Raw genomic sequence first — 51,882 nt, 5'->3', positions numbered from 1 at the left:
GGGCCTGAACGCGTTCTGCTTAACATATCAAGTAGCATGTCGTATTCTACCAGATATTCATCACATTCTGTTCATTTGCTGCGTGTTTTTACCTAATTTGTTCTCCAAAAGTACATCAATTCTCTTTCCATTATGGAAATCACGAGTCCATGGAAAGAAGCTGTCACTAGCTAGCTGCCAACGAAATATTGAATGAGCTTATATCATTAAGATTGTGATTACTATTCTAGTTCTTTGTTTTCTTCACACACACACATAATATAATATATATATATATAATTTCAAAATTTTAACATGGGAAAAATATAATTTTTGAAAATTTTTATATAGGCTAAAAAAGATTTTCACATGTAATTTTCTTTATTTATTTTGAGGGGGGAGCAAAGCGTCGGGCCCCTGGATCTATACGTAATTGGTAAATAATAGACTACTTTGGGTAAGGAATAAAGACCAAATCTTTTAATTAATTTGTATTAAAAAGCATTTTAAATAAAATATGAACACCCTCATGTGTTTATATAAACACTAAATATAAACCATGTTTTAGTTCAAGTTATTTTTGGAAAAAAAATAGATCTTTTCTGTTGTCAAAATGTTGATATTATAAGAGTCATTCATTTTTTGAAGGTTAAAAGAACATTATTGAAGTAAAAAATGATTAACTTAATACATGTTTCTCACTAAATCGCTCTTACGATAATATCTATAAGGTTAGATTGTAGAAAAACCACTTTAATTTTGATGAGTTAGTTATTATTTCTTACCCAAGTGATATGGGCTTTACCAATTTGTCTATATATATGTAAAACTTGTGAAATCACGAATGTCCTCTTAAAAGTTAGAACAATCCAATAGTTCTTGTGAATGCTTGTAAGGTAGAGTCTAGAGCATGAGGCTGAGAGTTCCCATACCTCAGTGCTTTTTTTTTTTTTTGCTTAAATTGGTAGTTTCTTCCTAAATACATCTTGGTAAATAAAATTTTCTGTGAATTATAATATATAAATTTTTAACCTAAAATCAGGGTGTATATATAGTTTGCCGATATCTCCTATTCAGACTTTAGTTTAATGTTCTTTTAGTTTTTTAAATCCGGACGTATGGATATAGAATGCCAAAGATCGACAAATTTTTCAATAAAATCATGAAACATTCATGTAGAAATTGAATTTCATGATTTTTTTAAGATTACAATTCTCGATTTTATATTTGGAATATTTGATCAACACATTGATTGTCAATATTTCTTCCTTATTAAAATGGAGGGCCAACAAATTTGATGGATTGGACTATGCGATCTGACTGTAGCAATAAGCACCAAATCTGGGATACAAATGCACCATGATGCATGAAAATTTTTGTGCACAATGAATCCAACTATACCACATAGTTCACCGTGGATCTGATGCTGCCACGCGCTATCGAGTCGCCCCACGGCCAAGTCGGTGTCGAGGGATGCCGATTCGGTCTTTCAACTTGAAAGAAGTAACGGTCTCTTTACCAAGAGACACCAAGAAAATATTGAAATCTTGACCACGTCACAACTATTACAATTCCAAAACATGAATTCTACTTACGACTTTCAAACAGCAAACCATTATCTCGAGGGGTGATAGCGTATTGGGTGACAAAGTGGTTCGACTCTTCTAGTGCGCTCTACCTTTAAATTGTAAAAGGTCCCAAAACATGTTCTGTGAATTCAAGGGGATATGCAGAAGGAAAGAGACCAGTGGCCTCTTTTAAGGCGATGGAATGAACCACCCACCTTTTAAAAAACCCACCCTTTAAAAAAAAAAGTGCAAATGATTTATCGTTTCTTAAAATAAAATAAAGTAATAAGCATTTATGTTTTTTTTGTACAATATCAAGATAAAGCATTAGTAACAATTTTTAACAAGACTAGCATGCAATAATGATACAAAGGATAAAAACTAATTTCAAGCTACGTAGAGGGACTACCATAAAAAACGAAGGGATAAAACGATCTTTCAAAACATGTAAAAAAATGTTTTTTTTTTTCACTTAATGGATTTCTTTGAACCTGGATGAATTTTTTATTAGAAACTCCTCTTCGAAATGATTATTAAACTTTTCTAAGAAGGAGTATGACTTAAGTGCGGGCTTTAGCCTTTTCAACTAAGAAGTACAAGCCTCATTACTTTATAGGTTTATTCTTTCAGGCAAATACCAAACAAGCCCTAAAAGACAAAAAGAAACCCTTAAACACTAGCTATATCTCTCAACCATAGGTGATTCATGTTGTAAACTCAGTTTTATTAAGTCCAACCCAAATATATGATGCTTGTTTTAATGATTCTGATGATGAAGTCATGCTCATGTTCGCACTTTGTAATAAGTTATGAAGATTGGAATAGGTCAATGGCGTAGCGACAGTTGTTCATACCAGTCTCTTAAAATTTATTTATTTTAAAATGAGCATCCTTAAACATTTATCTTATAATATATACAAGTGTCTCACCAAATATAAGTATTTTTAAACGAGTGCCCTTCCAACCAATTTTTTTTTTGCTCTGCCACTGGAATGGCCGGCCATGCATGAATGCCATCTTGAATATTGGCCCAACAAAATCCAATCATATGCAAGTCATCTAGTTTCTGTCAACCCATTTACAATAAGTTTGGTGTCATTGAGTTGAATTCTTGTTACGAGGATGTATCGTAGTTGGTCAGATTGGTAGACTGATGAAAGTCCAGTGGTTAGTTTGATTCCCATGAGTACTATTCATTTGAACTTTAAAATAGTGGATGTATCACACTTTCGTTGAACAATGTATTGCTCTCACCTAGGTCTCAAAGGAGCCATGAACCATAAAATAGGAGAAGAAAAGAAAGAGTGGCTTCATTCTCTTGAGATACTTGAATTCTTGTTGGAATTTTGGATCAAGTTTGTTTAATCCATTACACAAACCTTGGCATATTCCAAATCAAGTTTAGACTTAGCTAAGTACATATTAGTACTACGACATCTAGTCTGAAACCCCAACAGAGATTGAACCCTTTGGATCTCCAGCTTCGAGGAGTAGAGCATGTTACAATTACGTATGTGTTTCCATAGTTGAATGTTTTATGTAAACTATATACAGAATTTGATTTACCCATATTTACATGATTAGATCCCATACTTGTTAAAGTTGGCCATTTATTAGTAATATCTAGGTGTGGAATTGCATGAGCGAAGAAATGGCTTGGCACCATCATATGCTCAAATGGAAAAAATGCAGGCAAACTTAATAAAGAAGATCGGACCTAGCTGGTCAAGTATCTTCGAACTCTTCACGGTTGAACTGGTTATTCTGTGACTGCCGAATGCATGGCTCTTTTATGTTGATCAAATGCGAAGTTTTTATACAATAAATAAACACAATCATCTAATAAGAATTCTGTATGTTGGAGCAGCTAGCAAGGCACGTTCGCTGAAATAACAATTCATGCGATTAAATCTTGGCAATTATTTACTTTTACTGCGGATAGACGCTACGTGTCGAAGTCAGGGGAGGAGAGAGAGGGGGAGGGAGAGAGGTGCCCGTCACATGCCGGACGGCGAGCATCGATTCCTCAACTTCCGCTGTCTCGCGTGCTGGAAGTACGTGTTCTGGAGGAGGGAAAGTAAGTGGAGAGAAGGAGAGAGATGGCGGTGCTCTCTCCAAAGGTAAAGCGTGCTCGGATATGGGGAGGTGCACTCTTGTTTTGGCTTTGCCTCATGGTGGCCACTCCAAAGATACCCCAGTCCCCTAAATACCATGTCTTTGCAGACATGCGAAATTTCTTCGGTACCCGTCGATGATTTTGCCTTCATTTCTCCGATTGCGATCGCAGTTTATCTGCATTCTTGAGTTTTACAATTGACATTTTTGATCGATGGCAGGCGTCCCTAATACGTTGAATGTGGTGACCAGCTTCCCGTTTCTTGTTGTTGGTGTATTTGGCCTTGTACTGTGTTTTCATGGGAACTACTTTGGTATAAAGTAATGGTTTCAACTCCCCTTCCATTTTTCGTGTGTGCAGTTCAGCAGGGTTCATTCTTCTTCCTCTTATCCTTCTTGTTTTAAGTTGGTCGATTTGATTTCTATGTTGTAGCTTGAGAGGGGAGATTTGGGGTTGGTTTTTCTTCTATGCTGGAATTGCAGGAGCTGCATTTGGTTCGGCGTATTATCATCTAAAGCCCGACGATGCTAGAGTTCTCTGGGATCGGTTGCCGGTATAAAGCAGAAAATCCTTTTGATTTTTCACACTTCTTTTGTTGCCTGATTCGATGATCAAATTTGTTCATTCTAAGTTCTTGGTGATTATATTGTTCCTAACTTATCGTAATCAGGCATGCTTATTGAAGAGAATTTGGATTCTGGGTGCTGTTCTGTTTGATTGCAATTTGATTGAACCATAGTTTGTTATTCATGCTTGAACAACCATTCCGCTCTTATTACTTTTGGCATCATGGAACATGGCAACTGGATTTTTCTTTAAAATGTTTCCAATTCTTTTATAAGATGGACCAGGATGAAACCAAATGTGACTGATAATGGAATATATTGCCTGCCTAACAGATTGAATATGAGGTTTATCAATGTATATATATATTATGTTCCTCATAGCTCAGTTGAAGAATGACCCTGTTAGGCTTTCAAAACTAAGGGCTTCTCAACTTGAATGATAAGACTTTGGCTGGTAATCAGTTCTTATGCAATCATATTTCTGTTTTGTATGTTGACACTTAAGTTTAATACTCTGTGCAGATGATGATTGCATTTACCTCGCTGTTTACTAGCTTTGTTATTGAGAGAGTGGATGAGCAGATTGGAATTAATTCTTTTATACCTCTCCTAATGATAGTGTTCATGAGTGCTGCCTACGAGAGGTGATCTTTTCATTGTCAATTTTATAGTTGAGCAAGTAGATGATGATCAACTTCCTGCTTAATCAACAAAGTTTTTGAAACATAAGTAATCAATGCCTTGTTTACATATGCTATGCTAGCTGATTGCAGGATTTTCAATGATCTCCGGTTATGCATGCTGTTCCACTTGGTCCCGTGCCTAGCAATTCCTGTCATGACATTTATTTTCCCACCCAGATACACTCATTCGCGATACTGGCTTTATGCTGCAGGTTGGAATACTGCCATTTTCTCAAATTTATTCTCAAACTAATTCAATTGTTATATAAGATTGATATAAATACATGATGGACTAAGAAAGGACAAATATAAGTGGTGCTGTCCTGAATGTAATAAAACAGAAATGATGCTTTAGTACCATGAACCTATCTTTGTCTCTTCTGGTACAAGTGCCAGGCCTTTTGCACAAGCCTGCTATCCATCGCTGTGCATGTGTTAGTGACATATAATGGAATTTATACATATACATGTATAAACTACGAATTTATTGATGTTCTGGAAATCTAGATTTCATGTGTCGTCTACCCTTATTCATCTACCCTCATTCTTTTGTTGAACATGAACGTGGAACAACCAATGTAAGAAAATACAAATAGGAAATCGAATTTGTTAGAAATTACCAATCCAATCTCCAGTTGCCTTTTATATCATTGGTCAATATATATGTGCAATCTGGGATTAGTAGAACATTGGTAGTGGACCACTGAAAGTAGTATGTGATGATAGCTATTAGAACTAGAAGACCATTAGAGTTGCTAGCTTCTATACTTATAAAGACCCCCACAGGAAAAAGTGTGATCTGCAAGTCATGCCCTTATAAATAATTTTTTGTTTTGTCTCTGCATGCATCAAGTTTGATGGAATTTTGCTGGCTTATTCTCTCTAATCCTATCTTATTGGTTTGCTTGGTCGACGCAGAAAATTTTTTACATACATGTGGAATTTCAGATGCATGTTGGCAACCCTATCTTGATGTGTGCATGTTCACTTAGTGTTCAGTGCCGTTTTAGCGATGTTATATGAACTAATTGGGAGAAATTGAGTATTGAAAATTCTTTTGTAAATTACAAGAGTTCCTCATCTCGATTTTCAAAAGGAGATCTGATATCTGATATATTTCTCCTGTGAAAATGCGTGGTTTGCTAAAGCAGCAAGCTTCTAACTTTGCAGGGTTCTACATTCTAGCCAAATTTGAATCTGCTGCAGACAGAAGAATTTATAATGCCAACCATTATGTTATCAGTGGTCACTCGCTAGAGCATTTGTGTATGGTGATGGTTCCTGTGCTGCTTACTGTGATGCTCTTGTCTAGAAATATCAGAATGGAAAGGTTTGGAGCATTGATATAATTCTTCATTGCCTATTAGTTTCAACTTTCAAGTTTGATTCATGTACGAAACACCATATGTTTTAGTTATGTCACATGCTAGCTGCCTAAGCCTTGTATGGCCAAAGCTCTTGCAACATCTGATGATTCTGTTGGAAACTTATTTTGCATCTGCAGGCGCCATATTGAAGAACATAAAATTCTACGCTTGTAGAGCAAGGGAATGTTGGAATTAGTAGACACCATTTTCCTGGAAAAACATTGAAGGTATATGTTTTTGAATTCATATGTGCTTTGCTTTCAGTCATTTTCTTCTTATCATGGATCAAGGCATAACTTTTCATTATCAATATTTTTCATGATAGATTGTGTTTTATGTGATTCATGGTGCTTCCATGTCTCCCAATGGAACACAGAGTAAAAGTGAGAACGTTGGCATATGTTCTCATATTACAGGTGAATATGAAAATATGCACTTTCTAAGATTTAATGTTATAGTGATATTTTTCTTTTCATCAAGAGATACTCCACCATATCCATGTTCATTACCTTTTCTTCTTCTTCTTCTTCTCTCTCTCTCTTTCTTGTGCGCAGACAAGACACATATCCTTTTCTCCCTCCTCTTCACTTTCCTTCTAAAACTGTTTCCCACTCCATAGTTTTGACACAGTTATTTTGGAAAGCTGGAGGACTAATTTTTTTTGTTCAAAAGAAGCCAAGAGTTCCATGCATCTAAAATGACAAGTTAATGGCTGTACAACAGTTTACCTATGCTACAGAGCAGCCTTGTTAACAAAGTATTACTAGGAATGGGGGGATTGAGGTGGTGTTGAATTTGTCCCAGCATATTTTGCATGAAACACATGCAACTAGCAACTACTGGTGTGCACTTTATCCTAGTATGTCCTCCTACAGGGCCCTTTAGATTGGTTGCTTGAGCTATGAGGCCATCCTTTTTGTAGGATGTACCCTCAGGCTTCTAACTGTTTGATGACTCTGAGATCATCATTTTCTATAACTGAGAAAGATGATGCAAACTATTCAATATTTTGTTACAAACTCTTTTTAACTTCAAGTTGTTGAGATCAATTACACAATCCTCAAGAAAGTATCTTTATATAGCCTTTCTGATGTCTTAAGATCGGCCAGCCACCTTCAATCAGTTGATCCTAGTGCTTCTATAGTATAAACTGATGTCGTTCATCCATTCGAAGAAGTGTAGTGAAAGATTCATATGTATGAAATGCTTAACACTTATTCTGGATGGATAAGTGTGAAACAAGATCCCATTATTTGAGTGTAAAAGCTGAAATTAGTATTACTATTGATTGAGAGATTGAAGTTCTGATATGGCAAAACCAGTCACACTGGGGTGTTCAAGGTACTACATGAAATAGTCGCCAATCATGTCTCCGCCAATGCTGGTAAAGTTTTCTGTGTTGGTTTCTTATTCTGGAAAAACATGGTTATCTATCATGGTGGTAACATATATCCCAGTTATTTCATAATTTGCGTCTCAGTTTGTTGATTCCTTACTTTCATAGTCTCTCTCTTGTTCGTTTTCAATATATAGTCGTTCTATTTTCTTGGATTTCTTCTGTAAATGTGAAGATCATTGATCTATTTGCATGCTTGCTAAATGCAAAGCATAGTCCATATCCAAATCCAAGCGGACTTTTAATGGCTTTATAGTCCAAATTGAAGTTTCCAGTTTAAGATGCTAGCTTTATAATGGGTCAATGAAGTTTTGGCACATAATGCTTGGTTACTTCCATAATGCCTCACAGTTTTGGCCCTGATGTCTCTGATCTTTATCCACAATTCCGATGATTTTGTACCTTTTAGAACAAATCAGAGCTTCTTTCTCTTCCTTACCATTCATTCTGACGACTCTATGCCCTCATTTTTCTCACAAGGATTCAAAATATTGTGAGTTGGATAGATTATCGGTCATTCTCATGTATTCGAATTTTCTTCTGGAAACACAAAAAAAAAAAAAGATTGTTCTTCCTGAATGCTGTTTCAAATCTTAAGACCTGCACGAGAAAGTTCATATAAAGAGATCATGCAGATGTGCCATGACTTGCAGTTGCTAACAGAGTTTTCCTTGTTTACTCTGTTGCAGGGGCTAACCATTGTCCGAAGCATGCCAACAGTATATCTTTCCGGCGTTTTGAGCAGAACAGGAGACGCTTCGGCATTTGGGGCGAACAATCCATACTTTGGTGTTTATAGGGTCTAACCATTTTGGCGGATAACGCGTGTACAATGCTACTTCCTGATCTCTAATATGAAAGCAACTTAACTCTCTCTAACTAGAGTTCTTCTCCTGACGATTTGCTGCATTATATTGCTTTGGTCAGGATTTGGCGAACACCGGAATTTTGAGTCTTTGATGGCTTGTCTTGTTAAATGTTTGCTCATTCATTAGAGGTATGATATGCTCCTCCTGATAAGGTAGCAAACTTCGAAGGAGTCGCAAGGCTATACGATGAGGTTGCCGTTGCCTTAGGCATAAAAAATGACTACTCATGGCCATGCTTTACAGCCTCGTATGAAATGAATATTAGCTGCTATATTCCAAAACACCATTGGTTGAATGATTTGTAAAATGTCTGAAAAGAAACTACAATAATAATGTTGATGATGAAGACTTTGTCGTTAACTGTTGGGCATATGCACTTCTTTTGTCAAAGTGAGCAAATTAGCAGTGGTTTCGAGTCTTGTGGTTCATGAAGCATGAATCAGATTCGTTGCCCACTGCCACAGAATATTTTTTGCGCCCACCTTATTCTTTTCCCTCGGAATAACCAGTACCAAATCCTCACCTTGGGCATTCTGTCTACCTAGTCTGCTACCCACATGAAGGTCCAAATCGAGCTTTTATTTGCCGTGAGCGCTCGCTCAACCCGATCCATATCCAAACCCATATGCCGATAGTGGCGGGGCTAAGAAAAAAATTTTAACAAATTTTTATAACAAATATTTGACATAAAAATAAAAAAAGCACCAGTCCATATGTAGCTTTGCCTCTGAAACTTCATGTCAAGAGCGGAGACAGGTGTGGGTACTTAATCAATATTTCAGAGAAATTTTCTTTATTTTCATATTCAAACTTTTAAAAATTTGACCATTTTCGAGCTCCACCCATGGCGCCCCCAGACCCACCTGGGTTGCATTCAAGTTTCATTTTCTGTTCTCTAGGAGACCATGGATGTCCAAGAACAGGATCAACCAACTAGAATGCACTGCCAAAACATTCATACAGAAAAGAAGGCTGTTCTGGGTTACCTTCATTGATCTAATATACATCGTCTGGAGAAGGAGAGCTAAGAGAGAAAGCTCACGGGCTCAAAGTAACAGACCGGTGGAGAATCAAGTTCAGACGTATCCCTGTTTGTACCGACGAAAGAGCGCCTCCGTCTGGGCATTCCGGAAGGCGCTGCAGGCGATCATGTACACCCATATGAGCACCACCAGAGTCACAATCAGCACTACATTGGCCTTCCTCCACTCCTTCCTCATGTTTCCCAGCAGCCCAGCCTTGCAGGAATTGCAGTTATAACATAACTGGCTCTGATCGTTGCTCCACAGATAGCAGTCTGTGTCCGCGGCCGGATTGATCGGGTTCACCCAGAGCGTTGGATTCACATAGTTGTAGCCGCACATCGTCGGAGGCTTACAACATCCAGACTACAAAGACAGATGCAGTAATTAATTTGTTGCCATCATCCCCAAGAAATTCAAGATGCCAAGAGACGCAACTTCAGTATTGATTTCTTTTTTCATCGCCTTCACTTGGAAAAATTTCAAATCTGAATTCCGCAATCAGGTGAATAAATGACAGCTAAAGGTGCGGGGTTCGAATCCAATCTATTCCTATAAAAATTTGACAAGTTTTCCAACTCTAAGTACTGGCTTCATCCCAACATTATAGAGAGAGAACTACCACCTTGGCTTATGTTACTCAACTGGTTACAAAGCTGCCATATGTCCATGGGGGTGGGTTTGATCCAAACAGCCATGGATCCTTCCTTGGTTGGGAAGGAAAAGAAGGACAAAGTCTGACTGCATCACCCTGGACAAAAGGTGAAAGAAAAAGTAGAAAGAAACACGAACTTTATCGCCCCCATCCATCCACCCGCCCACCCCACATAACTAAAAAAAAAAAAAAACTCTGTTGCCCGTACTTCAATGAAAAAAGAGACCCAATAATTCAATTCTTTTTTCTCCTTGGAGTAAGAAGAATAAATACCAGGAGACCAGATCTTAAATTTTCAGCCTCTTCATATATTACACAAGATTGTTCCTTATTTCTTATTTACAGTATGTACAGTATCTGTATCAACGAAATCAAAAGAAGAAGCCTTCGAGAGTTTTGTTCTTTGTATTGCATAAAAATTTATTTTCATAACTTTAAAAAAAAATGTCTACTAAACAGGTGAAATTCACTCATTCATTTCGAATAAAACTCTTTATATTATAAGTCGGAAAAAAAAAATCACGGTTGCCATCCAATTTTTCGCCGGATTATTTCGGCATAATTTATAGAGCAACGAAAACCGTCTGCGGCCGACCCCACTGCGAGAAAGAATTTTTCCCTCAGGGCGGTGGCCTGGCCGGTGCGTGGAAAAAAGAGTACTCAGCAATTTTTTATTCCAAAAGTAGCCTTCAGGAACGGCCGAAAGGACAAACCTGTCCTGCCCCTGTTGCTGGCTTGCTGGTGCGGGAGCAGGCAGAGAGAGAGAGAGAGAAAGAGAGAGGGAGAGGCGCTCACTTGGAGGGGAGAGATGTCGGAGGAGGCGAAGAATTGGTCGGGAGAGGAGTACTCCCGGGCGAGGGAGGGGCAGACGTCGGAGGAGGAGAGGCAGGTGCGGATCTGGGCCCAATTGCCGGAGTTGGTGACGTAGTTGCGGAGCCAGCCGGAGAACCCGGAGAGGCGGAACTCTTGGTACTGGCGGCCGGGGACGGAGACGGCGCCGTTGGGGGAGGTGACGACGAAGGCGAAGATGGTGAAGAAGAGGAGGAGGAGGATAAGGATGAGCATGCAGAGTAGGTGGAGGGCGAGGAGGCACTGCAGGCGCCAGAAGGCACCCACGAAGCCGGCGAGGGAGACGAGGAGGATGAGGACGCCCAGGATGATGAGGGGCCACCGGATGAGGCGCACGCACTCGTTGTCCGGCTTCGACGCCAGCCAGATGCCCGCGCCGATGATCGGCACCGAGCACAGCAGCGCCACGAAATTCAGCGCCGCCGTTATGTTGTTGCTCACCGCCATCCTCTCCTCTCTCTTGCTCTGCTAACTTTACTGGCGAACTCCAGAAAGACACTCCGGGAAGATGCTTCTTTCTAAACTGCGATTTCTCCACTAAAAACCAAAGAAGGGTAAGTGTGAATATGGTGGAGAGAGACAATCGCCTTTCCCCAGACCTTGAAACAGTAAAATGCGTGTGAAGACTTAAAGATAGAATATTCTTAATCCTACAAGTTGGTAGATTACATTTTTTAAGGGCCGAAGCCGAACTAATGAGAGTGGTATGAAGCAACATGCTTTTATATATATATATATATATATATATATATATATATAGAGAGAGAGAGAGAGAGAGAGAGACCCATTTTCTTATGTGGGGATATTGATCCTGTTCGGTTGGTACCCTGTCAAAAAAACTTCACTTCACTTCACTTTTGAAATTGAGAGAGCACCAAATGCTAAGAAAGCGTTTCGATCTACCTCAGTTTTCCTTGGTTTTGTGAAAGTTGAGTTTTTTTAATGAGCTTTATAAACTAAGTTTATTTGTTTAGATGTCACATCCAAAACATGGTTTTGAATAATTTGAGGAGGCCAAGTTTTTCACTCTACTTTACAAATCAAGGTTTGACAATTGTGTTTTTTTTTTCATATCTAGTTTTGATGACACCCAAACACACTAAAAACCAAGAAACCTGTTTTTGAAATGTCATCAAAACACCTCTTTAAGTTTACTTTGAAAGTATATAACCAAGTTAGCTGGTATGCATGATATAGATTCTTAAAAGAAAAAATGAATTACTTCAGTAAACCACTTCAAGTTGAGAGACCTTGTGGAGCTTATAATGTAACGCCTTATAAGTTTAGTCTCGTATTGAAAATTATGAGGGATTTTCAAGGATTTATAAAGGAATGTCATTAATAAGATGATTGTTCTGGTTCTTAGCCTTTTTGAAGTTGAAACCAAAACTGTTAAGAGTGAGTTGAGATCCATCAAATCAGCAACTTGTCAAACAAACACTATGAGTCTAAAAGTAGGTCAGATTGATAGGTATGCACCTTTTTATTATTTTCTCTTTTTTGTTAATTTATTATAATTTATTTTTGAAAGTGTTAATTTGGCCAAATTGATGAGATAGGTTTAGCTTCAGGTTGCACAAGATATGGAGGCTCATAGATTTTGCTTTCTTTGTCTTTCAGCAAAAAAAAAGTTGCAGATTTCCTTGGTGTGAATTCCTAACATTAACCATTGGTATGGAGAAAGAAAAAAGATAAAAAAAGAAGGGAATTTAATGTGCCCCCACTCCTTTCACTGCCAATCCAACACTTACAAAACACAAAAGGGACAAATATGACAACCTATATCTACCTTTTCCATTGCTGGGGTGCAGTGGCCTATTTAAACTTTTTGAAGAAATTGTCAAAACTAATAAATGGGCACCTAATTTTCAATAAAATCTACATAATGACAAACCACATTTTTAATATAAAATCGAAAAGTATGTCCTCCTAGAGAGTATTTTTAACATTTTATATGAAACTTTAATGTTTCTTTGTTATTGAGCGGCTCTTTGCTCAAAAGGTGATCACTTGTTTATTAATTTTTTAAAAATTTAAACAGTAATGTATTATTTACCCAAATGGTAAGTGTACTTTTATGGGGTTTTCTTTTGAACTTTTTTTAAGTTTTTCTCTTCGTGCACGTCCAAGCATTCATGCGTAAAATGAGGTAAAAGAAGAGCAGATATATACTTTTTATAAAGGGAGCATCATTGTCATTTACTTTATTTTAACTGGGGTCAAAGGATAATGGTAATGGTAATCCTTTATCAAAGCTATTAATGAAAGTAGAGTTAAAAAGCAAACTAATTGTGCTCGCCAACAATAAGATAGAGAGAAAGGGAAAGAGAGGAGAAACCCAACTCCTCAATGCAATGTTGTAAGTCGTATGTATTATATGTATGGTTGTGTTTACAAAAAGTGATACGATATACCACCTGTATCGTAAATAGTTGGTGTATCGTGTCAGTATATCATGCGATACAGGCACCGGATCGTATGGTACGGTGCAACCTTAGCTTCAACACTCTATTTAAACATGTTGAAACGTGTCGCTCACACGTTCGCATGCCTTAAGCCCAACCAGTTACGCTACATACCATTTGTATATAAAAGAAAAAAAGAGCTGAGAGTTGGCGCAGCGGGTACCCAGTTTCATTGTCAAATCTGAATTTCAGACTGATATCTATGTAAGATCCAAGGAAGATTGGCCACAGCTAGTCCGAATCTGAGACTGAATCCAAAATCCCATCATATACAGTAACTTAGCTAAGTAAGTTGAATTGGGTAAAAACTATATCAACTAATCTGAACCTGAGAGTGACATCTAGCTAACATCCAATGAAGATTAGACGCAGCTAGTCCGAATCTAAGACTGAATCCAAAATCCGATCATACAGAGTAACTTAGCTAAGTAAATTGAACTGGGTAAAAATTAAATCTAACTGGAATTCAAACAGTTTGCATTTCTACTATGAGTCTCAAACCAATCTTCCATCTAAAGATCTGAGTTCAGATAATTTATCTGAATTAGCACTTGGATCCAGTTTTAGGACTTCATAAATCGAGCCTGGGTTTTTGGTCATCACGGCTGTCTCCTGCAACACTGAACCGTTTACTGGATTTAGTATTACCGACACCGTTGCCGAATCCGACCCGTTCATTTCGTACCAAAAGCTTTGTAAAGAGGAAGGACCGCTTCAAGCTTCGCTTCAACCTATCCATCGGTGGAGAGACCGTGCCTGCAGAGATGCAAACTTGTTATCCATCTGGCTTCCTCCTCCCCACCACCACCACCTCCTCCTCTCTCTACCCCCACCTGCACTACGTCATCAGTACCGGAGCTCACGTACTCCTCCGGCGTGCTCCGCAATTCCTTCCCCTGTGTCGGGCGAAGTAGTACCACAGATTCTGAACAACCATTCTTCTTCTCCTGCCGCCGCCGCCGCCGCCCCTGCTGCTGCTGTTGTCAAGAAGCCTTACCAACAAAGAAATGGCGTGCGGTGGTCCCAAAGGAGGGCTGCCATCGTCCAAATCCAAGAGGCCGATGATCTGCGCTCTGCTCTGTCCAGGTTTGCTTCCTCAGATTGCTGCATTCATTCGTCTATTGGTCTTCCTCTTCTTCTTTTGTCACGCGTTTGTGAATTCTGGATTTGGTTTTGAGTGACCATTGTGCTTCTTCTGCAGTTTACTTTGGGGTGTTCAGAATTCTTGGGTTTCTAGCCATTGCTTGATATACTCTCTTTGGTCTGTCTTTTCCTGTTTTATGATCATAAAGGCTCATATCAATGTTTCGTTTGCAAAACTAAAAATTTATAGGCCTTGTCTCATAGAGAACTAATATGTTTTTTGATTTGTTGTTTCTTTTTTTTCATGATTGTGTAGCGCACGAATATTATATTCATGAATCTTGAATTTCTAACCTTTGCCTCCAGAAGAATTAATGTGTTCTTCTGTGTTTTTCTGTCGAATTATGTGATTATACAGCCTCATTGATATGGAAAGTGCGGAAATGAACTTTATGCAGAACGGTTGCTATACATGTCCCCAAAGTACATGAATGAACTTCAACAACTGCAGAACAGTTGTTATACATGTCTCTTTTGTTAAATTCCTTTTCTCTATTGAAGGGCTACAATTGGGTGTTCGTGGGTCTCTTCTGCTCTACCTGTATCAGGCAAATTTGAATCAGTTACTTAAAAATGATAAAAACATCTGAAACTGAATTTGATAACTTGGAGTTAGCCTCTCAGATGAATATTCAAATTTTTAGCATGATTCAAAGTAAACCCTCTCAACAACTGGTGCTTTTATTATCAGGATCTTTATTTAGGTGCGATTGTCAAGATGAGCATTGCTCATAACGGCTACAACTTCTGTTGGTAGTTGTAGTTTCACCCTTCCTTTCCTTCTTCCTTTTTCCTTTTGTGTTTTATACTTTTTCTGGAAAAACAGATCCCAAGGATAAGAAAAGATTTTAAGAAATTGGTCGCTTTTAATGCAGTGATGAACAAATACTTGGTTCCAAGGGGAACTGCACATCTTTTGTAGTATAGTTGTGTAAATAGCGTAAATTTGGTTACCTTACAGTTATTTCTTTCTTTTTCACTTTTTCTATTCCATATTTGAGGGAATTTTGACAGTTTCTATGTCTTGTTGTCTATTTGATTGTTGTATTTTGCTCAGTTTGATATTATTTTTGAGCTATGGCATGAAGTATACAAATTTGGTTAGCATTGTGATGAAACATTCTGGGTTCCATGCAATCACACGATGTGATGTTTAGATTTGGGAATAGTCTGTATGCCTAATGTATAAGGATGTTTATTTTTCAGCTTCCAAGGACAATTGCAAGTTCAAGACCTTAATACCATCCTTCGCTATTTCGGGGAGTCAAAAAGATGGAATGATGTGATGCAGGTTCCTTGTTTGCAAGAGCCTCTTTAGTTAATTTTTTGTCACCATTTTTCTATAAATAACATTTCCATCTTATTGTTAAACTTCTTGTTGAATGCTGTTGGTTCCAAGATGAAGCCCCTTTTGGAAAGGCCTATGTAATTTAGATGAAAGACTTCTTGCAACAGTACATTGTTTCTTATTGAGGCTCAGTGCTAAACATCTTCACGTCAGGTGATGAGACACCTATAAGATTTTGCTCTTTGCAATATTGCCCTTCTTTTTTGGTGCTCCCTGAAGGTCTACTAAGTCCTTTGAGGATGGGGGAAAAATTTATATAATTAATTTATTTTTGAGTGAACATGAGTTTATGATCTATTGTTTTTGTTGGATCCTCATGTGCATATTTCCTGAATCCAACATTTTTGCTGTTTTTGTTGGCATTAGGTTCTGGTTATGCTTTGCATGAATGGATGTCTTCTCACTCAGTTCTTTCATGTGTTGCAACAGCTTTTTGATTGGATGCAGAAGTGTGACAATGTGAATGTTGCATCCTACAGTACATTTTTCAAGTTCATGGGGAAAAACCATAACCTTGTGAAAGCCTTGCAAGTATACAATGACATTGGAGATGAATGCACAAGATACAATGCATCAGTTTGCAATGCCCTTCTTGGTTGTTTTGTTAGGCATGGCAAGTTTGAGACCAGTATAAACTTGTTTGAGCAGATGAAGAAAGGTGGTCTTACTCCAGATATCGTGACATATAGTACTGTATGTCTGGTGTCCTCTTCCCATTTTGTAGATAATTGGCTGATGGCTGATTGTTTGTTCAATATTAGCGTTTGAACAATGTCCCTGGAATAATGTATTTGCTAACGGAAGCTTATTTCCAACTAGAAAATATTCTTATCTCCTTGTATTAGTATGCTCTGTTTACGTAATTATAGCTGGTCTGAGTTGCTTCTTTCCTTCAATGTCAGCTACTTTCCGGCTGCACTAAAATTAAGGATGGCTACTCAAAGTCTTTAAAGCTAATGGAGGAACTTAAGTCTAATGGTCTTCACATGGACAGTGTCATATATGGGACTGTTTTAGCAGTCTGTGCATCAAACAATCTCAGCAAAGAAGCTGAAAGCTTTTTCCAGCAAATGGTGGTTGAAGGTTGTGAGCCAAATTTATTCCACTACAGCTCATTGCTTAATGCCTACTCAGTGGATGGGGACTATGCTAAAGCGGAAAAGCTTGTCAAAGATATGAAATCTTCTGGAATAGAACCAAATAAGGTTATTGTCATTGTTACGCCTTCTGTGGATGCATTATTTGGTCATCTTCACTGCAAATGATAGAATAGCCGGTTGGCTGTTAGGCAATATATTTATGCACTTGTTCCTTCTCTAATGTAGCCTTTGCCAAGTAATGTGGTTGTACTGTTTTCAGAAGTAATTTATACTTGATTCTGCAGGTGATTTTGACAACTCTACTAAAAGTTTATGTTAGAGGTGGTTTATTTGAGAAATCAAGAGAACTTTTGGTGCAATTGGGAACCTTGGGTCATGCAGAGGAAGAGGTAGCGGCTTACTTCTAAATTCTATGGGTCATAATTGCTTGACGAGATACTAGAACACTTCTGACCGTGCTGTTTTTAACTTTTTTCTTTTTCTTTGTTTTCATAAAAGAGTACATTTTTCTTATATGAACCTATGCTTATCCAATTGATGTACTGTTTAAGTTTCATGAACAGGTCTTACTGCCTAATCTGTGTAAACAAATTAAATTTTCTCAAAATTGACTAATGACCCTCACCCTTGAATGCTTCTTTTTCATTTGCTCTTGTTTGATAGCAAATATAGAATTTTTTGTCTAATGCTTTCGTCATGATTCTATACTTCCAGCTAGCTGCTTGAAATGGTAGATCATATTTAGCTACGAACCACCTGCCTTACTGTTTAATTGTCTAAGCATCTAAGCACTGTGTTCTTTGGTTAATGCAAATGCAATGCAGATGCCATTTTGCATTTTGATGGATGGACTCGCAAAGGCGGGGCAGATAGATGAAGCCAAGGTTATTTTTCAAGACATGAAAATGAAGGGTGTGAAATCTGGTAATGTTCTTGTGGTTGCATTTTGAAATTCACTCAGATTCTTAGTCTCTCCTCAAGCTGGTTCAAATGTTTAAAGGTGCCAAATTGGTTGGTGTCAATAATAAAAACATGTTTTTGTCTTTCTGAAACCATGTCCTTTTACCACTAAATAAATAATCAAATGGCAAACATTATGCTCAAGAAATGAGCACATCTTGTCCAAGTAACTGAGCATGTTTAAACAGTCTTTTTTCTGGATCGAGCTATGGGTTAGCCATTTTCAGGACCTGTTATTTGGATACATATCATGACTGTGAACATAAATAATAGCTTAGTATGTTGATGCTCTAACTTTTTACATTTTAATTTAAAATTACTTTCGTCATTAGTATCTTGTATTAAATCAAGTCATGATATGCATAATTAGTTTACATAGTTTCCCAACATTTATCAGTCTTCATATTGGAAAACGGCAGAAGTCAAATAAAATTATCTTAGTGGAGACAGTTTTAGCTGTAACTGTGGAATATGTCAATGCATTAACTTCTCTACTTGTTTTTCACTACAGATGGTTACTCTCACAGTATTATGATCTCAGCATGTTGTCGACATGGGCTTATTGAAGATGCCAAGCAGCTAGCAGAGGAATTTGAGGGCAATAATTACAAGTATGACTTGGTAATGATGAATACATTACTTAGAACTTATTGCCAAGCTCGAGAAATGGAACACGTAATGAAAGTTCTCAGGAAAATGGATGAGTTGGCAATTTCTCCTGACTGGAACACATTCCAAATTCTGATTAAATATTTTTGCAAGCAAAAGATGTACAGCCTTGCATTCCGAACGGTTGAGGATATGCATAAAAAAGGCCATCAACTTGATGAGGTACTGATTTCTTCCAATTGCTGGCAAGAAATGCTTCTTGCATGTTGAGTTTTGGACAAAGTTTTGCTTTCGTTATGATGTTTATCATCTGACAAATCTGTATGGACATGTATCCAGGAAAACAAGTAACAAACAAAATTTGTTCCTGAGTTGAAGTGCTGTGTACTTTCTATGTTGTTAATCCACTGCAAAGTTTTGTATGTCCTTCCATTAGAAAATAATCAGGTGTCATTATAATAATCAGTGAAATAATGCGTAATCAATATTATTTGTGTGTAGCCTACGAGTTCTGTTTATACTTATATAATTTAATTCTAAAGTTCAGCTATGTGCAACAGGAGCTATGTTCTTCTCTTATGATACGTCTGGGACAAAATGGTGCCGCATCAGAAGCATTTTCTGTTTATAACATGTTGAGATATAGTAAGCGTACTATTAGCAAAGCTCTTCATGAAAAGATGCTAAATATTTTAGTTTCAGGGGGGCTTCTAAAAGACGCATATGTAACAATGAAGGTATGTCTTTCCTGGTCTCTAAGGTCTTCATTCTGATATTATATTCTTATTCTGTGATTACTGGAATGTATTTTCTCAGGATAATATTGAATACATATCTAGCCCATCATTGGAGAGATTTCTAAATTCATTTATGAGATCTGGAAACATAAACCTGATAAACGATGTTCTCAAAGCATGCAACAAGTCATCATATAGGATTAATCAGGTAAGTAGCTGATACTTTTTTCCTGCACTTCCCGGGGTTCATTCTGTAGCCTAGGATACCTGTATCATGCTCAAATTTTTCCTTAGACAGAAATTGTGATGTATTATGGAACTTTCTGCTATGAAATTTGCAGAACGTGTTCTCTTTGGCTGTATCGAGATATGTTGCAGAACCTGAAAAGAAAGAGTTGCTTTTACACTTGTTACAATGGATGACTGGACAAGGCTATTGCGTTGACTCATCTACAAGGAACCATATTCTAAAGAACTCACACTTATTTGGTCGGCATCTCATTGCTGATATTTTATCCAAACAGTTTGCCATGTCAAGGAAGTTACAAACACAGAAAATGCCAGGAAGCTAGATATAGACTTCCCACATGCAAGGACCAAATAGATAATGTTAATGTAAGTTGAGCACTGTTTGTTGCTAGCCTTTTACTGAAATATCTGATTTGATTTCACATTCTCAAATTTTACAGGATGGTAAGAAAGTGCTTTGGATCTGAAGTCTTGTTGAAGTTTTTAACACAGACACGTGGGATACCAATACATACCATCAAATGTATTCCTAAAGGTCCGTTTCTATTAGCTCTCCTTTTACTCTTTTAGTCCTCTCCAAATGAAATGCACAATTGCAGGTGATTTTTTTTATCTAAATCATTATATGTGTAAGTTTCAGTGCAGGTAATGTTAGGTAATTATCAGAAGCATAGGATACATTTTTCAGGTAGCTATATGTCATTGTGTTTGATGAATCTATATAAAAAATGAACTCCCTAACATCTTCTGCTATAGGAAAGCTTTCTCTAATGTTCTTTCGTGTGATAAATCTTGCATGGTTTCATGTTAATTGTTTCTGATACTATTTGGAAGTTTATGACAACTACAGATACATTTGTAAGATAATTGTTGGAAACCCTTTCAAGAATTCAGACTTTGTTTCATAAGTTACATAAATAACCTGTATTTATCACTATAATAATATTATACCACTGGTGTTGTTTAGTTGTTAGGGCAGTTTTGTGTTATAAAGTTGCTAGGACTTCCTTGTGTTAATAACAAATGAAAGCTGATTCGGTTAGTATCCAATTTTAACTGAACATGGCATTTGTTCATGTCCATTCATGCAGGAAAGTCTATTGTATTCTGTCTGCCGTTTCTCTTAATACTTGTTAGTAGCAATTTAAATGGATCCTGTGCACAGGTATTAGTGTTTTTGCCTATCATATGCTATGTTTGATGGTATACTTTTGTTGTTTCAGATGTTCAAATGTAGTTGCTGCATTTCTTAAGCCTACGTATTTGGACAACGATGGTTATAAATGTTGATGGCTTTCCAAATTGATGATTGCTAGGGGCTTTCAGGACAATGTGAGAATGTAGTGACCAACTAGCAGGTGCGCTTGGTGAAGTTACCTCCACTGGCAGATTGGTCAGTCTTTTGTTATTTGCTAAGAAATGTTATGACCTACCTTTTCTTCTTTACGTCATAGAATATCTGCAAAAAATTCTGAGCTGTGGCTTCAATTTCTTGGCCTCTCCATCAACCAGCGGGCCAGCAAGAGTCGGAAGATCTGGTAAAAAGAAGCTAACAAGGTTTACGTGATATGTAGTAGAGATGCCGAGAAAGAAATATTAGCAAAATCTATGTTGTAAATATATTTGGAAAGATTACTTCTGTGTGTTTCACCTCTGTATAATATCCATCTCTTGTATAATTTAGATTCTTATGCTAGTTGTCAATTCCATGTCTGGTACCTGTTCGCATGCTTTATTTTCGTGAAAAATTATTTGGTTGTCTTGAATGTTTGATGCACTTGATTTTTTTCTCTTTTTCTAGATATGTTCTGGTTTAGGTGGAATTAGGATTATCAGTGGGATAGGCATGTGACATGTCCCATATACCTGTCCATCCAAGCCAGAGTTCATCTGTGCGATGAAAATTCTGATCTGAATGTTATTTGGATTGATCCAATCGCAAGTGAGATCTATGTTTGGGACATAATTTTGTCTCTGATTTTCTGGACCTGATCTGGTTGTCCCTGAATTTCATATCTATTCTCTCAAGGCATGTGTTTTAAGTGCAGTGTGGGATTTGATTCATGGAACGGAGTAATTCAGGACAGAAACCTAATCGTTTTCTGGGCAGGTAAAAATAAGGTCTCAATTGGTGAAATACATGGACTTTGGACAACCTTAGTTGGAACGCATTTGAACTTATCAAAATATATATTAATAAATGGTAGTAATTGACAAGTGTGCTATATATGACATGGAAAAATATGTAGTTGGTCTATTCCCTTGCACACGCGAATCTGAGTACCAAATGTAGGATTTACCCAATGCAAGTCTTTGGAGTAATATATTTATTTCACTGTGCTTGCATGTCTAATCACACTCGGAAAGAGCATATGATTCAGTACTTGGCATACCTAAAAATCAACTTGTCGTCGTCCATCAAGATGAGGTTGGTTAAAGAATAGCATAAAATACCTCTCAACTTGGCATGAAAATATCGATTCATATCAAATATGATATTGACATGACCTAATAAAGCAAGCGATGTACTACCTGACTTATTCTTTTATTAAAAGTTAAATTTGATGCGCCAAAAAAGGTTGTAGTGATTAGTGATTAAAAATCTAGAAGAAGCGCAATCTTGTGGGCCATTTTTTCTCTTTAAATTAATAATCACAAGCCCTTGCGTCTACGCAATCGCACACGGTTCTTCCGTTGAGCATCTCCGTCCGGGACAAGTACCAACCTGCGATCAACTGGGTGACTGCCAATTGGGGATGTGAAAGGATAAGCTTTCGTTTCCTGATTTTAGTTTTCGGACCTGCTCTCTCTCTCTCTCTCTCTCTCTCTCTATATATATATATATATATATATATATATATATATATATATATATATATATATATATATATCCAAACTGTTTGCAGTCCTAGCTACAGCCGTCAATGGCTGCACGATTTGCCGTCTTCAGAGTTTTGTTCGGAATCAATGTTCTAAGAGTGGGAAGATGAAATGAATTCGGTAAGGATTGGCCAATTCAGCGGAATCACTTATGAATTGACAAAAATTCTAAAAAGTTAATAATGTATGTAATTATTAAAATAAGGATTTTTTTCATATATATATAAAAAAGCAAATGGTTTATGGCAAGTGACACCTCTCCATTGGCAGATTGAATCAATTTGCCACTGATTCAATTTGAATCGATGGGCTTAAAACTGATTTGACAACCTTGTTCAATTGGTTGTCAAAGATCAGATTGGTGCATGAAATAAAACAAAATTCTCAAATCCAGGAACGGAGCATCTGCCGCCACTTTATATTATATAGTTAGCCTTTTGGGTTTCCAAAAGTTTAAAAGGCGTTAATTCTTAGGTGAGACGGATGTCCGGACAGAGCTTGTAGTGGTGCCAATAAAATTGGCTGATGGTGGAATGATCGAACATAGTTTTGTCACCATTATAAATGAAATAATCAGGTTGATGGTGGAAGGAAAGTGGCACCCAACCTCTTCGATGGGAGGCATGCAGCCCGTGGAAGCCGGTGGGCCACAACAGCATAAACTGACAGAAATAAAACACATGTATGATCGATTGCGCAACAATCCTAATCATGGACGCCGCTTACTATTTTTCTCATGACAAAATTGGGACAGAAACAACCAAAGTCTGCACGTCTCTCTCTCTCTCATATTTCTCACCATCTTGATGACCATCTTTTAGCTTAGATGAATGAAATTCAAGATGCCCAAGTATGAATCCTCTGCCTCTGTGATCGTTGCCACCATTTTGAAGGCTATCTAGTCTTGTGCTGATTCTCCAGATGCACGATCCCATCTTCTTTCAGACTGTTTACATGCATGTCTTCATGAAATTCTCTTTGATAACTATTCAGGCTTTAGATTGCAGGGTCGTTTCTGATCTTTCTCTGACTTATAATGGTCCCTTCTACATGCCCAATTCGATTCTTCCTCGTATAATCAGCCCCTGATGCCACAACGCTTGTTCTTTCCTTTTTGGTTTATCGGTTTCACTTGAACGTTGGCGATCCTTCTTCTTTCGTGAAGATAAAGATGATGGGTGTTGGGGGCTGAGAAAGCTTGAATAAGAGCTCGATGGGAACTCCGAAGGAACGACGTGAGGAGAATACCTTTCTCCTCAAGTTAGGCATTGCCTTCGCTTTATCCTTTGCGGGTTATTTGTTTAGCCATTTCAGAGTCCGGATTCATCTCAAGCCTGCAGGTTTGTTTTTCATCTCTTTATGTGCTTTGGTTATGTAACATTTTCTGTCTTGTTAATTTTTTGGCTCCGTTGGTTCCTGCCGCTGATTTAGGTAAATCCCATATTAAGGGATCTAGTGGAGGACTTAAAGATGAACTTCAAGCTCTGGATTCGTCGGCAACCGCAATCAGAGAAGAAGTATGCTCTTTCAATCATATTGCTTGATTCCTTGTTAAAGTAAAGTATGCGCAGGAGTTGTCTATGTTTGTTCCCTCATAAGAAATCAGTTTCCTGGTCTTATTATTAAATTGGTAAATGGATACTGTTCTTCCAAATTTGATCTTGAATTGTTCATCCACGTGAATTCTGATATTCAGATGTTTCTCTTTAGGCCGAGTCTATAGAGCGGGTTGATCCGATAACTGAACCTTCTCCAAAGAGCTTGGCTAATGAAGACGGATTCCTGTTGCCAGAATTTAATGAACTAGTGTCTCAAGAATTTAGTAGTTCAGCAATTTCCCTGCCCAAATCTAGGAACTATAAAGTGGTTTTTCCTGTAAAGAGAACAGAGAAGAATGACATAGATGTGGAGATGGAGATAAAGGGACTGAGGAATCAGGTCTATGTTCTGCAGGAGAGGGAAAGGAATCTGGAAATGCAACTGCTGGAGTATTATGAATTGAAAGAGCAGGAAAGTGTTGTCAGGGAACTTGAGAACCGCCTGAAAATTAGTTCAATGGAGTCGCAGCTTTTTGAGCTGAAGATCCAATCTCTTCAAGCCGATAATCATAGACTTCAAGAACAGGTTGCCAACTACTCGAGAACAACAGCAGAGCTGGAATCTGCTAGGACAAAAATCAAGTTGCTCAAGAAACGGATGAAGACCGAAAGTGAAGTGGCAAAGATGCAGCTTTCTCAGCTGCAGGGACGTCTTTCAGCACTACTAGTGATGGAAAGTGAAGCTTGCAAAGAAAACGAAGAAATTCAGGAGAAATTACAGAGGTTGCGGGACTTAGAGAATGAAGCTTCTGAACTAAGAACGTCAAATGAGAGGCTGCAAAGAGAAAACTCAGAACTTGCAATAAAGCTGGACTTCGCAGAAACTGTTGCTTCTACTTCAAACTCAGTTCATGAGGTTCTCAACATTCCTACCAGTTTTATATATTCTGACATTTGTACTTGGAGAATTTCTTGCTAAGATAATTTAAATTTCTATGTCAGGCTGAGGATGTGGAGAAAGCTTTGGAAGAAGTTGGCACATTGAGAGAGACAAACAAGAAATTAATGGAGGAGCTGGAAAGGGTTCAGATGGACAGATGTGCTGATGTTGAGGAATTGGTCTATCTTAGGTGGATAAATGCCTGTCTGCGGTATGAGCTGAGAAATTTCCAGGCACCGCCAGGCAAAAGCATAGCTCGGGACCTCAACAAGAGTTTGAGTCCCAAATCAGAGGAAAAAGCGAAGCAGCTTGTGCTTGAATATGCAGCTTCCAGTAGGGACGACAAGGGTCTTCCTGACTATGATTATGAGTATTGTTCACAATCTCAAGCATCGCTGCTCACAGATGCTGGGGAATTTGATGGTCCAGAAATAGAGATTCAGTCTTCTAGGCGTAGTAGTTCAAGCAAGAGGAAGTTCTTCCGTAAGCTAAAGAGCTTTGTAATGGGAAAAGAATCTCCTGAAAGGACAACCTCAATGGACAGGAGCTCTGGTACTTGCAGTAATTGGGGGAGAAGGAGATCAGTTTCAAAGAGTTCAGTTGATGATCTTAGGGCTTCATGCTCGAGCTTCTCATCATCAATTACCGTTGAGCACTACTCCCCCGCCTGTTCATCAGATGTTGGTTCAAAGTCCTTAAATGCTGACAGCTTAATGATGGAAAGAATCACGAACGGCAGAGCGCCTACCAGAATAGTTAGCTCTGCGAGCATCTCAAGTTCTTCCCCGGATATTCGAGGAAGACGGTTAAGTTCGGGTGACATCAAAGAATACAGAGTTCCCAAGCAGAAGGATTTTGCTAATTCAGGTCCTGCAGGAGGAATACTAGATGCTTGCCATATTAAAGAGTTCAGCGTAGAAGGTGATACAGGTGTCCTAAGCTTTCTAGAAGAAGCTGATCAGCTCTGTGAAAGCCAAGGAACCCCAGAAAAGTTAGAGTTACTGAGGTTTGCAGAGGTTCTGAAAAGGTCACAGAATATTCAACTGGATCAACAGGGGCCTGCTTTTAGTTCTCTCTAGTATGTACCGGAGATGTCCAGACTGATGTTTCATATCGATCTGGTTGTATTTTTCTGATAGCATAGGCTACGCTTTAGCCTGAATCTACCATTGTGGAGGACACTGTATCTAAGGTGCATAGAAGAGGCAAACCCTCCCCCCACAATCAGATGCATATCCAAACTGTTAAGTGAGGGTTTTGGAGCTGTTGGGTAGCCGATCCTGCCTCCTTCCATTGGCATCTTGGAAGCTTTCCCGTTTTAATGATGCTTGCACAGAACCTGGATCCTTCACCAATGTCATGTTTGAGCACCACCATAACCTTTCACAGGAGGAACATGGTCATGCTACTCTTGTTACAAACAGGAAATACAGTGTTCCTGATGATCTTATGGTGATGGTCATCGCACTGGAACATTTGGAATCACTGCGCCATCAAATTTTGTAGATTTTTTTTTGGTATGGCTGAGGGTGGATAGTTTTAGAGACCCTGCAGGGGCCATCTTCTAGTCTAGTTCTTCAGAGTTACTGCTTGCAGTAAGGAGAGGAGCCTTCTCTAGTCTCTCTCGTACCGTGGTGAATTCTCACTACCCAACAAACTTTCTAGTTGATTCTTTTAGATGTTGAGGCTAATGCCTGCAAGCATCAATGTCAAAAGGAGAATGAAATATGTCCAAATAATCACATCAAGCATATTAGTCCGTTTCAATATCTTAATTGTCGGCCTTTAAAGGCTATACTCTGGCTTACCCAGTGTTTTCCTTTCAGGAGAAGGCTGGTTAAGTTTCGTGGACCTTGAAAGGTTCCTAGTCTTCTAGAGAAAAGATGGAGCAATTCCTAGGGTGGAATATCCCGTGCTTGTGCTGCAAGAAAGTAGAAAGTATATTCTTGTAAATTTATATATACCGTCCTTTTTTTTTGAGCAATGAAATTCAAGAAGCTTCCACAATGATAGGACTTATCCTTGATTATCCGGGAATTTTCATTGAAGTCTAATACTCGCCAGTTCCTTTTGCTTTGTCATGTTAAACTCGCATTCTCCCTTCCAAACTCAAACAGCCTGTGGTCTTGCATAAAAAATGCTCCACCAGTTCATCTTAAACAGATTCTCTCTCTCTTTCTCTCTCTCTGAGTTTAAACAGATTTACGTATAAAGTACAGCTTTCAAGGCCACAAAGACCGGCCATGAGAACTTGCTTTTCTTCAAAGTTGTCATTTATTATTCTCCAGCATAGTGGACTATGATAGTTAATAAGTGCAAATGGGTAGTGGCCATGAAGTAGATCGAGAGAGATGGAGGTGTCTTCCGAACAGAGGCCGGATTAGGAGCATCAGCAAGGGGCAAGGGAGAGGCACAGCAAGGCCGAGAGGGAAAGAGAGACTGAAGCGACCCTGCTCTTTGCATCAGCAGCCATCATCTCCCATACAAATATGTGCAAATATGCCTTCTAATTTGTCTATGATACAGAAATAGTAATTAATAATAGTTTGAACGGCAGCCTTATTTGAACTTGGGACGGCCAACATCAGATGGTTGGTGTTGACTGCCAGTCATCCCTCAGAGCCACAAAATCAAGATCTCCACAACTTTTGGATTTCCAACTTCTTAATGCTTCTGCATGTCTCTTGATGCATTCATTTTCAGAAAGATCGCAGAATAACGTTTCAAACCTGGCGACTCGAGACTAGCTATTGTTTAGTTTCAAGAATGGCTACTCTTGATCTTTGGCCTTTCGGCAGACCTGAAAATCCGATCATCTTCTGACGGCACGGTTTCAGACCTTAATTGTTGATCATAATATCCAAATTTATGGTTGATTATTACATCGAAAACACAAAGCCAAGAATTCGAGATTGTGATCTTAGTAAATAGATAAGTCGTCCAACGGAATTGGAAATCTAGTAGTTTTTGGGATTTTAATTTTAAAATTATATTAAAACTCAGCCGTTGGAATTTACGAGAGTAATTTTTCGCGTGCTCTATAACATGGGAAAACATTGGTATTTGATCGGAATTTTTCTTTTCGTACATATATAACTTGTAAACTTTATAAGCTGTTCAATTTCATTAAATCTAATCTTTCGAGCTTTTGACTGTATTTGCTATTATGTCATAAAATGTTCAATGTGTTTGTGTTGTCGTGCATCATTATTATTTTGTTATATAATTAAGCTGATAATTATAGGTCTTTTTAATTTGATTTTAACATTTTCATTTTGTTTTGGTTAATAAAAGCCGATAAATACATGTCTCGAACAGATATACCGATACTAACTATATTTGCTTCTACCCTCGTGCAAAAATAAAATACGTTATGCATGGCCTCGTTTTTTTTTTGTTTTTCAAGTGGTGCTCCTCACCTAATTATTAAAGGCCAACAAGTGTTGCTTTGATAAACCAAATTGTATGAATAAATATAAATATCCATTTTCGCGAGAGAGAAAAAAGTTACGAGAATTTGACTTTATTCTGAAAAATTATAGAGTCAATTTTCTTTTATTCATAAAATTCAATTTAGACATCATTTTTTTTTATTTTGCTCCTTTTCATTTTTGTTCATTATGTCTCACATTCGTCCATAACATTATATTTATAAAACCTAAAACCTCAAAAACTACAAATATGATGCATTTTTCGAGGTATCTTAAATATAAATATAAATAAATAAATATATAAATATATATATATATATATATATATTAAAGATTTACCTTTTTGTTATACACTTGCCCTCAGGCCCATTTGATGGGCTGAAAATGTGGAATTGAAAATATATTTCTGAAAATATATTTTTGAAAATATATTTCTTAAAAAAATAAAATGAAAAAAACCTGACTTTTCTTTTTCACGTATCCGTTGACTTTATTCATCCTAAAGGATTTCGCTGCAATGCAAATGTATATAGATTAACTGCATCCAGTAAGTTTGCAGCCCTGGTTCTATTGCCTTTGCTTGCCATTTGAAAGAAGTGGGGGAACCACATGTGGGCTAGTTGCCCACACTAGCCCATCCATATTTCTTTAATTTTACATTACTTCAAAAATTTACCTTTTATTATCTCGCATGATATAGATACTTTTGAAAGAGTCCAGCAAATTTTTCTCATTCCACCTCTGTTTGAAAGTAAGCCTGAAAGCTTTGCTTAAGAAAAGAAACAAACAAAAGAGAGGCAGAGAAGAGAGGGTCATCAATGCAAAGATTGTTGGCATAAGCATGAGTTTTATCATTGAATACGAGTGTTTGTAAGACCTTTGTATGCTAAACTCGTAAGAAACTATCTCAACCATTGTTTTTTATTGCCTAATATGATGTATAATTTCTCATCTTTCTTTTTCTCTCAACTATGGATCTAAAAAAAAATGGATTTTCATGAGCCTAACACGTCGTGTGTATTGTGTCTCTCCAAGCTTGCAAATTTCTTGTACCCAGAAATTTGTTTGAGAAAAACTCATGTTTGTCTTTTTAATTTCCGAATCATTAGGAATATGAAGCTAAGGAACTCAACTGATTTATTCTAAGTTCAGTTGGTATACAAGGCTGGTCGAAAATGAAAATTATGGAAGCCAAGTAACTAATAGCCTGCGTTTTCCGACCAAATTCTTGAACTTATTATGCACTTGAGATGGAAACACTAAACAGAAAGACAGCGCCAGTAAACTTGGTCTGATTCATGGAAACATTAACATCCTTCTGTTTAATTTTTCACAATTGGAAGGTTGGTTGCCAATTAGATATCGCAGTCATTCAGGTTTGTTACTATTACAGAAAAAAAAATATATTTGATTTCGTGTTATTTCTTCTCATTTCGTCTTTATTCAGATATTTCTAGTCTGCATAATCCGTACTTCGTAGCAGTTGTGGTTTATTAGTTGTTGGTGGCATATCTAGATAGAGTTGTTCAGAAATACAAGAGTTGTTCAGAAATACAACTGCATCAATGCTGATATGCATCTGAGGCTCTGCATTGGCCAGCATTTCTGCTCGGCCACATGCTCTCTATATTTGTCTTTCTTCTTTTCTTTTATTTTTTCCCGTTCAATGGTTTTTTTTTATATATATTTTGTTTTCTTGTATTTTTGCTGATTTTTTGTGTTTTTTTAGTGGTTACTCATCACTCAATTTTTTTAATGAATTCCCATTTTGTAAACTCTTCCTCTCTCTCTCTCTCTTAGTAGTTTAAACAGATAGATATACGTATAAAGAACAGCTTTCAAAGCAAAGGACCAGCCATGAGAACTCGCTTTTCTTCAAAGTTATTTACTATTGTCCAGCATACTGGACTGTAGTACACCACTTATAAACAGCGAACGACGGAAAACTTGCGGACATGGAAGTATTATTATTCTTATGAGCATGGACTATTCTTCATTTCAAGCATAAAAGAGGACGCAAATGCTTCCTTCTTCTCAAAGCATTGCTCATCGTCTCACGGGTTGAAGGCAGGAGGTTGGCGAGGAAAGGCGCAGCATGATTCGCAGCATTGACCTGGAGGACGAGGGGAGCAGCAGACGCAGGCTGGGCAGATGGGACCCTGGTCGCTCACCGCTGCCATCAAAATGTTTCAGTCAAAATCGATAAAAGAAACGACTCGTTAAAGGTGGAGCTGCTTCCAGGAGTAAAACACTCCTCAACTATGCATCACGTATTTGCCATTCTCAATTTAAAAGAGTCACCCTCACAAGAATCGAACTGCTGACCTTTCACCACTTCTACCAACTACACTATTCCCTCCATGCACACAAAAAATGCTCCAGATGTTCTTTTCTTTTAGAAAAAACACGATCTTTACATGTTCTTTTATATTTTGTCTTTCTAGTTCTCAAATTTGGTTGTGAAAAACAAACTTTTCAGTTAATACTTGATACAAAATACTGCTCAATAGCGACTAAGTGCAAATGGGTAGTGGCCACCGAGTAGAGGAAGATGGAGGTGTGTCTTACCAACAGAGACCGGACGAGCAGCATCAGCAAGAGGCAAGGGAGTGGCGAAGAGGGAGAGGAGCAGCAAGGCCGAGAGGAAAAGAGAGACTGAAGCGACCCTGCTCTTTGCAACAGCAGCCATCTCCTACACAAATAATATGCCTTCTAATTTGTCTTTTTAGTTCTCAACTCTTGATCTTCTGCGAGGAGCAATGGAGGTGAAAGCTTCTGTATAAATAGAGAAACGATGATAGAGAAATAATAATTAATAGTAGCTTCAACGGCAGCCTTATTTGAACTTATTTGAACTTGCGACGGCCAACAACAGATGGTTGGTGTTTAAATTCGCCAAGATAAGTTGATTTTTGAGGACCAAATTAATTGCAGATCATATTTTTGATGCGTAGGATGTGGGATTGGCATTTAATATTGGATGTATTTGAAAATTTGCCTGCCTGATGCGAGTTATATTTTGCGGAAAGAAAACCAAAACGATATTCTCGATCGATCCACCCAGCCGTCAAGCCGTCATACCGGCGCAAGCCTCAAAGATTTTCATCGATTTTGCGTATGATCATCAAAGGCCACCTAGATAGCTACAACCATAATTGCATGGGTAGAAATTTCTTTATGAGGAGATGAATTAAAGTTTTTAAATTTCATTAAGACCGCAATATTATTTTTTAAAAACTTTATAAAAAACAGGTCAATTTTTTTTTAAAAAAATTACATGTAATTCTTTTTTCTTTTTCTTTTTCTTTTTTTAAGGTGGGGAAAAGGCCCAAACAGACCTTACCTTGGCTCCATCCTTCTTAATTGGGTAGTTGGTTACCGCTTTGTCTTTCTTTCTTGTTATAAGTGAAGCATAATTTGTAAGTCACATTTTGAAAATTTTAATCATGTATCTAAAATTGTGAGGAATATTAGAGAACGTATAAAAGAGTTGTGAGGAAGGTTTGTGGATTTCTAAAAGGGTTGTTAAGTTATTAATTGTTTTGGTTTATTGAAGAGGGTGAACTGTAGTTTTAAAATTTTAGCAGGGTTAAAATAAATTTTTTACATAAGCTAAAATTAAAATTTTGTAAATTTGCGTGTACTTTTTTTTTCCCAAAATACAATTTTCTAAATGCCTTAACATTAGATAAAAGATATCCAACCAGATATTACTTAAAATCTGAATTTGAACCTGAATCATCTTGAATTTCATTCATAAACCCGAACCTTAATCCAATTCGATTTTTTAATCCGATCTTAAATTCTTGTTCTATACCCATTTTTTTGAAGCGGCTCCATTGGATATCATAGATTTGCTGACATCCTTGTCAAGTAGAAGTTGCTGCGAGATCTTTGTAGACACACTGAAATGCATTTTCCTTTCCTTGGTTAATGGATTCCTCGGTTTATTTTTACCTCAAATGAAGGCTTTCAAAATTAAGAAAAAAAAATGTGATATTTCATTTGCGACTTATAAGAGGTACACTGCATATATCAAAATTTAAAAAATAACTGTTTTTTTTTTAATTATCCTAGTAAAATTAAGAAACTTCAAACTTTATTCTTCCAAGTAGGGGACGGAGTTAATAGAAGACCATAAGGTCTTTTCTTAATTTTTGGCATCCATAGATTCCATACCACTTTTCATCTCAACTTTGCGCGGTTTCCTATTTTGGACGGACGGTTGTGTTCTAACTTCTATCCATTCTCGGTTTTGAATGTTTCGCGGGTAAAAGCAAGAATTGTGTTTCGCTCTCCGCACTTCTTCACTGGTGCGCGCTCTCTCTCTTGCTCTCTCTGTCTATCTTTTGCGTTGCAAGACTGGCTTCCAAAGGGATCGCTCTCATGCATGGTACCCTACGTTTCTGCCATCCTTGCTTTAATGGAGATCGTATGAAAGAAGCGGAACAAAGGAAGAGGATGCAGGGTACCCTACGTTTCAAGCAGAGGCAGAGCCGGTGGAGTGCAACGACCCTTTCCGGCTCCAGAGATCCTTTGGCGGGTTCCCTGCGTTTGCGAATCCTAGGAACCTAATGTTCAATCTGTCGCAGAAGACGAAGGCCTTCCAAGATCGTCCGATCGGCAGCCTTGGACCTTTTCTCGCATCAGACGAACCCCTTCGCATCCTTCTCGCCTTCTTGGGAGCCATCGGGAGTCTGATTTTCAGGTATTGTTCGTTTCTTGGTTCTTTCCTTCATACCCAAACCACTGCCTGTTAATAAGCTCCTCACGTTTCTATCTCATTCATGTTGGTTAGCATTTATTTTTCCTTGTTCCTTCAGTGCTAGCTTTCGATGTTGAACCTTTTTATTTCGTCTATTCAGAATAAGCATTTTCTTGCGGACGCATCATCTTGCTCGATTTTCTATGGTTGCAATAGAGCTTTTGATGTTCTGTTAAGTTGCTTCTGCGAACCCATGAATCGATGCTTCGCTTGGCTGATTTGTGTTCAATTCCTTTTGTTTGTCGTGTATTTCTCCTCTATTCTATAACTTTCATCTGTATTATTTTCATAATCTTCCATTATTATGTTATCATGATGGGGATGAACGAAAATGTTAGTTGACTGTCTCTGAAAACCACGCTCTCGTAAGGCTTTCTTCTACCATTTTTTTGTGTGTATATGCCTTGTTTCGTGGAATTCGAGTTTGGGTTTAGTATCGACAATGGCGTTGATTGTTATAAGATGTGGTGGTTGGATGATCAGCTTTGTTTGCAATCGAATGTTTAGAAGTTGAATTTCTTTATATCTAGATTATATTGTTTTTCATCCATTTTTATTCTCTTCATCCAAAAATTATATTTCACAAGGACTGTCTTTGAAGCTTTAAACTTTCAATTTGATTGTCATGAGGCACATGGTTAATGCATGGATGAGGTGTATGCTACTTCTCGATGTGGGCTAGATTAGCATGAACTAAGTGTTTACTGCATCAATTAAAATAAATTACACAACAAGAAAAGGTGGTTATTGCAGCGCATTAGAAAGTTGCATAGTGCATACAGTTGAAGACACGGCCCCATGCTTTTGTGACACATGTTGGATTAGTTCAAAGTTCAAACCAACCATTCATAGTGTAGTGTGATGGTTTTATGGTATGGTAGCCCCTAACTACCAAAAAGGCCACACGACAAAAATAAAATAAGAAAAACAGACTCGTGCTTATGCACCCTTAACTAGGGCAACCAACCCCAATTTCCTTTTCATTAACCGGGATATGCCATTGACCATTCACAAGCTGCCTTATATAGTGTAGCAAAACAAATGGGTCTGCCCATCTATAGACCCAACCCATTAAATGCAAAATTTGAGTGTTGTAGGGTCTGTATGACAACCCAAATGTGTAAAGCAATCGACCTATACCTCAATCCAGCATTGTATGGTGAAGAGTCATCCCATTCATTTAGCTTAAATATCCACCCTTATGAGGCCCATTTATCAGTAGGGAAACCACCCATCATAATCTGAATTCTGGTTCCCTTATCCAAACAAAATGTCAAGTGAACAATATCACTTAGTCTGTCCCAAACTCCCAGAGCCTCACTCCTAACAGAGCAAAAATTAGTAAGTGAATCCATTTTTTGTTCACTAGCCCAAGGATCTGTCAGTTCAACAATGCTCACGACACTTTCATCAGCAATTCTAGAAAGAGCAAACTAACCAAATCAACGACATCAATTAGGAATTCTGAAGCATCCCAAAATGTACGTTGAATAGAAGAAGCAGCATCAGTCACCCTTTCAAATTGTTTAATGACATCTTCCTTAGCATACTCGACGTAATCACTCCCATCATAACCGTGACCTTTTCTTGCAGCTTGTAAGTCTTGCACTTCATTGTCAAGTTCACCTAGCATACCTTAAGAAGCTTTTGCCTGTCTTCATGAAATTGGTCTTGTTTTCTTGTATCCTCAAGATCTTGTCTTAATTCTTCATCATTTTAATGCAAAGGAAGCAGGTTTATTTTTTTAGAATCTTGGAAGGGTACAATATTGCAGTCACACTGACATTGGTGACCCAGATTGGAACAGAGCCAATTGTGGTCTTTCAATGCCTGAGCACATCTTTTGATAATAGATGAATTTAATACATGTACTCCAGCAGTATATGGAAATTGCACATTTTGGAAAGAGTATGACTTGGTGGTTTAAGAGTGCTCAAAGGTCAAGGCCTGGCTGGGACACTTTTGAAGGAGATTACTAAACTACAACATCTTGGCCAGCTCCAAATTAATCTGAGCCACTACTTCTGAAGTGCTATGACCGTATACTACTCATGTATGGTGTTAATCATGCTTTGAGGTCTTTTGCACCCTTCCCCAGTACGTTAGTAGTCTGCAAGTGTAATTAAAGATTCAAAGTCATGTTCTGCTGTTACTTGGATCTCTTTTCTGCCATGACTGGCTTTAGTGTGGAGTTTATCAAATGACGTAGTTTTTGCTGTCCAAGCAAGCAAGTCCTTAATTTGCTTTCCTACAAGTACATACACGGTGTCTGTCCTAATTTATTAGCATGACTAGGGGGATGGATAATGTTCGGCTCGAATATCATTATGGTTGCTTGCAAATTTGAATTTGTCGTGGTTGCATGATGAAGGTTCTTAGGATTGAAGTGGCTTTTGTCATGATCCCACTCTAAGAGTCATTTGTTGGATGACAATGTGGACTTTCATTCATTCTTATATAATAATACAAAATTTATCATGCTTACCCCATTAATCCTGGGTTTTGGAATATCACTACTTTGGATTTTCTTTAACCTTTCCAGAGCTCTCATGGGCAACCATTATCTGGTCCCATTCCAAAGGAACTTGGGGCACCATCACCCTCAAAAATATGTAAATTAAAAGTTATTCCAAGAGTGTGAAAATATTGGTTCATAATTTGCTTCGGCCATGTTGATTTGGCATCCTTTGAAAATTGAAACTCCAGATGACCTGGTTAGCTGTAAAGTTCCCCAAAAAAATTGGAAATTTAATCAATTTGGAGAGTATGTAAGATTTGACATATCTCATTTGGTAACTTTGGTTCTTCTCTTCCTGATCTAAATTGTTTGTTAAATTTGAATTGTGAGTCCTTTGTTCAAATACTTTTATTGGAGAGTTGCGACAAATCTTGGAAAGGTTGACAAAACATGACTGATTTGTAAGACAATTTCCCTTCTATCATCAATTAAGAGGATGTTTTGGTCCCATTCTGCTTCATTATATATTCTTGTGAGTGAACTGAAATAACATAGCACACACTTCCTGGATTATCATCTACATTGCCTGAAAAGCAACAAGTAATTGGAAGTTGCAATGGTTTCTTAAATGTGATTATGAGTTCACTCATGAGGCCTTTTGTTTGCTTCTCTAGGTGAACTAAGGACAAGAAATTTGATTGGAAAGAGACATGCAGTTCTATGAGAATTAATGGTAGAAATAGGCATTCTTATTGAGCACTTAAAAATTTTGAAGGGCAGTGATAGTTTTCATTTGCAAGAGAACTAAGAAGCACATCCATGTTGAATTTCCAAGAGAACCTGATGTGAAAATTGTAGAACAGAGAAATAGCTAAAGTTGTTACAAGTTATGCTTACTGTAAATGTCATGGATGCATAGGATCTACTGATTTTATATCACAATAAGTCCATAAAGCAAATTTGACAGGCAAATGCCTCCAATGGATTCAGGACCTATTGTTTTAAAAGAAAAAAAATTCGACAAAGCAAATGATTTCAATGAATGCGAGAATTGTTGTTTTAAAACAAAAAGTTGTTAGTATCATTATAAATCTAGCTGCTGTATTCAATTAAGTCCTCACATGAAAATTTCAATAAGCGCTTGTATGTTGGTGGCTTTTATGTACTTATCTAGAGTATTAGTTCTGGTTCTCAGCAATGATAAATCATTGTAACTTAGATTTATACGTCTTTATTCACCCCCTCTATTCTTGGTGACTTCAGCTTATGCAAGAAAGAGTTGACAAGGAATACCTTGATACCCATCTTACTATGACACTAAAAGGCTTAGATAAGGCACCATTTGGTGGCATACAATCTGATGCTTTGACTGAGTTGATTGATCCTGCATGAAGTGGTAAAGGACTGGTGGTGCGATATTTATAGTTTTTCCGATGAAATATACAACAGCTTTCCATTTGCTTAAGTGCTGAATTTTGAATCTTGTCCTTCATCGTGGTTGAATAATCAAATGTAAAATCAAAAGTGTTTTTGTTAATGCTAGTATATTCAATCATGTAAAGTTGTAAACTAAGTAGGCCATATCTATAGGATGTTTTGTGGTTTTTTGGTGCAATGTTTCAAGATACTGGATTATTAAGGATTACATGCATTAATAAACGTTAGGGTAGATTAGATGGAAGTTTAACATGTATAGTAATTTTTATGAAATGCACAAAATATTTGAAAATGAATAAGGCTGAGTTTGTTGTTCAAATGTGATACAGGTTTTACCTGCAGTGAACTGTTGGCTGTTGCTGCTCCCATACAATCAGATTGATCATCCTGAATGCAAATCTCACTCCGCCAATGGCCTTCTACAATCACTAAACTAGACCTAATGTATCACAGGTAACTCTATGCATCAGAAAAAGTGTCACAAGCAAAAACTTTTGAAGGAAGAAAAGATGTGACATAGATGTAGAAATTGTTTAGTTTATTATAGACATATGTCAGAGCATATGTTGAGGATCATGTTGCTTCTATCTTGGCAGCACTTTATTATTTTGATTACATCTAATTTCTGCATGTTCCTGAGAAGTTCAAAACACTAAGCCTATATGCCTTCCAGACCACTAGATTGCTTTTGTGCTGATGCTTATTGAATGAGTATGTTCTATGTGATCAAGATGGGTGTACTGGTTTGGTCATTTTCAGATGTTATGGTGTAATCAAGTGGAAAGTTTTTCTTATTTAATAAGAAAGGAGTTCCACAGAGATAGCTGCTCTGCCTGCAAATTATCATTTCTTTCATCTCAATTTTTACTTCATCTTTGTTAGGAATCCAAATATAGACATGACTTTGTAATTTGCAAACCGTTAGGAGAGGACTATTGTTGTTCATCAGAGCAAAAAACAAGGATTGAAATCTCAGTCTTGCAGTCCCAATACCACAGTCAAAACTATCACAGGGAATAAAAACGTGAATATATTTCTGAATGAATGACCATACAAACAGCGTGCCATAAGTTACACAAGAAGACCAGTCCCTTATTTGTAAACTGAAAAAAAAGATTGAAGAAGAAGACTAGCTGTTGGGCTATTCCAACAGTTACAGAACTAGATGTTGGAGCTAGTCAAATTCTGGCAGTGCTAAGAAAATAAAAAACGAAAAATACGAAGCAAGAAAAGATTAAAAGAAAAGAGAGAGAGAAAATATTTATAAGCTTAGATTCGTAAGTTGAAATTTTTATTAATTGTTGCAATCTTTATGCACTTGAAATAAATGGCTGACTGAAGACATAGCCGATGCACAACCAACTAGATTCATCGATATAATGGTAAGTTATAGGAGGTTATGTGTGAGACAAAAGTATTGACTATGAAAAAACTATGCAATGAAAGATAAGAGGAGAAGCAGTCCCGTGAGACATGCGAACTGCATATGGATGTTGATGAGGCAACGTCCCTTCCATCAAGTCAAAAATGTCAATCACATGCACTTGAAATAAATGGCGGACTTAAGACATAGCTGATGCATGGCCAACTAGATGGATCAGCATAATGCTCAGTTTTAGGAGGTTATGTTTGAGACAAAAGTATTGACTATGAAAAAACTAGGGTAGGAGAGAAACGATGAACCCCGTACAACAAAAGGGAAGCAGTCCCGTGACACATGGGAAATACATATGGATCTGGATGCGGTAACATCCCTACCATCAAGTTCAAATTGTCAATTATGTGCAATAGAAATAAATGGCTGTTTGGTTCTCGTGGTGAAGTAGCGGATGTTGCATCTGCGAGCACATTTTTTATGAATAGACATGAACGAACATAGATTTTGTTTGGGATTATTATTGGCAATCTTGTGCATCTCGCCTCATCGTTTTGGCGAGAGAGAGCGATACTTATAGCTTAAGGAGCACTCAAGAGATGAGTTGTTAATGATGTGTGATCGTCCTATTATGGGCGCAAATGATACGATGAAACCCGTACAACCAGAGGAGAAGCAATCCCGTGAGACCTGGGAACTGCATATGGATCTTGATGAGGCAATGCCCTTACCAACAAGTTCAAAAAGTCAATCAAATGCACCTGAAATAAATGGCTGACTAAAGACATAACCGACGCATGTCCAACTAAATGCATCTGCATAATGGTCAGTTTTAAGAGGTTATGTGTGAGACAAAAGTATTGACTATGAAAAAACTAGGGTAGCAAAGATGCGATGAACAACGTACAACAAAAAAGTAAGCAATCCCGTGGGACATGAGAAATGCATATGGATTTGAATGAGGGAACATCATTACCATCATGTTCAAAATGTCAGTTATGTGAAATTGAAATAAATGGCTGTTTAGTTCTTGTGGAGAAGTAGCGAATGTTATATCTACGAGCACATTTTTGACGAATAGACATGAACGAAGATAGACTTTGTTTGAGATTATTGTTGACATTCTTGTGCATCTCGCCTCATCGTCTTGACAAGCGAGAGCGATACTTATAACTTAAGGAGCACTCAAGAGATGAGTTGTTAATGTCTTAATGATGTGTGATTGTCTCATTATGGGTGCAAGTGATACGATGAAACCCGTACAACCAGAGGAAAAGCAGTCCCGTGAGACCTGGGAAGTGCATATGGATCTTGATGACGCAATGCCTCTACCATCAAGTTCAAAAAGTCAATCAAATGCAGTTGAAATAAATGGTTGACTAAAGACATAGCCGATGCATGACCAACTAGATGCATCAGCATAATGGTCAGTTTTAGTAGGTTATGTGTGAGACAAAAGTATTGACTATGAAAAAACTAGGTAGGAAAGATACGATGAACTCCGTACAACAAGGGGGTAAGCAGTCTCGTGAGACATGAGAACTGCAAATGGATTTTGATGATGCAACGCACCTACCATCAAGTTCAAAAAGTCAATCAAATGCACTAGAAATAAATGATTAATTGAAGACATAGCCGATGCATGGTCAACTAGATGCATCGGCATAATAGTCAGTTTTAGGAGGTTATGTGTGAGACAAAAGTATTCACTATGAAAAAACTAAGGTAGGAAAGATACCCTATACAACAAGCGGGGAAGCACTCCCGTGAGACATGGGAACTGCATATGGATATTGATGAGGCAACGTCCCTGCCATCAAGTTACAAATGTCAATCACATGCATTTGAAATAAATGGCGAACTGCAGACGTAGCCAATGCATGACCAACTAGATGCGTCGGCATAATGGTCAGTTTTAGGATGTTATGTGTGAGACGAAAGTATTGACTATGAAAAAACTAAGGTAGGAAAGATACCCTATACAACAAGCGGGGAAGCAGTCCTGTGAGACTTGGGAACTGCATATGGATATTGATGAGGCAACGTCCCTGCCATCAAGTTAATTTTGTCAATCACATGCACTTAAAATAATTGGCGGACTGAAGACATAGCCGATGCATGGCCAACTAGATGCATCGGCATAATGGTCAGTTTTAGGAGGTTATGTGTGTGACAAAAGTATTGACCATGAAAAAACTAGGTAGAAAAGATGCGATGAACCCCGTACAACAAGAGGGGAAGCAGTCTCGTGAGACATGGGAATCGCAAATGGTTCTTGATGATGCAACGCTCCTACCATCAAGTTCAAAAAGTGAATCAAATGCACTAGAAATAAATGATTAATTGAAGACATAGCCGATGCATGGTCATCTAGATGCATCGTCATTATGGTCAGTTTTAGGAGGTTATGTGTGAGACAAAAGTATTCACTATGAAAAAACTAAGGTAGGAGAGACGCGAGGAACCCCGTACTACAAAAGGGGAATCTGTTCCGCGAGACATCGGAACTGCATTTGGATCTTGATGAGGCAACATCCCTACCATCAAGTTTAAAATGTCAATAAAATGCACATGAAATAAATGGCTGACTGAGGACATAGCCGATGCATGGCCAACTCGATGCATCGGCATAATGGTCAGTTTTAGGAGGTTATGTGTGAGACAAAAGTATTTACTATGAAAAAAGTATGGTAGGAACGATACGATGAACCTCGTGCACCAAGAGGGGAAGCAATCCCGTGAGACATGGGAACTGCATATGGATATTGACGAGGCAACGTCCCTGTCATCAAGTTAATGATGTCAATCACATGCACTTAAAATAATTGGCGGACTGAAGACATAGCCGATGCATGACCAAGTAGATGCATCGGCATAATGGTCAATTTTAGGAGGTTATGTGTGTGACAAAAGTATTGACTATGAAAAAAACTAGGTATTAAAGATACAATGAATCCCGTACAACAAGAGGGGAAGCAGTCTCGTGAGACATGGGAACTGCAAATGGATTTTGATGATGCAACGCCTCTACCATCAAGTTCAAAAAGTCAATCAAATGCACTAGAAATAAATGTTTAATTGAAGACATAGCCGATGCATGGCCAACTAGATGCATCGGCATAATGGTCAGTTTTAGGAGGTTATGTGTCAGACAAAAGTATTTACTATGAAAAAAATAAAGTAGGAAAGACGCAAGGAACCCCGTACTACAAAAGGGGAATCTGTTCCGTGAGACATGGGAACTGCATTTGGATCTTGTTGAGGCAACATCCCTACCATCAAGTTTAAAAGGTCAATAAAATGCACATGAAATAAATGGTTGACTAAGGACGTAGCCGATGCATGGCCAACTCGATGCATTGGCGTAATGGTCAGTTTTAGGAGGTGTGAGACAAAAGTATTTACTATGAAAAAACTATGGTGGGAAAGATACGATGAACCTCGTGCAACAAGAGGGGAAGCAGTCCCGTGAGACATGGGAACAACATATGGATATTGACGAGGGAACGTCCCTGCCATCAAGTTAATGATGTCAATCACATGCACTTAAAATAATTGGCGGACTGAAGACATAGCCGATGCATGACCAACTAGATGCATCGGCATAATGGTCAATTTTAGGAGGTTATGTGTGTGACAAAAGTATTGACAATGAAAAAAACTAGGTAGGAAAGATACAATGAACCCCGTACAACAAAAGGGGAAGCAGTCTCGTGAGACATGGGAACTGCAAATCGATTTTGATGATGCAACGCCCCTACCATCAAGTTCAAAAAGTCAATCAAATGCACTAGAAATAAATGATAAATTAAAGACATAGCCGATGCATGGCCAACTAGATGCATCGGCATAATGGTCAGTTTTAGGAGGTTATGTGTGAGACAAAAATATTCACTATGAAAAAACTAAGGTAGGAAAGATGTCCTATACAACAAGCGGGGAAGCAGTCCCATGAGACATGGGAACTGTATATGGATATTGGCGAGGCAACGTCCTTGCCATCAAGTTAATGATGTCAATCACATGCACTTAAAATAATTGGCGGACTGAAGACATAGCCGATGCATGGCCAACTAGATGCATCGGCATAATGGTCAGTTTTAGGAGATTATGTGTGTGACAAAAGTATCGACTATGAAAAAACTAGGTAGAAAAGATGCGATGAACCCCGTACAACAAGAGGGGAAGCATTCTCGTGAGACATGGGAATTGCAAATGGATCTTGATGATGCAACGCTCCTACCATCAAGTTCAAAAAGTGAATCAAATGCACTAGAAATAAATGATTAATTGAAGGCATATCCGATGCATGGTCATGTAGATGCATCGGCATTATGGTCAGTTTTAGGAGGTTATGTGTGAGACAAAAGTATTCATTATGAAAAAACTAAGGTAGGAAACACGCGAGGAACCCCGTACTATAGAAGGGGAATCTGTTCCGCGAGTCATGGGAACTGCATATGGATCTTGATGAGGCAACATCCCTTCCATCAAGTTTAAAAGGTCAATAAAATGAACATGAAATAAATGGCTGACTCAGGACATAGCCGATGCATAGCCAACTCGATGCATCGTCATTATGGTAAGTTTTAGGAGGTTATGTGTGAGATAAAAGTATTCACCATGAAAAAACTAAGGTAGGAAAGACGCGAGGAACCCCGTACTACAAAAGGGGAATCTGTTCCGCGAGACATGGGAACTGCATATGGATCTTGATGAGGCAACATCCCTACCATCAAGTTTAAAATGTCAATAAAATGCACATGAAATAAATGGCTGACTGAGGACATAGCCGATGCATGGCCAACTCGATGCATCGGCATAATGGTCAGTTTTAGCAGGTTATGTGTGAGACAAAAGTATTTACTATGAAAAAACTATAATAGGAAAGATACGATGAACCTCGTGCAACAAGAGGGGAAGAAGTCCCGTGAGACATGAGAACTGCATATGGATATTGACGAGGCAACGTCCCTGCCATAGTGTTAATGATGTCAATCACATGCACTTAAAATAATTGGCGGACTTAAGACATAGCCGTTGTATTGCCAACTAGATGCATCGGCGTAATGGTCAGTTTTAGGAGGTTATGTGTGAGACAAAAGTATTGACTATGAAAAAACTAGGTAGAAAAGATGCGATGAACCCCTTACAACAAGAGGGGAAGCAGTCTCCTGAGACATGGGAATTGCAAATGGATCTTGATGATGCAACGCTCCTACCATCAAGTTCAAAAAGTGAATCAAATGCACTAGAAATAAATGATTAGTTGAAGACATATCCGATGCATGGTCATCTAGATGCATCAGCATTATGGTCAGTTTTAGGAGGTTATGTGTGAGACAAAAGTATTCATTATGAAAAAACTAAGGTAGGAAACACGCGAGGAACCCCGTACTACAGAAGGGGAATCTGTTCCGCGAGACATGGGAACTGCATATGGATCTTGATGAGGCAACATCCCTACCATCAAGTTTAAAAGGTCAATAAAATGAACATGAAATAAATGGCTGACTGAGGACATAGCCGATGCATGGCCAACTCGATGCATCAGCATAATGGTCAGTTTTAGGAGGTTATGTGTGAGACAAAAGTATTTACTATGAAAAACTATGGTAGGAAAGATACGATGAACCTCGTGCAACAAGTGGGGAAGCAGTCCCGTGAGACATGGGAACTGCATGTGGATATTGGCGAGGCAACGTCCCTGCCATCAAGTTAATGATGTCAATCACATGCACTTAAAATAATTGGCGGACTGAAGACATAGCCGATGCATGGCCAACTAGATGCATCGGCATAATGGTCAATTTTAGGAGGTTATGTGTCAGACAAAAGTATTGACTATGAAAAAAACTAGGTAGGAAAGATACAATGAACCCCGTACAACAAGAGGGGAAGCAGTTTCGTGAGACATGGGAACTGCAAATGGATTTTGATGATGCAACGCCCCTACCATCAAGTTCGAACAATCAATCAAATGCACTAGAAATAAATGATCAATTGAAGACATAGCCGATGCATGGCCAACTAGATGCACCGGCATAATGATCAGTTTTAGGAGGTTATGTGTGAGACAAAAGTATTCACTATGAAAAAACTAAGGTAGCAAAGACGCGAGGAACCCCGTACTACAAAAGGGGAATCTGTTCCGTGAGACATGGGAACTGCATATGGATCTTGATGAGGCAACATCCCTACCATCAAGTTTAAAATGTCAATAAAATGCACATGAAAAAAATTGCTGACTGAGGACATAGCCGATGCATGGCCAACTCGATGCATCGGCATAATGGTCAGTTTTAGGAGGTTATGTGTGAGACAAAAGTATTTACTATGAAAAAACTATGGTGGGAAAGATACGATGAACCTCGTGCAACAAGAGGGGAAGCTGTCCCGTGAGACATGGGAACTGCATATGGATATTGGCGAGGCAACGTCCCTGCCATCAAGTTAATGATGTCAATCTCATGCACTTAAAATAATTGGCGGACTGAAGACATAGCCGATGCATGGCCAACTAGATGCATCGGCATAATGGTCAATTTTAGGAGGTTATGTGTGTGACAAAAGTATTGACTATGAAAAAAACTAGGTAGGAAAGATACAATGAACCCCATACAACAAGAGGGGAAGCAGTCTCGTGAGACATGGGAACTGGAAATGGATTTTGATGATGCAACACCCCTACCATCAAGTTCGAAAAGTCAATCTAATGCACTAGAAATAAATAATTAATTGAAGACATAGCCGATGCATGGCCAACTAGATGCATCGGTATAATGGTCAGTTTTAGGAGGTTATGTGTGAGACAAAAGTATTTACTATGAAAAAAGTATGGTAGGAAAGATACGATGAACCTCGTGCAACAAGAGGGGAAGCAGTCCCGTGAGACATGGGAACTGCATGTGGATATTGGCGAGGCAACGTCCCTGCCATCAAGTTAATGTTGTCAGTCACATGCACTTAAAATAATTGGCGGACTGAAGACATAGCCGATGCATGGCCAACTAGATGCATCGGCATAATGGTCAGTTTTAGGAGGTTATGTGTGTGACAAAAGTATTGACTATGAAAAAACTAGGTAGAAAAGATGCGATGAACCCCGTACAACAAGAGGGGAAGCAGTCTCGTGAGACATGGGAATCGCAAATGGTTCTTGATGATGCAACGCTCCTACCATCAGGTTCAAAAAGTGAATCAAATGCGCTAGAAATAAATGATTAATTGAAGACATATCCGATGCATGGTCATCTAGATGCATCGTCATTATGGTAAGTTTTAGGAGGTTATGTGTGAGATAAAAGTATTCACTATGAAAAAACTAAGGTAGGAAAGACGCGAGGAACCCCGTACTACAAAAGGGGAATCTGTTCCGCGAGACATCGGAACTGCATTTGGATCCTGATGAGGCAACATCCCTACCATCAAGTTTAAAATGTCAATAAAATGCACATGAAATAAATGGCTGACTGAGGACATAGCCGATGCATGGCCAACTCGATGCATCAGCATAATGGTCAGTTTTAGGAGGTTATGTGTGAGACAAAAGTATTTACTATGAAAAAAGTATGGTAGGAACGATACGATGAACCTCGTGCACCAAGAGGGGAAGCAATCCCTTGAGACATGGGAACTGCATATGGATATTGACGAGGCAACGTCCCTGTCATCAAGTTAATGATGTCAATCACATGCACTTAAAATAATTGGCGTACTGAAGACATAGCTGATGCATGACCAACTAGATGCATCGGCATAATGGTCAATTTTAGGAGGTTATGTGTGTGACAAAAGTATTGACTATGAAAAAAACGAGGTATTAAAGATACAATGAACCCCGTACAACAAGAGGGGAAGCAGTCTCGTGAGACATGGGAACTGCAAATGGATTTTGATGATGCAACGCCTCTACCATCAAGTTCAAAAAGTCAATCAAATGCACTAGAAATAAATGATTAATTGAAGACATAGCCGATGCATGGCCAACTAGATGCATCGGCAGAATGGTCATTTTTAGGAGGTTATGCGTGAGACAAAAGTATTTACTATGAAAAAACAAAAGTATTGACAAAAGATGCGAGGAACCCCGTTGTACAAAAGGGGAATGTGTTCCGCGAGACATGGGAACTCCATAGGGATCTTGATGAGGCAACATCCCTACCATCAAGTTTAAAAGGTCAATAAAATGAACATGAAATAAATGGCTGACTGAGGACATAGCCGATGCATGACCAACTAGATGCATCGGCATAATGGTCAGTTTTAGGAGGTTATGTGTGATGCAAAAGTATTTACTATGAAAAAAACTAGGTATTAAAGATACAATGAACCCCGTACAACAAGAGGGGAAGCAGTCTCGTGAGACATGGGAACTGCAAATGGATTTTGATGATGCAACGCCTCTACCATCAAGTTCAAAAAGTCAATCAAATGCACTAGAAATAAATGATCAATTGAAGACATAGCCGATGCATGGCTAACTAGATGCATCGGCATAATGGTCAGTTTTAGGAGGTTATGTCTGAGACAAAAGTATTTACTATGAAAAAACTAAAGTAGGAAAGACGCAAGGAACCCCGTACTACAAAAGGGGAATCTGTTCCGTGAGACATGGGAACTGCATTTGGATCTTGTTGAGGCAACATCCCGACCATCAAGTTTAAAAGGTCAATAAAATGCACATGAAATAAATGGTTGACTGAGGACGTAGCCGATGCATGGCCAACTCGATGCATTGGCATAATGGTCAATTTTAGGAGGTGTAAGACAAAAGTATTTACTATGAAAAAACTATGGTGGGAAAGATACGATGAACCTCATGCAACAAGAGGGGAAGCAGTCCCGTGAGACATGGGAACAAGATATTGACGAGGCAACGTCCCTGCCATCAAGTTAATGATGTCAATCACATGCACTTAAAATAATTGGCGGACTGAAGACATAGCCGATGCATGACCAACTAGATGCATCGTCATAATGGTCAATTTTAGGAGGTTATGTGTGTGACAAAAGTATTGACTATGAAAAAAACTAGGTAGGAAAGATACAATGAACCCCGTACAAGAAAAGGGGAAGCAGTCTCGTGAGACATGGGAACTGCAAATCGATTTTGATGATGCAACGCCCCTACCATCAAGTTGGAAAATTCAATCAAATGCACTAGAAATAAATGATTAATTGAAGACGTAGCCGATGCATGGCCAACTAGATGCATCGGCATAATGATAAGTTTTAGGAGGTTATGTGTGAGACAAAAGTATTCACTATGAAAAAACTAAGGTAGCAAAGACGCGAGGAACCCTGTACTACAAAAGGGGAATCTGTTCCGCGAGACATGGGAACTCCATATGGATCTTGATGAGGCAACATCCCTACCATCAAGTTTGAAAGGTCAATAAAATGAACATTGTTAGAATATGTTGCTGTGGGAACCAGATCCATTCCTGGACCCGGTTCTATGGGGCGCGGGTACCGAGGCGGGCTCAGTACCCTAGGCGGCTTCTCCTCTCTCCCTCTTTATATTGTCACTTGTGTTTAGTGTTGAATTAAGTGAAATATAATTTTCTCTCTCCTAGGGTTGCGGTGTATGGTAGGAACGATACGATGAACCTCGTGCACCAAGAGGGGAAGCAATCCCTTGAGACATGGGAACTGCATATGGATATTGACGAGGCAACGTCCCTGCCATCAAGTTAATGATGTCAATCACATGCACTTAAAATAATTGGCGTACTGAAGACATAGCCGATGCATGGCCAACTAGATGCATCGGCATAATGGTCAATTTTAGGAGGTTATGTGTGTGACAAAAGTATTGACTATGAAAAAAACGAGGTATTAAAGATACAATGAACCCCGTACAACAAGAGGGGAAGCAGTCTCGTGAGACATGGGAACTGCAAATGGATTTTGATGATGCAACACCCCTACGATCAAGTTCGAAAAGTCAATCAAATGCACTAGAAATAAATGATTAATTGAAGACATAGCCGATGCATGGCCAACTAGATGCATCGGTACAATGGTCAGTTTTAGGAGGTTATGTGTGAGAAAAAACAAAAGTATTGACAAAAGATGCGAGGAACCCCGTTGTACAAAAGGGGAATGTGTTCCGCGAGACATGGGAACTCCATAGGGATCTTGATGAGGCAACATCCCTACCATCAAGTTTAAAAGGTCAATAAAATGAACATGAAATAAATGGCTGACTGAGGACATAGCCGATGCATGGCCAACTCGATGCATCGGCATAATGGTCAGTTTTAGGAGGTTATGTGTGATGCAAAAGTATTTACTATGAAAAAACTATAGTAGGAAAGATATGATGAACCTCGTGCAACAAGAGGGGAAGCAGTCCCGTGAGACATGAGTACTGCATGTGGATATTGGCGAGGCAACGTCCCTGCCATCAAGTTAATGATGTCAATCACATGCACTTAAAATAATTGGCGGACTGAAGACATAGCCGATGCATGGCCAACTAGATGCATCGGCATAATGGTCAATTTTAGGAGGTTATGTGTGTGACAAAAGTATTGACTATGAAAAAAACTAGGTAGGAAAGATACAATGAACCCCGTACAACAAGAGGGGAAGCAGTCTCGTGAGACATGGGAACTGCAAATGGATTTTGATGATGCAACACCCCTACCATCAAGTTCGAAAAGTCAATCAAATGCACTAGAAATAAATGATTAACTGAAGACATAGCTGTTGTATTGCCAACTAGATGCATCGGCGTTTTGGTCAGTTTTAGGAGGTTATGTGTGAGACAAAAGTATTGACTATGAAATAACAAGGTAGAAAAGATGCGATGAACCCCGTACAACAAGAGGGGAAGCAGTCTCGTGAGACATGGGAATTGCAAATGGATCTTGATGATGCAACGCTCCTACCATCTAGTTCAAAAAGTGAATCAAATGCACTAGAAATAAATGATTAATTGAATACATATCCGATGCATGGTCATATAGATGCATCGGCATTATGGTCAGTTTTAGGAGGTTATGTGTGAGACAAAAGTATTCATTATGAAAAAACTATGGTAGGAAAGACGCGAGGAAACCCCGTACTGCAAAAGGAGAATCTATTCCGCGAGACATCGGAACTGCATTTGGATCTTGATAAGCCAACATCCCTACCATCAAGTTTAAAATGTCAATAAAATGCACATGAAATAAATGGCTGACTGAGGACATAGCCGATGCATGGCCAACTCGATGCATCGGCATAATGGTTAGTTTTAGGAGGTTATGTGTGAGACAAAAGTATTTACTATGAAAAAACTATGGTTGGAAAGATACGATTAACCTCGTGCACCAAGAGGGGAAGCAATCCTGTGAGACATGGGAACTACATATGGATATTGACGAGGCAATGTCCCTGTCATCAAGTTAATGATGTCAATCACATGCACTTAAAATAATTGGCGGACTGAAGACATAGCCGATGCATGACCAAGTAGATGCATCGGCATAATGGTCAATTTTATGAGGTTATGTGTGTGACAAAAGTATTGACAAAAGACGCGAGGAACCCCGTAGTACAAAAGGGGAATGTGTTCCGTGAGACATGGGAACTCCATAGGGATCTTGATGAGGCAACATCCCTACCATCAAGTTTAAAAGGTCAATCAAATGAACATGAAATAAATGGCTGACTGAGGACATAGCCGATGCATGGCCAACTCGATGCATCGGCATAATGGTCAGTTTTAGGAGGTTATGTGTGAGGCAAAAGTATTTACTATGAAAAAACTATAGTAGGAAAGATACGATGAACCTCGTGCAACAAGAGGGGAAGCAGTCCCGTGAGACATGAGAACTGCATGTGGATATTGGCGAGGCAACGTCCCTGCCATCAAGTTAATGATGTCAATCACATGCACTTAAAATAATTGGCGGACTGAAGACATAGCCGATGCATGGCCAACTAGATGCATCGGCATAATGGTCAATTTTAGGAGGTTATGTGTGAGACAAAAGTATTGACTATGAAAAAAGCTAGGTAGGAAAGATACAATGAACCCCATACAACAAGAGGGGAAGCAGTTTCGTGAGACATGGGAACTGCAAATGGATTTTGATGATGCAACGCCCCTACCATCAAGTTGGAAAATTCAGTCAAATGCACTAGAAATAAATGATTAATTGAAGACATATTCGATGCATGGCCAACTAGATGCATCGGCATAATGATCAGTTTTAGGAGGTTATGTGTGAGACAAAAGTATTCACTATGAAAAAACTAAGGTAGCAAAGACGCGAGGAACCCCGTACTACAAAAGGGGAATCTGTTCCGCGAGACATGGGAACTCCATATGGATCTTGATGAGGCAACATCCCTACCATCAAGTTTGAAAGGTCAATAAAATGAACATTGTTAGAATATGTTGCTGTGGGAACTGGATCCATTCCTGGACCCGGTTCTATGGGGCGCGGGTACCGAGGCGGGCTCGGTACCCTAGGCGGCTTCTCCTCTCTCCCTCTTTATATTGTCACTTGTGTTTAGTGTTGAATTAAGTGAAATATAATTTTCTCTCTCCTAGGGTTGCGGTGTGCCCCTAGGTCAGAGCCTCCCCGTGGTTTTTCACCTCTTTCTGAGGTTTTCCACATAGATTGTGTGTTCGTTCTCCACTCTCTCTCTTTGTGGTTCGTGTTTCTACATGGTATCAGAGCCAGCGGAGTTGGAGAAGCGTTTTTTCCGAGGATCGTCAAGTTTTTTCGTCGCCCGACGCCGTTGAAGTTCCGGCGCCGCTGCTGCCCGTGTGACGTCGCCCTGCTCTGCCGCCGCTGTCCTTTGTTCCGCCGCCGCCGCCGTCCTCTGTTCCGGCGTCGCTGCTGCCCTTGTGACGTCGCCCTGCTCTGCCGCCGCCGTCCTCTGTTCCGCCGCCGCCGTCCTCTGTTACGCCTCCGCGGTCCTCCGTTCGCCCCGTTCTTTGTTCCTGCCACCGTGGGTGGCCTCTGTGTTGCGCCGTCGCCTGCTTCCCGTTGGCGCTGCCTCATTCCCGCCGCCGTCGCCGCTGCCTCCTTCCCGTCGCCGTTGCCTCATTCCCGCTGTTGTGCCTCTTGTTGCTGTGTGCTTGTTTGTGATGGCAGAAGCGATGGGGACTCAAAAAGATGCCGTTCTTGACACGGGCAGCGCCTCCAAGACTGAGAACGTGCCGATCCAGGTCACCTCCATCCGTCTGACCAAGGACAATTACCTATCTTGGTCTACCGCTCTCGAGATTGGGATTACTAGCCGTGGGCGTCTCTCTTACATCACTGGCGACAAACCTGCGCCCATCAAATCTGATCCTCAATGGGCGACGTGGGCGTTGGAGGACAGCCAAGTGAAGGTGTGGATTATCAGCTCCGTGTCATCCGATATTCA

The 51,882-nt window shown here is 38.8% G+C and overlaps 4 protein-coding genes across 5 annotated transcripts; 3 read left to right on the top strand and 1 right to left on the bottom strand.

Moving 5' to 3' along the window:
• The first annotated feature begins 3,501 nt into the window (after positions 1–3,501).
• On the top strand, positions 3,502–8,595 carry LOC116254888 (uncharacterized). 2 transcript variants are annotated; one of them, XM_050079691.1, is made up of 9 exons: positions 3,502–3,788; positions 3,884–3,983; positions 4,096–4,216; positions 4,752–4,873; positions 5,003–5,124; positions 6,083–6,242; positions 6,417–6,506; positions 6,605–6,695; positions 8,365–8,595. In XM_050079691.1, exons 1-7 carry the CDS (start codon positions 3,647–3,649, stop codon positions 6,451–6,453), a joined length of 804 nt encoding a protein of 267 aa, XP_049935648.1. In that variant the 5' UTR covers positions 3,502–3,646; the 3' UTR covers positions 6,454–6,506; positions 6,605–6,695; positions 8,365–8,595. The 2 variants fall into 2 exon arrangements, with proteins under 2 accessions (XP_049935648.1, XP_031486384.1); XM_031630524.2 differs by lacking the exon at positions 6,605–6,695 and having other exon boundaries at positions 3,503–3,788.
• A 725-nt stretch (positions 8,596–9,320) lies between these two features.
• Positions 9,321–11,677, bottom strand: LOC116254880 (tetraspanin-2). Its single transcript, XM_031630512.2, has 2 exons — positions 11,017–11,677; positions 9,321–9,932 (listed from the first exon to the last, which is right to left on the bottom strand). The coding sequence occupies exons 1-2, from the start codon at positions 11,515–11,517 to the stop codon at positions 9,621–9,623; spliced, it is 813 nt and encodes a 270-aa protein (XP_031486372.1). The 5' UTR covers positions 11,518–11,677; the 3' UTR covers positions 9,321–9,620.
• A 1,537-nt stretch (positions 11,678–13,214) lies between these two features.
• On the top strand, positions 13,215–21,416 carry LOC116245679 (pentatricopeptide repeat-containing protein At1g10910, chloroplastic). Its single transcript, XM_031617185.2, has 14 exons — positions 13,215–13,219; positions 14,178–14,621; positions 15,885–15,969; positions 16,456–16,719; positions 16,929–17,231; positions 17,411–17,515; positions 17,951–18,050; positions 18,598–18,917; positions 19,256–19,432; positions 19,512–19,640; positions 19,774–20,047; positions 20,122–20,216; positions 20,905–21,039; positions 21,136–21,416. The coding sequence occupies exons 1-11, from the start codon at positions 13,215–13,217 to the stop codon at positions 20,002–20,004; spliced, it is 2,163 nt and encodes a 720-aa protein (XP_031473045.1). The 3' UTR covers positions 20,005–20,047; positions 20,122–20,216; positions 20,905–21,039; positions 21,136–21,416.
• A 1,758-nt stretch (positions 21,417–23,174) lies between these two features.
• On the top strand, positions 23,175–27,068 carry LOC116254867 (protein CHUP1, chloroplastic-like). Its single transcript, XM_031630489.2, has 4 exons — positions 23,175–23,901; positions 23,993–24,078; positions 24,272–25,015; positions 25,102–27,068. The coding sequence occupies exons 1-4, from the start codon at positions 23,775–23,777 to the stop codon at positions 26,116–26,118; spliced, it is 1,974 nt and encodes a 657-aa protein (XP_031486349.1). The 5' UTR covers positions 23,175–23,774; the 3' UTR covers positions 26,119–27,068.
• Positions 27,069–51,882: the final 24,814 nt, after the last annotated feature.

The sequence above is a fragment of the Nymphaea colorata genome, chromosome 1 (assembly GCF_008831285.2).
Source record: "Nymphaea colorata isolate Beijing-Zhang1983 chromosome 1, ASM883128v2, whole genome shotgun sequence".
Taxonomy (NCBI): domain Eukaryota; kingdom Viridiplantae; phylum Streptophyta; class Magnoliopsida; order Nymphaeales; family Nymphaeaceae; genus Nymphaea; species Nymphaea colorata.
Note: the sequence above shows the minus strand (reverse complement) of the source record. Positions and strands in the feature narration are given on the sequence as shown.

Bases quoted from the DNA above. Each gene is read 5' to 3' on its own strand.
- LOC116254888 (XM_050079691.1), top strand. From the start codon at position 3,647: ATGGCGGTGCTCTCTCCAAAGGTAAAGCGTGCTCGGATATGGGGAGGT. The intron at 3,789-3,883 runs GTACCCGTCGAT...GATCGATGGCAG, and splicing joins AGACATGCGAAATTTCTTCG to GCGTCCCTAATACGTTGAAT. The intron at 5,125-6,082 runs GTTGGAATACTG...CTAACTTTGCAG, and splicing joins ATACTGGCTTTATGCTGCAG to GGTTCTACATTCTAGCCAAA.
- LOC116254880 (XM_031630512.2), bottom strand. From the start codon at position 11,517: ATGGCGGTGAGCAACAACATAACGGCGGCGCTGAATTTCGTGGCGCTG. The intron at 9,933-11,016 runs GTGAGCGCCTCT...CTGTCTTTGTAG, and splicing joins CCGACATCTCTCCCCTCCAA to TCTGGATGTTGTAAGCCTCC.
- LOC116245679 (XM_031617185.2), top strand. The intron at 17,232-17,410 runs GTTATTGTCATT...TTGATTCTGCAG, and splicing joins CTGGAATAGAACCAAATAAG to GTGATTTTGACAACTCTACT. The intron at 17,516-17,950 runs GTAGCGGCTTAC...AATGCAATGCAG, and splicing joins TGGGTCATGCAGAGGAAGAG to ATGCCATTTTGCATTTTGAT.
- LOC116254867 (XM_031630489.2), top strand. From the start codon at position 23,775: ATGGGAACTCCGAAGGAACGACGTGAGGAGAATACCTTTCTCCTCAAG. The intron at 23,902-23,992 runs GTTTGTTTTTCA...CCGCTGATTTAG, and splicing joins GATTCATCTCAAGCCTGCAG to GTAAATCCCATATTAAGGGA. The intron at 25,016-25,101 runs GTTCTCAACATT...TTTCTATGTCAG, and splicing joins CTTCAAACTCAGTTCATGAG to GCTGAGGATGTGGAGAAAGC.